At 41.5% G+C, this 70,033-nt stretch overlaps 5 protein-coding genes across 18 annotated transcripts; 2 read left to right on the top strand and 3 right to left on the bottom strand.

Moving 5' to 3' along the window:
* Positions 1 to 11,776: 11,776 nt before the first annotated feature.
* scaf8 (SR-related CTD-associated factor 8) lies at positions 11,777 to 38,550 on the bottom strand. Of its 5 annotated transcripts, XM_035533177.2 has the most exons (22): positions 38,154 to 38,549; positions 36,318 to 36,401; positions 21,780 to 21,824; positions 21,516 to 21,677; positions 21,086 to 21,242; positions 20,568 to 20,695; positions 19,900 to 20,076; positions 19,645 to 19,724; positions 19,135 to 19,255; positions 18,674 to 18,805; positions 17,829 to 17,938; positions 17,532 to 17,725; positions 17,190 to 17,290; positions 16,815 to 16,928; positions 16,474 to 16,630; positions 15,915 to 16,045; positions 15,291 to 15,429; positions 15,136 to 15,201; positions 14,768 to 14,992; positions 12,792 to 14,377; positions 12,633 to 12,658; positions 11,777 to 12,170 (listed from the first exon to the last, which is right to left on the bottom strand). In XM_035533177.2, exons 1-20 carry the CDS (start codon positions 38,181 to 38,183, stop codon positions 12,807 to 12,809), a joined length of 3,924 nt encoding a protein of 1,307 aa, XP_035389070.1. In that variant the 5' UTR covers positions 38,184 to 38,549; the 3' UTR covers positions 11,777 to 12,170; positions 12,633 to 12,658; positions 12,792 to 12,806. The 5 variants fall into 5 exon arrangements, with proteins under 5 accessions (XP_035389070.1, XP_081578377.1, XP_035389069.1 ...); XM_081722251.1 differs by lacking the exon at positions 12,633 to 12,658 and having other exon boundaries at positions 38,154 to 38,550; XM_035533176.2 differs by lacking the exon at positions 11,777 to 12,170 and having other exon boundaries at positions 12,206 to 12,658.
* Positions 38,551 to 39,120: 570 nt separating this feature from the next.
* map7a (microtubule-associated protein 7a) lies at positions 39,121 to 53,745 on the bottom strand. 8 transcript variants are annotated; one of them, XM_081721462.1, is made up of 17 exons: positions 52,743 to 53,302; positions 50,382 to 50,507; positions 46,431 to 47,368; positions 46,055 to 46,265; positions 44,671 to 44,781; positions 44,026 to 44,100; positions 43,720 to 43,883; positions 43,244 to 43,583; positions 42,496 to 43,007; positions 42,213 to 42,358; positions 41,890 to 42,104; positions 41,477 to 41,633; positions 41,156 to 41,312; positions 40,786 to 40,890; positions 40,534 to 40,584; positions 40,204 to 40,432; positions 39,121 to 39,981 (listed from the first exon to the last, which is right to left on the bottom strand). In XM_081721462.1, exons 4-17 carry the CDS (start codon positions 46,179 to 46,181, stop codon positions 39,971 to 39,973), a joined length of 2,400 nt encoding a protein of 799 aa, XP_081577588.1. In that variant the 5' UTR covers positions 46,182 to 46,265; positions 46,431 to 47,368; positions 50,382 to 50,507; positions 52,743 to 53,302; the 3' UTR covers positions 39,121 to 39,970. The 8 variants fall into 8 exon arrangements, 6 of the variants coding, with proteins under 6 accessions (XP_081577588.1, XP_035388447.2, XP_081577587.1 ...); XM_035532554.2 differs by lacking the exons at positions 46,431 to 47,368; positions 50,382 to 50,507; positions 52,743 to 53,302 and adding an exon at positions 53,595 to 53,742 and having other exon boundaries at positions 43,244 to 43,357; positions 43,472 to 43,583; XM_081721461.1 differs by lacking the exons at positions 50,382 to 50,507; positions 52,743 to 53,302 and adding an exon at positions 53,595 to 53,680.
* LOC118242325 (uncharacterized) lies at positions 47,400 to 51,522 on the top strand. Its single transcript, XM_081721877.1, has 7 exons — positions 47,400 to 47,755; positions 48,674 to 48,806; positions 49,935 to 49,998; positions 50,248 to 50,317; positions 50,414 to 50,494; positions 50,779 to 50,829; positions 51,044 to 51,522. The coding sequence occupies exons 2-7, from the start codon at positions 48,682 to 48,684 to the stop codon at positions 51,520 to 51,522; spliced, it is 870 nt and encodes a 289-aa protein (XP_081578003.1). The 5' UTR covers positions 47,400 to 47,755; positions 48,674 to 48,681.
* Positions 53,746 to 53,747: 2 nt separating the features above from the next.
* On the top strand, positions 53,748 to 60,865 carry znf395a (zinc finger protein 395a). Of its 3 annotated transcripts, none has more exons than XM_027001435.3 (10): positions 53,748 to 54,049; positions 55,935 to 56,191; positions 56,302 to 56,504; positions 56,613 to 56,719; positions 56,804 to 57,000; positions 57,115 to 57,215; positions 57,460 to 57,694; positions 57,901 to 57,996; positions 58,768 to 58,946; positions 59,068 to 60,865. In XM_027001435.3, exons 2-10 carry the CDS (start codon positions 56,012 to 56,014, stop codon positions 59,177 to 59,179), a joined length of 1,410 nt encoding a protein of 469 aa, XP_026857236.2. In that variant the 5' UTR covers positions 53,748 to 54,049; positions 55,935 to 56,011; the 3' UTR covers positions 59,180 to 60,865. The 3 variants fall into 3 exon arrangements, with proteins under 3 accessions (XP_026857236.2, XP_026857237.2, XP_081577589.1); XM_027001436.3 differs by having other exon boundaries at positions 53,750 to 54,049; positions 58,828 to 58,946; XM_081721463.1 differs by lacking the exon at positions 53,748 to 54,049 and adding an exon at positions 54,083 to 55,195.
* Positions 60,866 to 61,948: 1,083 nt separating this feature from the next.
* Positions 61,949 to 68,674, bottom strand: pnoca (prepronociceptin a). Its single transcript, XM_027001488.2, has 3 exons — positions 68,602 to 68,674; positions 63,425 to 63,564; positions 61,949 to 62,669 (listed from the first exon to the last, which is right to left on the bottom strand). The coding sequence occupies exons 2-3, from the start codon at positions 63,545 to 63,547 to the stop codon at positions 62,088 to 62,090; spliced, it is 705 nt and encodes a 234-aa protein (XP_026857289.2). The 5' UTR covers positions 63,548 to 63,564; positions 68,602 to 68,674; the 3' UTR covers positions 61,949 to 62,087.
* Positions 68,675 to 70,033: the final 1,359 nt, after the last annotated feature.

Genomic DNA, 70,033 nt, shown 5'->3' with positions numbered 1-70,033 from the left:
AGTCCAGCAATCAGAATAGAGCGGCCCTGCATCTTATTAGAATGTGAGACGCGCAAAAGCCGGGCAGGAACACGTCTGGAGGTGCGCGGTTGCCAGTGGCACGTTTTCTTTCACCGTATTACAATGAAGTGTTCATAGTTCAGGACGCTCTCAGATTGTAGAAACTTATATAAGCGTATGTTTTTTCTTAAGAGTTTGATCCTATTCGTTCTAGACTGATAAATGAACTTTCAAAATGTTACGTTTAAATCAACAGTAAGTTCTTTGGAATTTAAAAGCATTATCCGCTATGACTGCCCTTCCAAATGCTTTATGGAAATATGTGACGAATGTCATGACAGGACTGACCAACTGAAAAAGGGGCTATAATGCCCTAGTCAAACTTTCCCTTTCCAGAGAACTACACTGTACCAACGTTGTCAGATGCGTAAGCGTGACTATTGTACTTAATCGTGCATGCGCCTATCTTAATCTTTTATTTCCCTGACCAGTGTGTCATTGTTTCCTGCTTTGGATTCTTCCGAGATAAGTGCATCCAGCTGGTTTATTACCACGTAATAAAACATTAGGCATTAAAAACACACCATACCTGACATTTTCCAATTAGATTAATGATCACTTATCATCAAGTATTCTGAACTCTTGTCTGTGTGTTATTTGCTGCTGAAACAAATAAAACATGCATTGCATGCAGGGATACAATACAATTTGCATTTACTACACACATGCAGTGAGAATGGCGCTGCTGCTCTGGTGTGCTATAAGGACATGACTGCCAGCTCCCGGGGAGGTTGCTTGGCCTGTATCCAATTATGTGTAATTGACTTTGAATGACATACTGTCACCCTCACTCCCCAGACAATGCGGCCCTGTCTGGAAGAGATGCCGGCATGTCCAAGACATGTCTAATCTAGCACACCGGAACATTGTTATTTTGATCAGAGGCAACGCTTTAGGGCGCAAAAGGTGCTATAGGCAGTGATTAACAGTTGTGATGATTTTACAATGAGAAACAGAAAAAAAAGTGCTCCACAGCTAGCGACACTGCAGAGTACAAGTCAATGCCTGTACCACGTCTTGGTAGAATTCATATATCAAATTTAATATGCTCTAATAGCCATGAAAATAAGGTCGACATAGCAATTGTGTCACAGGCATAGTAAAGTGATTTTTTTTCTTCACACCGGATTCCCCGGCCACCTTTTATACAGCACGATCCAGCCATCATTACCTTCTCCTCTTCATAGCCAAGAGACAATACTCTCTCGGCTTCTGTAACCGGCACGGTAATTGGCCATGGTAATTTACCACAAGCCCTACGACAGAAGTTACTGGGGAGAAAAGTTTTCTGGGCTACGAGAAGGTGAGTGTGTGTGAGCTAGAAGAGGAGACTACAAGGATAAATCCTTCACTCAACAGCTAACTGGAAATCTGAGCTAAAAGTTAAATTTATATCTCAGCTTCTCATTATCCTGTCCCTTCTATCACTTGGCTGCGCTCTCATTCTTTGGTCCTGGCTACTACATTTAAGGTTTGTACTGAATTTTAATGGAGGTTCATTGCATTAATAATACAAACAATTCTCTTGCCTTTTATACATTTTACGCTCGATGGCCATATTTAATGATAGGAAACACTTTTTTAATGCTGTTTAAATGGCGCCTACCATGCACTCAATGATCTGGCTAATGGAAAATCAATAGGATTAATAGCACCCTGACTGCTACCAAATCTGTAGGAAAGTATTAATCGTGCCACAGGCTGCTTAGATGGGCTCAGGGGTCGAGTGATGATATACGGGGTTGCCATGATATACGGGTGTAAATACGATTATGGAACAGATCCAAGGGAACATACTCTCAGTGGAAAGTGGTTGAGCCCATAAAAACATGGCTGTAACTGTCTGTAAGCATGAAAAATGATGCGAATGCTCCAACAGAACCGGAAGACTGACAGACATTGTGCTGAATCAACTGAGAATAACTCCTTAAAAAAAGATCACGACTGGTTGGTATTATGGTAACCAAGGCTCAGTAGCTTCATGTGTAATGTACAAGGAAATGGATGGGGCACACGTGCAAAAAAGAAGGCTACTTTCTGCAACTTGTGTAGATTGTGAGACAGAGTAGATTTCAATTTTAGCCTAAAGAGGCTTCGTGCACAATTAAATCCTTAAAGATGCAACCTTAACCAGCAGAAAACAATCTATTGTTTACCAGTTTGTAGTGGTCAGAAGGTTAGAGAAACTAATTGTAGGATGCCATTTGCAACATTTCCTATGCACTTAATTTCATCCCTAATGCTTCCTATTAGTTGCTAATTTGAGCACAGTCCTTGCATAAGCAGTGCAAATACTCCTGATTCATGAAGCCTTTCTTTCCCCCAAATAACACATTTATGCAGCAGCACTGTCCTTTGGAAAAAGGACTTTGATAGGCACAAAACAGGCTAACCCTGCTGACACTGGCATATAGTCCTGCTTAATTAAATGCACAGAGCCTTTATGCACCGGACCCACTTCGAGTCGCCTGCATTCGGGCCGTCTCACAGGAGAAATTCTAAATCTGTATCTCCTCTAATGTTTTAATGGGGCATTGCAAAATGCACCACCATTATCTACTGACCCCACAGAGGAACAAAAGACCAAGGCCTGTATTCACAAACTGTCTTAAAGGCAAGAGGCCTCATCCAGGATCACATTACCCCCTTTTCAAAGGGCTTACTTGTGCTCTTCAGAAGGGGCGAATCAGGTGGCCACTCTAGGGTTGCTTTGTTTGAGAATACCTGCCCCAGACACTAGCCGTAAGGCAAGGAGAAAAAAGCTTTCACTTGATGCACAGTCCTAAGGATACGGATTGGAGATTTATTTGTTTTTTGTCATATGAACAGACGATGACTTGAAATTCTTGCTCTGCTCTAACCAGCAGGGCATTGCACTACCTGTGAGTGTAGCGAAGAGGAACCCATTTCTGATGCTTCCTCCTCTGGAGGAGCTGGTAAAGCAGCTCCAGAAAGATCTGCGCTGCGATCTCGTTCACTTTCTGTGCAGAAGCAAGCATGTTACACTCCACCTTCAGACCAATTAAAATCTGTGACTTCCTGGGTAGGCACATTGGCACCAATAAATTAGTGACTCTGTTAGTGTTTCTTGATGAATGACCAATTAAGTTTTTCTCATATTGAAAGCCAGGGTGTTGTGTTGACATTGCTGTGTCAACATAAGGATATTTGTTTGACTCAGCAGTGAGTTTGTCTGTATTAACACAGCCATGTTTGTTTGAGGTTAAAATGATCAAAACTGCATCTGACTGGTGCCATGTGCAGCTTGTTCCGATGTCACATTCAAAGTAATTCAGACAGAAACAATTGAATGTATAAGAAATATTAATGTGCGAGATGGACAGGTAAAAGTAAGTTGTTTTTTATTGTTGCCAGGATAGGTGCTTTAATGGGTCTTAAACTATGTATGGTCTGAATACTGATGAGTGAAGTGAGTTAATTTGGTGCCAGGTACATGCACTCTCTCTCATAACAATATTTCTTTCGCCAGCCTCCAAGATTAAATGCGCTCAGAAATTGCATGCAGCATGTGATCTTTTATGGGGAATTTAAGAGTCATACTTAATCTGTAATATGCATTACAGATTGCACAATCAATCACCAGTTTTTACTGTCAAGCCTCCAGTATTAAACCAAAATTAATTTTGGCATTAATGCCAATTAATTCCACACCCACCGAGTGTGGCAAACATTAAAAGCTTCTTCTGACTGGAAAAGCCTGGCATGTAGTGACACCCTTTTTGTGATGCTTCAGAATAATCCAAAACACATTTCTCAACATATATAGCAAACATTTTACTCCCCTGTTGCATGAACCAAATGGTTAAAGTAATCATCTAGGACATTCTAAGGAGAATATTACAATAACATTAAAGTTACTACACTATTCAGCCAGTTTATTAGTATCCAATAAAAATATGTTATTACATTTGTTAGCTCGTATAGAAGGGACATTTATTAGACCTTTTATGTTGTCATGTTATCAGGCAGCTTTGACATTAGACTGCTGCTAGCAACATGGAGAGCTCGCGTTTGAGTTGTAACTATAAATAGGTCCCTTCCTTAACTGTAACGAGAAGCCATGGTGGCGTTTGGTTGGCCGATGGACTTGACCAGAGAGAGTCTTGGGAGGCAGCAGCGTTAACATGCTATTTTGCTCTTGCCATTAGACCATGGCAGCGTGGCACATGGTGGCAGAGTGCAAAAGTCCAAAAATGGGGAAGGAAAACAAGAAGAACCCAGATGTCCATGATCTATGGCCATAATGTTGCTCCAGCAAGATCCAACCAGACAAAACTGCAATTCATCTCTAATGTGTCACTGTTCATTAATATATTTACTAACATTGACTGGCAATGTACACACACACACACACACACACACACACACACACACACACACACACACACACACACACACACTCACACACACACACATATATTTATAGCAAGAAAAAACATGAATCTGCTGGCAATTGAAATTCTATCGTGTCCTGCCCTGCCATCTCCAAATGGAGGTTCATGAGAAGTGTTGCATTTCAGTTAACTATGTGAACCATGCACATTTTGCAAATAGGCAAATTAATGTCATCAATTTACAAACCGCATGGAGCAACTTTCTGTGCGTAAAAAAGGTTCTGATTCTAACTGCGCTCAATAATTACTTTATTTTTTACAGTGATCAAAATGTTTTATGTATAACATAAAAATGATATATATATGCAAATATTACATTGCTGTATCACTTTGAAATTGCTAACAACTCAGTTTATTAGGACCTCATCTAACCAAAGAACTGTGTCACAAATTTAACCATATCCCCTCAAACATGCAGTCTAACAGTTAAGCGGATTTTAACACTACAGCAAACCCTGGCCCAGACCCGTAACTATGGCTCTGCTTTGAATATGAGGATCATGCCTATTAACCAGTGATCCTGCTGAGAGGTGCCTGGGTACTAATATAAAGTAAATAAGGCAGATTCCTGTTAAAATCTTCTAATTAAACTAACAGACCGTAGCCCCATGAATTTTCTAATTAGTGCCAGGTGTCCCATTGGTCTCAGAAACTAGGCTTGCCTACAGGTTATTTGTATTGTAACATTAAATCCCCTTTATTTTTAGTTTTTCCACTTCTTGCATCCTTATCATCCTAGTATCAGAAATCGGATCTATCAGGCTGAAGGAGAAAATATTAGGCAATAACAATTCTAAACAGTTCTGGTCTCTCAGTTGATGACCTACAGTCAATTTTGATATATCCAATAATGTTTAAAGCAGTAATTATGGTCAGTGGCACAAGTTGCAAGTAAACTTCCAACATCAAAAAGAGGCACAGTGTAAACATTGGATGTTTACGTAATGATTTACGACCCCAAGATAGCCACAGCAACTATGTTTAAAATTTAAATGGACCTTGCTTGCACATTTTTACATTCACTGAAGTACAAAGGGCATTGAAATACAGTTGATCCTGCCGGCAGTTCCAACGCTAAAATGCACGATCTATGCAAGTGAATGCCTTACACTGACATTTAACTTTATTTAATTGGGCTTATACTTCTGCCTGTGCGACTGGTACCACTCAACGACGACGTAAAGGCAAGGCTACTGCTAATGTTCTGAAATGTAAACAGTGTCTGGAGATAGAGTCTCGCTGAGCAGAGACGCACACTCCACACAAAGCCGGGTGGTCTGCCATCATGTGCTTGCACCAGCCTGCCATGCTGAGCACTGGGTCTGCCTGCATTCATGTTGCCATCAACCGCACACTGCGCATAAACCTTTCGGGCCCAAGTCAACACTCTCTTAGTGTTGTACGCTATGGATTACTTTGAGCACAGGGCTCTTGTTTGAGACAAAGGGCCGTGGCAGACACACCCCGGCGTGTGTTTCTCATTCACTGGGTGCGGACGTGTGAAGAGGGGGAAGGCGTGCAAGCGTGGAGCAGAAGCAGCAGCATGCTTCCTCATCCAGGGGCAACCAGGGAGCTCCTCCAGCAGCTCCTAATCGATAAGGCATACAGCCCAGGAGCTCAGCTCACACAGGGGGCGGGGGTTACCGATCCCTAAATCTCCATTCAGGGCTGAAGGGAGACGGGAGAGCGGTGGAGCCGAGGGCACCAAGCTGCCTCAGCAACTCCCCTGATGGGAGCCATTCCTCATCTCATTCTCTCAGGTAGCCCCTGCATGCTGTCAGACAGCACATTGTGTTCGCCCGGTGCTTTTTACCCAGGAAACATACTCAGCGCATGGAGGAAAAGAATAAGGGGCCATTCTGTTTACGACCCTCAGAACATTTTAAAAAGGACAAAATAGGAAAGGAAATGTTGGTTTTTGGTGATTAGCGAGGCCAAGACGGTAAACGTGGCAGAGGGTGGGACCATGTCCCGCACCTTAGCGCATGTGCCTTTTTGGTTCTGAAGTTTCGAACCGTGATGTGAGATTCAATTCCGCCTTGCAGGACTGCACGTGTTTTAGCCCTCCTGCAGAACTCCCAGCAGAAGGGCACTGCTCTTCCCTGAGCGGAGAAGGCAGAACGACTCTCCTCTATACTGATGCAGAGTGCTCGCGCAGTCTGCACGCGGCGAACTCTCAGCTCCCTCAGGCCAGATGCCGTATCACAACCATTAGCTCAGAGAGGGCTCTAATGCTTCCGAGACCCCAGAGATCCTGGCCTGGCCCTCAGAGGGGATCAAACAGGAAAAAGGGCTCATTTTTCTATTTTATGCATGAGTGGACCTATAACCTTGTTGAATGAAGCCTTGTTGAGTGAAGATGCAACTCACGCCTCAGTCCTCATCTCTTGTTTGTCTGGAGTTGCGGGGTGAGGTGCAAGGTGAGGGGGACAAAGGAGTACAGATGCCTACTGTCATTACCGTCATTAATAAACATGATCATGAATAATTAATCCACATAAGTGGGAGAATACTGATGAGGTAAACTGACTGAACAGATTGAAGCAGCCACAGGGGAGGGCATGATTGAAGTCCTGCAGAGCATCCAAAATGTTAGTTTTCACATATGGCTGTTAACACATCCCTGATTCTATACATTGTATGAGAGACCATCATAAACCAGAATTTAGATGTTGGTATTTAATGGTGGAGTGGTTTAGTCTGTATATATTGAAAGAAACCAAGTGTTTTTCCTAATTAAAAACACTAATATAATCGATATACGATTGAATACAAACTAAATATATTTAACCAAATGCAAACTTCATTGTAACTTGGGGATGACATCACAGATTGTTTCAGTAGCTTCAGTAGGTTTTTCTAAGTGTGCATTTGGGCATCTCACTTTTAGATTGGAATGTATGTGTGTGGCCAGCATGTTTAGATTATATATACTTGATGAAGGAATTTGGGGTTCAGCGTGTAAGAACAAACAGGAAATCAAGAAGAGCCTGAGGGTAGCGAAGTAGTCCTGTACATCTGTTTTTAACAAACTCAGCAGAAAGGCGCTGTTCAGTGGGACTCCCAGAGCTATTCCCTGGTGGAAACAATGATTTGTTTCTTTCGTTTTTTGTCATCAGCGTGTAGAACCAGGTGTCTAGGCCTGAGGCAGTGTGTCAACGTGCACCATGATGAGCTACAACACCAGGCTTCTTAAAACACGCTGCAAGTCTCCGACACAAATCTTTCATCATGCCGGGGTTGTGCGCTCATGTAATCTCATATTCATGCCGCAGGAATAAAAAGAAAATCAGTTGCTATTACTAATTAGACTTTTTTTGGCTACAGGGTATTTTTCTCCAGGCCTCGCCTGCGTTTCAAGGTTTCGAAATTGGCTTTGTTCCTGTACGCTGCTGTGAAGCCCCGTAAGCTGTGCCATCAAGCACACATTCAGCATCTTTCTTCCGCTTTAATAACAGGCCCCGTGGCCTCCCTGCCTGCACCGATCAAGCCGAGCTCTTTCTGAAACACTGATCGCCTGTTTAAGCTGCTCCTGGCCCGCTAGCGCCTCGCGGGAGTGCCGAAACGCGGCTGAACTCCGACCTCTGTTGCTCCTCGCCACTCCACCCATTGGGCCATGAGACACAGGGAAAGTCACCCCTATACAGAAACCTGACTGAGACAAAAGTTAACAGGAATGTGTGATTTTTGGTTCTACCTCAGGCATACCTGTAAAGTACAGCTTCAATCTGTTTAAGGTTATGAGACGTTATGTCGAAAAAGAGACTTTAGGAGAAAATATTCTGTTGTTTATGGCTCAATAATAGCCACAGCATTTTACACAAATAAATATTAAAAAGTAATCAACTTAACCAATATATCTTCATAACACTTTCTTTCTAATGGATTCGCTTGTTCATTTCCATAGTGTGCCTGCCATTGCTCCAAACTTGGAAGTTGTATTTTGAGTCAGTGCAAAAGACTTACGGGAGAACTGGAACCATGTCATTTCTACTGTCTGGCTCTCGGTGTGGAAGTGTTGGGTGTCAATGTGCCAAAGGTAGCAATAACAAACCCGATAAGACAGTCTGTTGGGGCTTAAATGCTACCCATTTTGGATGGGAAAAAAAAGCATTACAGAATTTTTTTTTTCTTCTTCAGAGATCTAATCAGAGAGCTAGGCTGCAAAACACTGTGCTTAAAGGATTGATTGAGACTGTAATAGAACTTAAGTATTGTGACAACTGTCTAGTACCCAGATTCTAACGCCATCACATACAGAACTAATGCAAAAGGACTTGAACAATGCAAACAGAAAGACTCTTACATTGCTGCTGCTTAGATTCTAACTCAGTGTGTCTCAATGTTCAATGTCTAAAAGCTTAAGCTGCAGAATCCCATGAAGTCAGGTGAAGAGAATTATATGTAATACTGCATAGAGGATTACAGTATATAATACATACTGTACTGTGATGGGGGATATGAAAAGATTTTAACATATATGAATGACAGCCATTATGTAACGGTTGAAATAATTAGTCCATTTGATGTTGCTGTTAGACCTAATGTCAGAAAACCAGACTTGTTTCAAGCTTGCAGAGGGGTCGGTGCGCCCTCTAGTGGGCATAGTCTGCACCTGCATTTATGGAAGACACCAAACATGTACTGGGAGTGGCAATACTAGCAAGCAGTACTGACTGTAAAGGTTCAGTAGGGACTGTTCTGGTTTGCCAGAACTACATATGAGAGTTTTGGAGTTTACTTTTCAGAACTCAAATATTCAAAAGGCACTCCCATAATAAACCCAATTACTTGTTTCTTTGGACATTTAGTTATGGGAACACTGAAAGCAACTTGCACACAGTGACTACCACTAGCAAATTCAGATGTGTCAACACTGCAGTGTTGAAGTGTACACTGGGCTGAGGCGTGGCATGCTAGCGCGTGGCCAGCTCAGCTTAGCAGAGACCCTTTAACACGTCCTGCCCAAGAACATCACAGACGCCAGTGAAAGGTCACTAAATACAAATATAAAGTCACCTAGTGGAGGTTTCTGTTAGAGCAGGTCTGGAGCATAGCTGGTACGAGTGCCCGACACGCACGAAAGTCACATCTTAGGAACAAAGAGATAGATTAACCTTAGATTTAGAGCAATAAAAAGTCTGCCGTGTTTTGATGAATTAGGAAGATGACCAGCAAGTCAACTTGTGCCAGCAGAAAGAAAAAGGCTACATACTTAACAATTGGTACTGTTGATGGGCTGGAGCTAAACTCATACCTCGCCCAACAAGACCTTTACTGGCTCCCAAGCCAAATATCAACACTCAGCAAGTGTGCTGTGTGAGACTACATTGTCTGTTGCCAGCGTTTCTGTACTGGTTCTGTGTGTGTGTCGAGCTGAGACTGTGCTTTCAGGTGTGGCATGTGTTTAACAGCTCAGACTAAAACTCCTGTGGCGAGCCAAGCAGCCTACAGCTGCCTATTGAGAACAGTTAAGGAAGGCCCTCCTAGCACTTCTCATCTTCACACACTCTCATGTACCTTTGAGCTTTATCCATACGTTTTTGGTTCCTTACACCGCAAATATGCCTACAGCACCATCTTAATGAGGACTTTTGTGTAGAGGCTGTTTCAAACGTGCCTCATTGAATCATTTCCTTTGCACAGAAAGGGGCAGCCCATGGCGCTCACCCAAACATAACCTTTGGCCAACGCCCTTCTGATAGCCTGCCGTTAAAACAGGGAGTAAAGGATAGCACCTTCCTGGTGGAGGGAGCTAGCTTGACAGCAGCCCTCTGCTCCACCTCTGCTCCAGCACACCACTCCGTTTGTCCCACCACCACCCATGCCAGCACCAGATGGCTGTACAAGCAGCAGGGCTGCCGGATGCATCATTTATTAATCGCCATCACAATATTGGCCTTTGTAGTCTTGGTATTGCAGAAGGCTATAATAAGAAAAAAACTTATTTACATTTCTCTTTGTGGTGTTGTGCGCATTCTGACCAACCTCAGTTGTTCCAGACAGGTGTTTTTGTGGTTGTTTTGATGAATCATGGCATTTACATGATTCAACAAAATGGAAACAGTTTGTCAAAAGAACACAGGCCAATCTTTATCCACATCACATCCAGGGTTCAGCAGTGTGTTTTTAATATACAGCAAGGAATTATCACAATTGCACGTCAGATCACGATTAGTCCAATTCCCAGACCACTGAAAGGAAGTGCGTACATGCTATAGAGTGTGAGTCAGTCAGACACCTTCCCACCCCCACCTGTAAAGCTAACAAATGGTATAGCATGTTAAAGTGCTGTGGACAGTCTTAATACTTTAGAAGGTCTGGGTTCACAGAGTGTAAACAATAAGGGAGATCCTTTGAACAGGATTTATGGGTACACAACAGGTAATGAAACCTGACCTTTGACTTTGTATTTTCGAATGCCCTCACGCAAGGGCTGCTTTCAGTTGCTAAAGTTGTCCTTTCGATGCCACATTTTGATTCAGGCTGACATTTCCACATATACAGTGTTCCCTATCTAAGGCGTGGTTCCTCTTATACGGACAGGCTGTTTATGGCGGGTTTTTCTGCGGCTCTATGGCAAGGCACCACTGGCCAGCCTTGTGCCCATTTTTGATCAGGGCTGCAGGTCAGTTTCAGATGAACAGACCAGCGCGTGAAGAGCCACCGATTAGTTCTGGAAATTTCCTGTTTTTACGATTTTGTTCTACACCTCTTATATGGGCTGAAAGTACGTCCTAGAGAAGAGAAGAAATCAGCCGTTTTCTCCCTTCTCCCAAATGTAGTGATATCAAGAGTATAATGTTTTTAATCATATGAAATACTATGTGCTTTTCAGTACTTATGTTAAGGAGTCTGACACATCAGTCTCCATTTCCATGAGAAATTCATGTTTGAGTGGATTTAAATGAAAAAACTGGGGCACTAACAAAGCATTCTAAACTTAACTAAATAGCATTTTTATATTGCACATATACTTTTGATTTTACTAACCAAATATTTAATGGAGGGCACTGCAGATATTCTACTAACATCTCCAGAAAGTCATGTATCAGAGAAAAACAAGTATATTCTGCTATCTTTATGGGTCTACATTTATGCGTGTGAATTCAAAAGGAAAAATAGAGCACAGACCTGCTCCAGTGGATGTGAGCAACTTTAGAAAAGGATGTGCATGAAGTGAAGTGGACATTTCAGGGGGTTTGGGCACAATTAGCCTTCAAGCCAGTGTGTGTGTGTGTGTGTGTGTGTGTGTGTGCGTGTGCGTGTGTGTGTGTGTGTGTGTGTGCGTGTGCGTGTGCGTGTGTGCGTGTGCATGTGCGCGCATGCATGCGCATGTTTTGAATGCATGACAACGTGGTAAATACGAGGCTGACAGTCTTACAGAATAGAAGACAGAGAAACCAGATATACATGTTTAGACATACTTAGTCTGGTGCATCTCACAAACAGGTACCCAAACTAATCTAGTAATCTAGGAAAAGCCCACATATGCTAACCACTCATTCAGAACACTAACCCCATTTGGCTTATGGTGAATTAATTGTCTGTGTGCAGATGGTTTCACACCTTTGCAGAAAATACAGTCCTAAAGCATTTTTAACAAACAAAGCATGTTTATTTCAAACTAAAACAGAGTGCTCCCAACATCCATTTGTCCTTCCGTAACCTTTTCTGGCTGAACTGTTGTATTCACTGCAGTTTAATGAAGAAAAATCAGACATTTAACATGGGGATAGTACATCATATTTTAATCTTTTTTTTTGGTTACTTTTCAAAGCAACTATAACGCATTACTGTTCTCACTGCATTGGTTGTACGTATATTTTGCTTAAAAGACAACAAGCATAGGACACCACAAAGGCATTCATTTCAAACTTTGCAGCTGTGGTTTTGAAAAGAAAAAAACAGAACAGGCCAGTGACTGCTGTTTTCAAGTATTCGGCAATCAATCCTTTAGAAAAAGCCAGGATCCTTAAACTCTTCCATAGGAAGGTTGAAGCACCACTAGCACACCCTCCCCTTCCCCCCTGCATTTACAATTAGGCTACACAATATTTTGGCAAGCAATTTCCATCAAGTCACCTAGCTTAAAACAGTGGGGTTGCATTAAAACTAAAAACATGAAACAACTAAGAATATTAAAATATCACCTACCATTGAAATCCTCTATTGCCAGCCATCTATGATGTACATCATTAGCATGAAAGGTAAAATCGTTTGTTAGGGTGTCAGGCAATATAATGAACTGAGCATGTCCTGTGGAAGCCTTTGAAATAAGTACAGAGATGACAACTATACAAAATGATCTTTTACCTACTGAGTTGACGATTATGATTCCTCAGTGTCTGTTTTCACTAGCTCAGGATCAGTCTTGGCTTCTGCCTTCGGCCCAGTCTGTCCACTGTTAATGACCACAGCCGGGGAGGCGGACCTCTCCAGGGGTTCGTCTCTCGGGGGCCTGTCCCGTGGGCAGACTGGCACAGGTATGGGAGTAGGAGATGAGGAGGGAATGAGAAAGGAGGGAGTGAGCTCTGGCTCAGAGTGCCTGTGCTCCACTTCAGGCTTACAGTCCTTCTCCTGAGCATTAAAACTAAAGGCCTGCTTTTGCTCCTGGCCACCTGCAGTCTGTTGTGGGGCGCCGGGCGATGGGGGCAGACCCTGCAGGGGGGGCTTGGTGTCCGGCTGCGACTCGGCCTGCCGTAGCTCCGGATGCTGCAGCAGGGCTTTGGGCTGCGGTTCGGGCTGGGCGGGGGGCTGGCCCAGCAGGGACGTGGGCAGGGGCAGTAGCGGCTGGGACTGTGGCTTGGGCAGAGGGAGGAGGGGCTGAGACTGCGGCGTCAGAGGCGTCCAGCCGCTGGCCCGCTCCCGGTCTCTCTCCTTCTCCTTGTCGTTGTCCCGCTCCCTGTCCCTCTCCCGCTCTCGATCCCTCTCCCTTTCCCGCTCTCGTTCTCTCTCGCGGTCCCGGTTCCGATCTCGGCCACGGTCTCGGTCCCGTTCCCGCTCCCTCTCGCGGTCACGCTCCCGGCTGTGCCGGTTGCCGTTCACCTCCCTGCGGAAGTCCCTGTCGTCCCGGTCCTTCTGCCTCTCCCAGGGTCGACGCCGGTCATCGAAGTCCTGGTGCATGTTGGCACTGAACAGGGACCCACCACCTCCTCCACGGTTCCAGGCTGTGCCTCCGCCCCCCGAAGCTACCCCGCTGCGCATGTCGAAGCGGTTCTGAAAGCTGGGATTGGACCGCTCATCCTGGAAGCCCTTGTGGCCTCCGGTGGACATACCTCTCGTGTCACGCTCGTCGAAGTCCCCCCGGGGAGGGCCCCAGCGAGACTCGGCCCTGAAGCCGCCTGGCAGGGGATCCCTCCTTCCCGCGCTCTCTCTGGCCTCCGTCTGCATGGCCGCCCGGGGTGGCCTCTCCAGCAGAGGTGGTCTGACCGGGGCGGGCTCCGTGCGCATCTCCAGCGGAGGGGTCTTCAGCAAGCCCGTGCTCTGTTTCTCCGGTGGCGGGAAGCGGTAGTCCTGATCTCCCTCTTGCTGGCCTCCGGCATCTGAGCTGGGCGGCGTCTCGTTGTGTCCTTTGTCCAGGCCGTCTGTGACGCCAGCCGTGGGGTTGGGGGTCCTGGCGAAGGCGCCGTCCGTGCGATTGAAGTGCTCCACCTGAGAGAAGGGCGCCCGAGCGCGGGCCTGGGCCTGGAGCGAGGCGTCCAGGAGGCTGTTGGCCTGCTGAGCCAGGCCCTGCTGCATGAGGAGCGGGAAGCGGGCGGCAGCTCCCTGGAGGAGGCTGGGTCGCAGGTCGAGGGACAGCAGGCCAGGCATCCTCTGCCCTGTGAGCGGGTGAGAGAGGGACGCCGAGGGGTGCATGCCCAGAAGACCCATCCCACTGCGCACGGCATTCTGCATCCCTGCTGAGAGAGAGGAGAGGCTGGGTTCAGTCCCAAGAGAAGCACCTCTGAAGCAGGACCACCGAGAACACATGAAGCAGACAGAGAAGGCGAACCGAACCAGCTGGAGTATTAGCTTCTGGAGTCACCTGAAGTTATGCACTTGTCTAAAACACTCAGCCGGTGCCAGAACACACCACGTGAAATTAAAACGACAGATGGCATCACATTTAATTAAATGTATAATTAAACTAAATTAAGGTCTGTCTTCTGCACACCTCCTAAATGACAAGAATTAAACGATGTAATTTAGGCAATTAAGATTCATGAGGTTTTTAATACATGCAAAGAAAAAGCAAAGCAATTTCTACAATAGTAAGAACCAAAGCTGTGAAGCATGTGTGAAGTCCTCACCCTGTAGTGTTATTTCTGCAGGTGTGTCTATGCTCTCTGTGGGTGGAGTGGCCTTGTCTGCATTGGCCTGCTGCGGCTGGGCTCCCACAGCGTTGAAGACTCCGGCCCCGGGGATGGTTGAAGACATGAAGCTGGCTGGAATAGCGTTCGCTGAAGGGATTATGGCCGCAAACGTGGAGTCCTTGTTACCTTCCTGCGCTGCAGACATTGAAGGTTGCACTAGAGCTGGTAGAGAAGGATGAAGCAAATGCAACCATTTAAGAATCAGAAAACCGACAAGATGAAACAACGGGATTTATGTTCCCACAACCACCAACCACTGTCTATGCAGGCAAATGAGGTGATGTTTCAGGTGATGTTTAACCTACGCGCTTGGGCTGAGGCCAGGCCTGTTCCCACGGCTGACTGCGCAACCCCTGGAGTAGTCATGAAACCTGAGGACGGAGAACATGCTGATTAATAAACGTCTAAATTTAAACCCTTAACAGGTTGCTTGCTGGGGAACCGTGAAATTAGCTCCTACCTGGAGGGGGCTGTGAGGCATTGAATCCAGCCCTCAGGAAGGGAGGTGGAGGCCCAAAACCTGGCGGGGGCATTGCCATGGTGACAGGATAGGTGGGCGGCACCAGGCCTACAGCAGGCACAGTCTGTGCCACTGGGATCTTATAAGGAGAAGCACATGGTACTCTTGACACTGGAGCATGCAGACTGCAAAACTACATTTTAAAATTCAGCAGTCAGTGATGCAGAAATATTCTAAAACTTTTTAAAAGACTCCTAGTGGATAAAACTGAACTTTGCATTGCATAACTCTTGCTCTAAATTTTCTCCACCATACCAAGTCTCATCCCAGCTGGATCTGGAAGGGTAAGGCTAAGGACATGCCTCTTTCAACACGTATAAAGCCAGGTCTGCCCCTCTGCCTTTTCAAGCATGCAGCAAAAAAACAACTTGCGTGTGACCAGAGAAGGAAACTATGAAATTCCAAAAACAACAACAACAACAACAAAAAAAAAGTAAACTACAAAGCTGAGACAGGCTCGGATCACAAACTAAAAGTTGAATAGAAAATGGAGGTGGAGGGGTGTCTAAACAGAACTGGCTGGCATGTTTGTTTCTCCAATGTTAATGGGAGAGGTTGGTGTACCTGCACGGGCATCATGGTGACCTGCTGTGTGAAGGCTTCGCTCTGGGAGCTGCTAACAGCGGTGGCCTCCGCGGCTGCAGGCTGAGCCTGGGTCTCCTTGACTGCCTCCGTGTTCCGCTGAGCCTCCCATTCTGCAAATAGAGCACAAGGAAACTCACACCAGGCTCTCGCCACGTTACCAGTGTTACAGTTTGAACTAAGTGTACTTGAGCTCGTCATACACCTTACAATGCATTTTGGGCACAATCAGTGATGTAACATGGGGTCACTATGTACTTCGGGTCATTCGCCGAGGTGAATGAGTCAGGGGATGGTCAGGCTCTGGATTGTTTTTAAGCATCTTATGGACAGTGGTAGCTCAATGGTTAAGGCAATTGACTTGTAATTGGAAGGTTGCTGGTTTAAGCCCAACCACTGCCAAGCTTCCACTGTCATAATTCTAAGTCGCTTTGGATAAAAGCATCAGCTAAATGCCATAAGCTTATGTGCTCATTAAAAATAACTAAACTAACATACATTTACTCCTTTGACAGACAAATGCAGTTGTCAATTTCCTCACCACTGTTAACCGTTTCCTGGTCAATCATGCCTCCTTCTGCAAAACCATCCAGGTCATCCAGTTTGACCTTTTCCCAGGGGATATAGGTCACACCAAGGTCCACATCCCAGAACTGCTTGTACTCCTGCTTTACACCCTTGTTCAGGGCCCAGGCAATCTATGGAAATGAGAGTGGGGTCAGGGCAGGGCATGTAATCGGACAGCGCAACCACAGACCAGTTACCATGAGTACAATAACGTCATAGAACAAAGTACAGGGCATGACACCCATTGAACTTTTAGCTGTTACACATGACAAGAACTGAGAATGAATGTCAGATTAGCAAGAGAAAATGACTAACCTTAATAACTTTGGATCCAATCTTAAACGAGCCAGTGCTCAATTTCTGTCGGGCACGATAAGCATCCTGTCTGTGTACCATACATATGTAAGCGCAACCTCTGGGAGGAATCATCTACAAACACACACACACACACACACACACACACACACACACACACGGAGTTATTTAATAATAATAATAATAATAATAATAATAATAATTTTTTCTGTAAAAAAATCTTTGTTTATGAATTAAACCCTAAAAAGTCTAATCTGTCAAGCATCTAGAAGACTACTGTGTACAGTACTTTCTTTTTAAAATGATTTGTTACCTTTCTAAAAGAAAGTCTGAAGAGAACTTGTACAGACAACAAAGGCCTGAGAGCAAACTCACATTGATGGATTCGATCTGGCCAAACTCCTCAAAGAGGTTGGTCAGGTCTTGTTGGGTGGCCTTCTTGTCCACTTGGCCCACCCACAAAGTAGTGCTGCACACTGGAAGGTTAATAGCATGAGAAATGAGATATGTACACACATATACATAGTCCTACAACACACAGGCCTTTATAACACAAATTTCTTCCATTCGTTTCATTCTTATTCAGGTAGTCAAGAAAACTGTCAACATTCTACTAATTCTATTCAGGTTTTGTAAAGTTAATAGTAATTCTATACAGACATTGTGAAAGTTACACAAGTGCTTTCGCTTCAATGTAAGTGATGTGGCTGATCTTACCACTGAGAACCTTGGAGCGGATAGGAGGAAGACCTTTCTTCTGTCTCTCCTTTTCCCTCTCCCGTGCTCGTCTCTCGCTAGAGTAGGAACGGGAGGACTTCCTCTTTCTGTCTCTCGACCGCGACCGTGACCGCTTGCGGTGTTTGCGCTTCCGAGAGCCTGAGCGCGACCTCGAGCGCCTCCTCTTGGGAGACCTGGAGGGATGAGCGAGAGGCGTGTGAATGCCCACTGCCAGCTCCCATTCACTGCACACCACAAGGAAACGGGCCGTGGTGAACCGTGGACGGCAGTCCTAACCTGGAGCGAGACCTGGAGTGCGTTCTTGAGCGAGTGCCGCTGGTCTTCTTCTCCTCCGACTCAAACATCTCCTCATCTACAGTGTCTTGTCCCTCATCAAGTTCCATGTCCTGTACAATCCATGTAAACAATTACATTTTTAATTATTTAAAATATTAGTTTAGTTAAATAATCCGGTATACATTTGTTGCAGTTTACAATTTGGAAAGGAAAATAGGCTAATAACTGATGAAAAATGATATACTAAACTGAGCTGGAAAGTTCATTAGATCATTAATCAGCAATGGAAAGCAAACAAAGACAGGTAAAATATCCACTCATTAGAAGGGTATTAATCATACGAATTAAGAATAAGGACTTGTTTGATTTTGACTGCACACATGAGGAGTAAAAATGATCAAAACAAACCAAAAGTTATACATGTTTATTATTTCTTGAGAGCACTATCAAATACATAAATAAGGGTAATTCAAAAGATAATACATTCATCTTTGCATGACAATAGTCAAAGGCTCAGACCAATATTGAAAATATCCAATTTGTAGCAAAGAGCTTGGCAGTACAGCACTGGGACTTTTAATGGCTTTGGTTTGTAACACATCAAATGTACTTTTCTGCAAAAGTTTTCAGTAATAAAATAATCTCAACACCATGTACCAAAACACTGTCAGTAATTAATTATCCAAACACCACATCCCAAAACACTATGCAGTTTTTTTTTTTACTATTAATAAAGCCAGAAAGGAAACTGTAGCTCAGACTCAGCGGTGCTGCCCTGAACCCAACATGGCAATGGCTTTGAAGCCACCATTTCCCAAACCACATGACTTAATATTTGATCTTGCCTGTTGCTGGTTGTCAATGGAGTCGTCCAGTTTGGCTTCCTGTTCTGGTAGCTGTGCGGGGACACTGCTCTGGGCTGGAGGGGCTGAGTTCTCTGGTCCAAAGATGCTTTCCTGGCTCTCTAGGGCTATAGACTGAAGAAGGCATAAAAACACTTAAAATACATTTAATAGATCTCACACACACACACACACACACACACACACACACACACACACACACACACACACACACACACACACACACACACAAACCTGAAGATTCAAAGTGAGTAACTGCAGTGTACTGTAGTAAAAGATGTAGAGACAGTCAAAACTGCAGAGATGTACACGAGGTTTCCAAACAAACAGAACGTTTTGTACAGAGGTCCTTCATGACATGTGCAAGCAAAGTGCACTTGTGTACTTCATACCCAGAGCAGGTAAGTGTCTGTTTATGTAACCAAGCCCCTGGTTACAAGTACCTTCTGTTGATGTTGCTGATGCTCCAGGATTTGCTTCTGAAACTGTTCAAGGTTCTGCTGTTGGAGCTGCTCAGCCAGCTGATGGAAAAGGGAGCTATTGATGGACTCAGAAACCATGGGCCTGAAGAAAGAGACACGTGGCAATGGCTTAATTATCCAATCACGGCTTCCTTCCTGCCTCCACTCACTCACTCATAGGAGCTAACAGACGATTGACTTCATTTACAATAGGTCTTGAACATGACAAATTCCCCAGTAATTCCCCCAGTTTCTTCATTTACTAAACCTGGTCCTTCTCCAGGGTGTATTATGCACCTTAATTTGCACAGTTCTGATGTCACCCTTGCAAAACTAATATATGAGTGGATGAAGGCCCTAAGATTGCTTGAAAAACGTATAGATTTATATCTATAAAATATAGAGGTACATCTATAAAAAATAAAATCATACCAGAAAAGGAAGGTTAGAAAATTTCAGCTGGTGCAAAACGTAACAGTAAAAAGTACATACAACTGAGACGGTGCAGCGTCACTTTTAGTATCCTCGCTGGGTTCTGACTCGCTGCCAAAATCAAACTGACCCAGGAGTTTCTGCGGGAAGGAAGTACAATGTCAGAACTACTCATGCGTGTCAGTGCTCTCAGACGTACCAGACACGTTCTAAAAGCGGTCATAAATCATAAGTGACTTAAGCAGTCTCCTTTACGTTCTGACCATGCTGACGTCTATAAGTTGCTGTGTAGCGCCATGACTTTGGGAGCTTCACCTTGTTGAAGGAGGAGACTCTCTGCTCCAGCGGGTTTAGTGTGTTGGCGGCGGCGGCTGCCGTGAGCTGAGCGGTCAGGGCCTGCAGCTGGACCACCAGGCCTGCATCCAGAGCTTGCAGGAGAGAAGGCTGGGGCTTCTGCTGCTGCAGCTGCAGACTCTGCACCAACTGCTGCAACTGCATGCAAGCGACAGTTCAAATGGACGGGTCAGCAACTCAACAGTTTTGAATTTAGAACCTTTACAAAGTGGAATGTTGCATATAAGCACTGGAAAATCAAAGTTGAAAGATAAATCAAGAATCAGGAGTCAAGATCATATGCAACTCCATAAAAAGCTTTTTTTTTTTAAATATTAATCATGCCATTAATTTGCAAGAATACTTTTTCTTCCTGAATCACCGATTTTGTGTATAGAAGATAAAGGAAAACATCTGAAGAGCAGGTGGTGCTGAACAGAAGGAGCTATTTTAGCCCTCAGTCAGACCTTTGGAAACTACAGCACAAAATCCCTGGCTGGAACCAATCGGATTTCACTCTGCTTAATTGCACAGTGAAAAATAAGCTCCAGCTTTCCCAGCATAATGACTACGATTTCTTCCCTTGATAGACTCAACGTTTATTTCCTTGTAGACAAAATGAATGGAGTCAGTAAATATAAGTGGCTGACCTGCTGTCCCTGAGGACTCTGTAGGATCTGGGCTACAGCTGCCATTGTGTCAGAGTTGGAGATCTGAGAAGCCCAGTCTGGTAAACTCGGCACTATGTTGGCTGGGGTGGCAGGAGTTGCAGGGGTGCCTATTACAGAGGTAGATAAGAAAGAGAACAAATATAAGTAAAACTGTTTACATATTTACATAGATACACATGGGAAACACTTAATGATACATATGGGAAACACTTAAGGATCCAAGGAAGAAAAGGATTTAGAAGGTTGACTGAGGTTCTACGTTTTAGCCACTAGTTGTCAGCATAACTCAAGTTTAAATCAAAATGACCACTGGAAGCTTAAGTGGAACTGATAGCATAACAAGCTGTGAGTGCTAAGAGGAAAATCAAATGTCTGTGACATTGCAGACATTAATTAAGGTTGTGCTTGTGGTATCATTTCTGATGCTCCAATGTTAAACTGTTTTAACAGAATTACTGCCCACACTGGAAGGGTGCAAGGGCATCTGAGGGACTAACCAGGGGTGGCGTTGTTAACAGGGACAGCACTACTGGCCGTAACAGGTGTGACACTCGGAGGTGGCAGCCCTGCTGCCATGTCCAGCAGAGGCTGGATGATGTCACTTTTGAACACGCTGTTTTTCTGCCATAGATTGAGCACTCGGACAATCTTGCTCTGTAAAAGGAAAACAGTGTATAAGTATAAACCTCCTAAAGCATTTTTAGAAACTCTAAAATTGGCCATTAAACCATTAATTAAACATGAAGCCTGCATCAAGTCTGGCACAGCAGGAGGAAACAGAACAGCAAGTGTATGCCATAAACAAACCAGGAACGCGATAGTATACTGGAGTAACAAAATTCTTTGTATGGAATTTCAACCATCAACACCAGCAAACAGCAATGGTTGGCTTTCGTTTTTAACAAAGAAGCATAATTGAAAACCAACCTTGTCATCAGAGGGGCAGCGGTAGAGGTTCTGGAAGGTGGCGATGATGTTCTTACTGAAGCGCGGCGCAAACACATCCTTCTCCTGGCCAAACTGGTGGCGAGACTGCCGGACGATCGAGTCGATGACGTACAGACCAGGAACCTTGTACTCGGGTTTGCACTGCAGAGAGCAAAATTAGAATTTAAAGAGAGACACATTCCAAAAATGCAAACCTCACAAAACTTCATTTGACTTGACTTGATCTGCATACAACTAACTGACCTTCTGAATGAATTTCTCCACACTTTGGACCACGTGTTTATAGAACTGAAACAGAGACAAAACAAAAATGATTACATACAAGACAAAGACTAATTATTTTATACACTGACAAAATCTAAGAAGACATTTTTCCCAGTGAATCCAAGGGGCAGGTCATCAAGATCAGGGTCACAGCACAGAACACTTGTGTATCCCTAGTTGTAAAACATTCATGTTGTGGAATGTTTTGATATGCAGGAATATCTTTACGCAACACATCTGATTGTCAGCTTGATTTTTGTCTCATCTCTTTCTAAAATAAATAACCGTCATATTACCAGCACCTTCGTTTCAGTGTCTTTGCAATTCCATAAATTTGATCTACAATTAAAGGAGCAGTCAGACATGTTTTCCAATGATTCTTCATGTTAGTCATTATATTGATGCCTAGTAGCTTGGCTGTATATCAAAGATTCTGTATTAAACTTATTTTAAACATGGCAGCCCCCACATGGGCACCCGCTCTATAAACTGGTTAATTTGGGGACTACAAAGAATGAATCATCATCATGTGAGCTGCACTTTATAGAAACAATGTAAAAATAATCACTTTCATAAATATTATTTGCTATTTTTTTGCTCAAGGAAATGCTAATTTATGAAGTGGTGGGGGCAAATTTAACAAGTGCAAACTTATGCAAGTAGAGTATTGAATTTAAAATAACTGAGGAATCATTGGAAGTATGATGAAGCTAGAGACGTTTCTTGGAGGAGATTAGTGGACCCTCCTCAAAATCTACAAAATATAAAATTAAAAGCATCTGCTTCTGTTATTAAAGGCTTTTAAAACACAGTGTGCAACACAGAGAAATGGGGATTTTACAGAGTACTTCATACAAAAATCATTTGTGATTAACCATGGTAATATAAGTAGTATCAAAGTCCTACACAGCAGTTAATAGAATACATTTTTGGAAAGATGTCACCCACCAGATACACCAAAATTCAAATAATTTTTGAATTTCTTACTATTTCATTGATTTGTGGTGTTTGTTTCATTTCAGAAAATTACAGAATCTGAATATGCAGAAATACAAATAATCTGAACACTTAAATCTGCCATATCAATAGGAATCATGATATTTTAGTAAAATAAAACTGTTTTTGAAAGAACACCGTCATGCAAAGAGTATGTAAAGATTTTCCAACATTCCATTGAATGTGACATCAACAGCAGTTAGAACGTTGTACATAAGTAATTGCTCATTTGAAACAATCAGGTTCAAAAGGATTGTAACTGTTGAGTCATACTGAAGAACAATTTGTTGATTTCATTCAACAAAAAACATTTAAATTTTTAAACACAATCTCTACAGACTTTGAAAACACCTAAAACATATTTGGGTAAACTACAAATCTGATTCAACCGGCCATTCAACGTAGCACTACACAAATTCATACATACAGAACAATGCGAACAAGGGCCCTTGTCATTTTTTATTTATACTAAGCACATTGTTACAATGTGTAGATATTTTAATATTGAGATCTTTCTGGGAACTGTTATATTCTTTACTCACCAATTAACAATGTTAAAATAAATCATGAGTACTGCATGCTTAAGAATCCACACTCAGAAAAAATTACCCATTTCCCCTTACTGTCTATTGGGAGGGGAGAGGCTTCTAAAAGCTGATGTATAACTAATTTTGCCAGCATTCAATGAACATGTCAAAGCATGCTGAGATCATGTAAAATTGTTGAAAGAATTCAGGGCAAAAAATATAAATACAGTCACATACAAAAAGTTCAGATATTCTGGAGTGTGCGTGTCCTAGAGAAACCACTATGGAAACATTGTGTATGTATTTCTCAGATCAAGACAAACAAATATCAATAACATGGTACACCATGCAGGCATTTAACAACCATGTTTAGGTCAACATTCTTTTTCATGAGACTGTAGTTATATTGTTTAAAAAAAATAAAGATATAACCCTAATAAGATGATTAGATGTAGATATGGTACTATACAATGGATCTGTACATTCTGTAGATTGTGTACATATATACTCAATCATATACATTGTACATTGTGTATATAATCATAATATACATATATTGTACATACATTGTTAATATAGTTTTGTACATACATAGAATATATATTTATCTGTATATATATTTTTTTCTCTATGCACCCCTGGTTCTCTTCCTCAGTTTGGACAGAGCACTCTCCACCATTTCACTGCGTGTTGTACTGTGTATGACTATGTACGTGACAAATAAACCAAACTTGAAACTTGAAGCTACTATACCTCAGTACAAACAGCCAACATTACTGCCACACTTCAAATAACCAGAACCTACACTGCAGCCTTTTCTGTCTTTGAGTGTTAGATAACATCCAACATTGTCCAAAACACATTTGTTTCCATCACACTGCAGTTTGCACCTCCCCCCCCCCCCCCACACACACACACACACTCCGTAATAAAGCACCCCATACCAAACTATTCTGTTCCAATTTTGGACACTTGCATTTGTTTGTGTGGGACTTATCCACAAGACTGACTTTCAAGGTAGCAACACGGGCAAGAGAAATACATGGGTTGTGGTTAGTTTATTCAGCCACATTTACTCGGAAAAGTCGATAGTTAACATTCAGCTTCAGGGAACATTCAGATAATTGATATGGAAAACAGCCTAAGGCAGGAAGAGGGCAAAGAGAGTGAAGGAAAAAGACAAAAGAGATTAAAGAAATAAGAACACACTATTGCATGGGCATGCTACTAATATTCTTGTTACAATCTTCGTGGGACTTACCAATTAATTACCAATTACCACAGATTTAAACAAACCTGCACAATAAACAAACCTATTATAATAATCTCTTGTTACTGAAGGAGAATCAAATGTTTTCCCTACATTTTCGATCATGCCTAAATGCAAGTTGTGAGGACAGTGATGCACTGACATCAACATCAGCACTCGTGGTAACACCCTGGTGTTCTACACATCTTAGGAACGTTGCAAACTGCAATCAATGCATCTGGTTGATTACTCTATGAGTAGACCTATGTTTTTGTATAGGCCAAAAGTGTATTAAGCTCTCAGTACAGGCTGTGATCAAAGGGCACTTGTGACACAACAGGGGGTCACAGGACACACAGCACAAACGTCACTGAAGCTCATCAGCAGGGGTGTCTTGCTGCTGATTTCTCATTAGGTGGCGTGTGGCCATAACATTTAAAGTAAATAAACTGTGTAAACAAAATGCATTACTGTTGCTTTTTGCCCTTTGCGTAGTGATGGGGTAAAGGCAGCTTTGATTAATTTAGACTCTCAAGCTTGAAACAGACAAAGCCAACTATGCCTTTGAAACTATACTACTGTGAGCCTGATGAGCCAAACTTGTTTTTGTTATTGATATCAGTTAATCACACTGATGATCTGATATGGCTTCCTACATCAGTGCATACAACCTGAAATAACAGCTTTTAATGCTCCAGGAAACTTTAAACACTACAAATGACAACGTATCCTATGTTTTAAGGTGGATCCATCTCTACTACTGTGTGAAATCTAATGCACGTCAAAATTTATATTTCCCTTTACATCATTTAGCAGATGCTCTTGTCCAGAGTACCTTACAGAAGCACCTTTGTGGAAGTCATGCAAATTCTAGTACAACTAGGCCACAGTCTAAGGATACCATCAGCAAGAGAGGACAATTGGTTTCTTTTCGCTATCTAAATTTTATATATATATACACATTATACATTTAAAACCAATGCAATGGGAACACACTACTACGGCATCTTTTTTCCCCTCTTAATTAAAGTAGCAATAAGTAATTTTTTCCACCAAAAAGTAGCAAACAATATTTATGAAAGTTAATTATTTTTACTTTTTTTTCCTCTAAAGTACAACTCAATTTTAAATGAAGAATCAAATTGGTTTGGAGTTCTCAAATAAAGCAATTTACGCTCCGTACAGGTCCACCACAGGAGGCAGCCATGCTTAAAATAGATTTCATACAAAATATGTGAAAAAAGTAACTGGAAAAATGACATTGTTCCTTTAATTCAATGCTCCAAAAGCTCAAAACAGATGGCAGTAATTGTAGCTTGCATTTCCATACAAACAGAAGTTCTTTCTTCTTGGGTGCTCTCAGTAACTGTTTATGGAATCTAAGGAACAAAACATCTTGCCAAGTACACACACTGTAGTTTTACTGCCCTCCATGTACACAAATCATATTCTGACACACTCAATTACTGGGATACTAACAGCTTGCCTGGGCCATGTTAGCTAACTTTCAGTTTGTGTGGGACAGGCAGATATAGTTTAATATGTAGATATTGGTGCTCCCCATACCTTTCCCTTTAACCTGCACCCCCTCGGTCCCCACCAAACATGTACACATACACGCAGACATTCATGGTCTGCTACCTCCCTGTGTCTTCTATGAATAAGAGAGGTTAAGCAAAATATTGACCCAAGTTTAATTTCTCAATCTCTAGTGTGAAGTAAGACAGCAGAAAAGTGAGTGAGAGAGAGAGAGAGGGAGAGAGATATTACTTGGGTAGTTAACTAGCTGCCTAGGTTAGGTGTTACAACGCGGAAACATTTCAGTGACTCACACTCTGTGACTTAATAAACTCAAACTAGCAAGAAGAAACTAATTCCAAAATCTCTCAGCTATAAAGAACAATGACATTCTTTCCTTTGCAGTTGATAAGTTCACTCAACAAGCTATAAAAGTAAGAATCTAATTATGAAAATTTGTAAGGGGCATTAAGAAACTTAACATGTTTAGATGAATCCTACATAAGGCAGAAACACTACGTAGATTAACAGTTTGCAAGAGTCAGCTAGCTAAGAGCATGTTCCTAACTTTAGATACCTATAGTAGCAGTCAGACAATGGTGGCCAAGATTCTACACAATAGCAAAACATTCAAGTAAGATCTCTGGTATGCATATAAGACTGCTACAGTCAAGCCAGCACAGTGCAACTGGTAACCATGAGATGAAAACAAGGGTCTTAAAATGATGACATATCTAAAGCAAGTACAATGATCAAATGCCACATTCTGTATCTCTGTAGCTGTTTCTTAGTCTATTTCTATGCATTTCATATAGCTTACAATCATCAATATGACAGCTCTGACTACTGCAATTTGTTATAGTAAAGAGTATGCTGCAAAATGATAAAATGTTCTATTTATTAACATGTCTCTGCATTTCACATAAACCACGTAAGCATGTTTAGAACGGCCTAGATTGATATGCAAGTGCACTGGCTCTTAGACAATCCCTTTAAATGTTCAGCTTGTTTTCATACAGTCTGACAAATTTGTCCTCGTTTACTGAATTTACTGGGATTGGTGATTTTATTCAGTAATATCCACAATCATCATACCACTGAAAAGATTTCTATTTTTCAAAGCAGTCATCCTAGCCATACTATACTGAACTAGTGCCACCTGCAGGATTCTACTGTACACACACACGTACACAGACACAGAGTGGCCCACAACCAAGCCACCACATTACAGGGATTTGCACACACATATACAAAAGGGTTGAGTTCAGACTGGGAAATATACTACACCAAAAACATAACACCAAAACAGGTAACCAGCAGAACCTGACAATTATTTACAAAACAGTAAGCATTGAACACAAGAAAGGTTTAGGTCCATCATTTCCAACACCACCTGCAAGATGTGACTTAGTCTGCCTAGCCTGTGTAGTTTTACTGGATCTGGTGGCTCAGAGTTCTTCTGCTTTGATATTCCCTATATCTATATTTAAGGCAGCTGACACTGCTATAGTAGGGCCGCATTCTTACATTTGCCTCTCGGCTGGCTGCATGGTAGTGATGCTACTCAACTAAGGGGTTCCATCACTGCTGGATATTTTTCCAAAAAAAAAGCTAAAATTATGTTTAATTGCTTTTTCTTATTCTTCATTCGAACTATGATTAAACCTGAACAACAAAAAGCAAAACAGGACAATTGTATAACAGGCTATGCTTAATTAGTGAGAAATGTAATTTCTGAAATATAAAGATATAGACAAATGTAAAACACTGCAATTTATATATCAGTACTGCTGCTGAATGTCCAGTGTGTACAGACAGGATGCAGGTTCCAATTGTTTATTTTCCCCCAAAACAATTTATTAAATAAATGATTTAAATGTTCACCCTGGGTCTGGGATGCTTTTTAAGACATGCTTTAGTATCAATACATACAGTTTTCAAAACAAATTATAAGAAGATTTCATTTATCCTCCCATAATTGTCAAGTGTAAATTTCTTTGAAAAAAAAAAACATTAATTAATTAATTAATTAATTAATTCATTCATTCATTCATTCATTCCAATTTTGATTCTGGCCAATCCCTTATTTGAAGTTTATGGGTCTTGGAGGTGGGACAAACTGAGTATTGGATTTGTTTAAAAACAGGAAACTGGAATGGCAGTACGTGTTTAAGTCAATCTTGTTTGTTAGGTCAGTCAGTGATGAGCAGCATGAGGTGCGTTGCTGTTGATTGTGGACACTGTTCATCATACAGACAAAATAAGAGTTTATTTGCAATCTTTTCCATTATCCATTAGAGAAAGAGCTTTAATCCAGTTATGGCTACAAGCAATACAACACCTTGAATATGGCTCAGACAGAGAGAATGACAGCACCGTGTTTAAAGCGAACCACTCAGAAACTACCCCACTTTTATACTCTTCAGTATACATTCTTCTATCAATGTTGCTTGCTTACTAACTTAGCAAATACTACTTGCACTCTCGACATGAACACATCTAGAATCTGCAAAAACAGGAAAAAATGGTTTTAAAGAATGCTTTTTCTAGAAATAAAAATAAGTTATTGTGCTGAGAATTTCTGTTTGACAGCTTAGGTGTTTGCATATAGTGTGTATATGAGGATAGGAGAGTTATACTTTAATTAGCTGAAGAATTGATGTAATAATCTATGCAATAGATAATTGTAAAATTGTAATTGATGAATACATAGTGACTTCTAAATATACCGAATGCTACAAAACCACAACCCAAAACTAATGTCCTGCAGAACTTGAGTACATCTACTCTGATATGAGAAGAAATGTTAGAGAACATGCAGGCCTACATTTATAAGTGAGCAGTCATCAGTCCTGTTGCCTAATCTAACATTTGCGTCTTCACTCTAAAGAAGTGTCAGAGAGGTGTGCTGCAGTGTTGGCCCTCACCTTTCTTCAATTTTTTCTATGAGGCTATAAGTAACTAACACAGGACTGTAAACCTATAGGTCAGGACTGGCAGATGATGTCTGAGATGAATACAATCAGTATTATCAAACATGAATTAAGAAGAAGCTTGTCATTTATCTGAATCATTTATCTAAGGAGCTTCCCATCAAAACTGCAAAGGAGACAAGAAACCATTAACCAAGGCCCCATTGGCTGGTTAGATTTTATATAACTCAGCAGCATTTAACAAATTTGTAAAAGACATACATCTACTGAATTTTACAAGCAATCTCGCTGATTTTACACTGTCAGTGAGAAATTTCTAGTGCAGAATACAAGCTGTCATGCGATGAAGTACTGTAACACTAACAATGGTTAATGAGGACCTTCTTTAATTTCCATATATCTATGAACAAAGACACTATAGCAGCTGGAGTTAAAGAGTGGAACCTGTACACTGCCCATTCAGTTTATTACAGTTTTCCTAAGCAGTTCTAGCTCAACCAGGGTTTGTACAACATGAAATTTCAACAAGGCCTATAACCTCATGAGGAGTGAAGTTAAATTTTATTCACCAAAATCATGCTTTACAAATTTATGAAGCTAAGGAAGAATAATATTTTCAAAGTTTGAATGAGTAGAAATAACCAAAAAATATATAATACAAAATGGAAGAATAAAGTTCAGCAGACAGCATATGGGTCGCGGTACAAGTAGGTCCCTACCAAATTCACAGCCCTGTAAAATATCAAATTTTCTGTGAAATGCTAGAAAATTGGGAGTTGTTTTTTTTTTCTTTAAATCAGATACATGCTTAACTGGGCAGTGCATAATTAAATGCCAGAGCTCGTCACACTTTTTTTGTTGTTATGGAGATGAGTCGACAAGATCCTCAGGCAGTGGATTTCCTAAAGCTAGTAATGTAAAATTACACATTTTTCCCTGTACAAGTTCTCTTTTTAATTTTTCATGTGGTTTTAAATTTAATAAACATCAACATTCCTGGGTTTGACAAAAACTTTCAGCTGAAACTTCAACCAAGATGCTCCAGCATTTTGCTAAACTAACATTAGCATGGCATTGTTTTATCAACAAACTGTGACACTAAGAGAGCTGCATGCATTAGCACACACTCATCTCAGTGAGAGGATGAAGGCCAACACAGTCTCCTGATGTTCAGTGCTTACCACTCAGCCATTAAAGTAGGCTATTAGCTTAGTATGGCAGGCTAGCCGGGTGAGGCCAAGTTACCTAACTTTGTAGTTAACTGTTATTTAATAAAGTATACAGTATTTAATAGAGTATAGTGAACAATACACAGCCTTTAGGCTAAATGAGTGAAAAGAAGGTCTGCACACCTAAGATACTCCCTTTACCAAAGCATCAGATATTATGATACAATGGCCGATCAGTAGCCAGTTGCTTTAATCAATATTACATTTCTTGCAATTAGGCATAGCAACCAAACGAGTCTACCCTTTAATCCCATAACATCCAGTCAAACTTTCTCCACAATCCCTTTCTCCAAAAACATACACGATTAGCATTTAGACTACCCTTCTTACATATGCCGTGTGCATAGGTAAGGTAGCTGATCAAGAGAGACCATACTTCCTGAAGAGAATTTTCCTATTTGGATAAAACAGCAATGTTTAGTTACTGATTACAGAGTATAGTACAGAAACCAATATTTTTTTTCCTCTTTAGTGATGCCTATCACTAAATTAGTGACAGCTGATGTAATGACAGTTTACCTAGTGTACTTAAAGTACTTGTTCAGAGACAGCAATAACCTAGACTGGATTTGGAATTTGGCAGTGAGATTTGAGCATCAATGCTCTATGTCAAGAGGCTAACAGAATTTGGAGGATCCTGAAAGTGGATAAATTACGTGATACAGCCACTGCTATTGGCTTCTTTGTCCTCTGAATAGCTACAACATGAGTATTTATGCCAATTTCCATTATAAAACAGGCAATAGCAACTTTAATGGCTCTTCTAGGCTGTGCTATCGTGGGCGTCACAGGATTGGACTAGTCCCCCGTGTGCCAGAGTGTAGGCAGAAACTTCTGTTACTGGCAACAGAATGAGTACAATACCAACACTGTTTATGATGGACATATTCTGAGAATTAATACCACACCCTATCTTAACATAGCAAATTACTGAAAAAGGTTTGGCTCACAACTTCAAATTTTATTTTGCAACAACATACACACAGACTAAATAAATGCATAAACTGATGAGATCCATCTTGTGATTTTAAGAATCAACACTGGAATCTTAAAATCACAGAGAATCACAATTACTTGGAAAATCAATATTCTGATTAAGCCCTATGCTAGACTGCACTGCTCAGTACTGCGAGATCCAGCAGAAGTTCTCACAGGATCTTTCAGAAGAAACTGCTCAACACTGCCATGTGCTGTAGGCAGCTGGAGGTTCCTCTTCACTGAAGAAAAGGTTTTCTCTCTGTAGCTGAAGACGAAAGGTTTGTAGTGTATTCAGCATCAGACATGCTGCCATCAGTGTCATTAGATTTCAATATGGGCTGTTTCTGCGAAGCTCAAAATATTTTTCCCAATAAGCCATGTGTTTTGTCTAACACATTATTAATGTCACCAAAAATCTGATATTATCCATTCACACATGTAAAAAACAAATCTGATTTTTGCACACAGCTCAAGAGGATACCACTTTCTGTGGACTCAAAGAATCACACTACAGATCATTACCAAATTTTAGAGGGTCTCTTGGCAGTGTCGAGCACAAAAGACTTAAAACATTGTCTGAAAGACAACAAGTCAATCACATGATACTAAAACCTAGTCCTAGAGCAGCCAAGGAGAATGAGCTCATCCTTCAATGGGGACATATTAAATACTCAATTACTTAGGCTGTAAGATGCTTTAAACGGTCTTAAATTCAGAGCAAAGTAAACCTACCTATTTATTCTAAGAATAATTTACAATTCAAACGCTTCTGAGTGTGAGACTTTTCCATAGTACAAATATACAACAGCAACCGATAAGACCATAAAGCTGTTTTTTCCCCCAGAAATCCCACTTTCTGCCAAAAAGCTAAGAAAGCAGTTAAACAGCACAGTAAATATGCACAAAACATACAAAAGACAAAGTCTATATCAGCATTATCATCAAGCTCCTTCATCTGAGAAGAGCTTACACTGATATAGAGTGCATTTGGCTAAATGCTGGCCAATTCAGTCAGATGTTCCAGAACCTTTTAAAACACTGTCTGAAGAATTGCTCTTCCCATTTAAAAACTACCCCCCAAAAGTGCAATCATTTGTTTTTTTTATGAAAAGAAAAAACTTCCACAGTTGTGCATTAATATACATCTTAAGCTAAGAAACTACAGCAATAGAATTCCATTTAGATTGGGTCTTTTCAAACCTGATGCCTAATTCAGAAAGTTGGTCAAAGCATTTAGCCAAATATGACGATGAAAAGAGACAATCTTTTCAATCATAAGCCATGCTCAACTACTGAGCAAAGCAAGAACATTAGCCAAGCACAGCCTCTTTAGACAATGCAGAACACAACATAATCCAACCAGCACTAAACTATCGTACCAACACCAGTAGACATTTTTGCAGGGGGGAGGAAAAAAAAAAAAAAACTTAAGTGAACACAACTTAAAAGTCGTCGTAATAAAGCCTTCCTTAGATTAACCAAAAGGTGCTGCACTTCTGCCTACTAGTAAGAGCTCTTGAGTAAAGACTTTTTTCTCTTCTTCCATCCTCCTTTTTAAAACAGCCCATCTCCTACCTAAGCTGGTTAGGGGTTCCCTTATCTCTTTGAAACTCTCCCACGCCCCATCCTCCTGCTTCACTTTCAGTGCTTTGGGGGAACTGCTGAGGGAAGGGGAAAGAGGTGTTATTCACACAAAACAGTCACAAAGCAGGACAAAAGGAATCAGCTAACAATGCAAATAAACATCGCTACTCAGAGATCTGCTTTATAGCTCTGTGAGAAGAATGCTAGAACAGGTACGGAATTCACATGACTTTCATACAAATGAACCAGAATGGGATTTCTTTAGGCTTAGGGTGCACTGTGTGGATGCCCCTATATGAATGGAAATGGCATGAGTTTGTGGTGCAATATGATTGTTGTTTCTGTTTTCTGGCTCATGAGGCCTTGACCTTTTAGCAAATAGACAATTTATTTCTTTCATGTATTTCTACTCAATATTACATTCAAATATGTATTTTTGCTTCCATGAAAATCCAAAGCATCAAGGACTAAACGAAGTTTCTGGTTCACATCTGAGTGTTCTAACGCAAAAGACAGTACAAACTTGCTGGCAGTAGACAGGGCCACCACTATCTTTTTTCATCTATAGAATCAAAGGGCCACAATATCCTACAATACAGGAATTACAAAATAAATATTCAATGGAGTCAAGAAAAAAAAAAAGTCATTGGCAAAATAAGAACTAGATCAGAAAAAAGTCTAAACACAAAACCTTCATCCTATATGCAGTACTATTGGTCTAACGATTCCTGACCACTACCAGACTTCATAAGACATTAAAAGCAAGTGTCAACCCCTTAACTCATAAGCCAATAATACAAAAGTTTCCAAACTAAGGGACTCATACCCACTATAAACTAAGTATTGTTGTCTTTTAAGCATTGACTTGAACAATACCTTAGTGTGATTATGTGGAAGCTTAAAGAAATCAACCCTCCTGCCATAAGCCCAACATCCACATGTTAAAGATTAAATCTATGAAATGTGGACTCATTAAGTAACTTTTTATAGAAAAATCAGCAAAAATAGCCTTCACTGGCTGTTACGTTTATCACACCACATAAATTAGAACATGCTTTGCTGTTAAATATAAACAAACTGCAGATCAAAAGCCAGATCTTGTAGTAGGCCATTTATTATCCTCACATGCTATCCTAAATACAACCAATACAGAGGCAGTTGGTGCAAGATTTAAAGTGAAATCAATTTATTGTTAAATAACATTGATGTAAATGATAACTACAAAAAGAGAGATGTAGTCCTACATCTCTTGCAAGAGGCAGAGCTGCCTTGTCTGAGAGCATATGTATGGACTCATATGGTGACAAAACTTATTAGATAAAATTACAAACTGAACATTTGTGGAGTATTTTCACCTGCTGTTTCCTGTAGCTCACCTGGTAAAGCAGGTAGAGCAAGATGGTAGCAACACCAAGATCATGAGTTTGCTTTCCAGGGAACCCACATTTTCACATACTGATAAAATATGTAAGTTGCTCTGGATAAGAACCAAATGCTTTAAATATTTCCGCACCTCTGGACGTCAGAGTTATCCAAATCCACAAAGACCCACTGAAATAGTAATGGCAAGATACTATGAAGCTCCACTGCTGTTTGTGATGAGACCATTTAGAGTTCAGTTTTGACTCCCAATATGGGACATGTTTGACACTGGTCCTTCCATGCCCATCCACCCCATGTTCATCATACATTCCCTGCTGTTTAATGGTGACAGCTTTCCAACACAATAACAAAATAATGGAACAACCACTAATTTATAATACACACAGACTTCTTAACATTCTTAACATTTCAGCCAACAGAAGCACAGTGCCACTATACTCATGAGCTGTACAAACAACTCAACTATCGCACCTTAAACTGCACTGCACAGGAGTACTGGGAGCATGAATCACCATCAATATGTTCTGGTTAATTAACCCACCAGCTGCTCATGGAGCAATAACTAAATTGTATTATTCTAAAAGAATTCAAAACATACACTGCAAGACTCAGGCACGTCACAACTACCAGGAGGTTCCTGACAAAAGTCACAGTCATTTTTGACGTTTCGGGTCAAAAGTCAGAGCGATTTGTTTTGGTGGTGGAAATCTTATTTCAATCTTACATGACCAAATGATTTACAACATTACTGTTCATTTTCAGATAATTTCTAAATTTAAACCCATATAGGCCAGTTTTCAGTAATGAAAAGCTCTCAGACACGTTTGCCATGCTCTCTGTTGGTAAACATATAAAATGGCACAAAATTAGTGATTTCTTACTATACCTTGAACAACAACAACCAAAAAAGACTGAAAAAATTCCCAGCACTCTCACAGAATACTGGTTGGCATAAAAAATAATAAAATAGAAGTTATTACTCAGTTAATTTATGCTATTGGTGAAATTAAGCTTGCAAAACCTTAGCTAAGTTAAACAGACACAATGAGTACCTTTAAAGATGCTTACATAAAAAGGATTAAAGATACATACATGAAAAGGAGAGCTGCTTTCAGTCTCTTTAGTGTGGCTTAATTTATTCAATATACTGTAAAAACGCAGTTCCAGTTCCATGAATGATTTTCAGAAAGTACAGTAAAAAGTACTGTACAAAAAAAAAGGTTGAAATCCTAAAGTTTTGCTAACAAAGCCATGACAATAAAGAATAATTTACTAGACTTCAACTACACTATTTATGAGGCTACCTAAATATGCTTCATTTGTTTCCCTAAAGCCACAAATTCAGTGTGGATGCACGGTAACAAGACTTCAAGGACCGCAAAGACAACTGGTTACTGAAAGTTACTGGAATTGAAACGTGTACTATCCAGTTGGTTGTGATGGCTCTCAATTCAACACATGTATGTCAGAAGAAAGTTCTGGCTAACCTTTATGACCACAAGGACAGGAAGTCTCTCAAACAAATCAAGTAGGAAATTGTGTTAGCGAGCCAACCAAGCATTCTCGGTTACAAGGAAGCAAAGACATTGAATATCTTAGTGATGAATTTGAGTCTACCCTGCCTAAGACGTGAGAGAATTATTCGAAGAAACCAACAAAAACAATTCAGCAGCAGTTTAAGATGTGCCTTTGCCCGTCAAAGGTTATGATAAAAGCTTTGTTCAGGCAAGGCCCATGCCGTGTTATGATGCCATTTACTAAATGCATGAGTTCCTGGATACCTGGTTGATTTTCAGTTCTACTCTATGTGGCTCTGATTTGCTATAAAATAAATACAAAAAAAGAAGGCTGATTCCACAGTGGTGGTTCTGTGTGTTCAGATGACATTGCAAGTCTACCATTTCCTAGAGTACAGCAGTTAATAACTTACATAATATTGTGAACACTGTGAATCCTGTCATGATAGGGATTCTCAGTTTTGCAGGATATTAATAAGAGGCTGCATTAATTGAATTGTTGTACCTGTATTTGTCAGTTAATAATACACTTGAGGAATACCTAAGAAAAATTGTGCTTTATTACTAACTTTGTTTCTTATCCACTTGTGTTTGAATACTTGCCTTTATAGCTTTAATTGCTGATTTGGTAATCTGGGTCATCTTCGCTTTGGAGATTGGAGGCTTGTATTCGTTCAGAGAGTACAGCTGAAAAACAAAAAGAGAAACTTAACTTCAAAGGTAATGGTAAGGTCATGAAATCTCTGCCTATGTTCATGAAAAGCTTCACAAATTTTAACAGATTTAATACTAATTAGGGATATCTAAAAGAAAGTTAAAAGAATATGACTGCAGGTCACTGAAATAATATAACAGTATACTAAATGATTAATTAAACCAACAGGCTCCCACAAGTACATGCACACTTAGAATCAAGAATTTCACTACATGTACTTAGTTATGCACCTCAAGCATCACAGGCCATAGACAAAACAACAGACCCCTCAAATTATGTAGGTGATTGCTTTAAACCCAGAGGTTCAGTCTTAAAATGATTCTTATCGGATTTTGGTGCCCACAATGAATCTGTACCAGCCAACCTAAATGTAAATATACTGTAATCACAGGTAACAAATTATGACCTTGAAACAGTGGGGGGCGGGGGGCGGTGGTGGCCTGATGGCTTGTTTTTCTGTGTTGGTTTGTGTTTTTATCCACTGGCCCGATGCTGCAATTATTCAATATGACAGTTTCCTGCTCTGGAAAAATGACTTAGCATTTCCTAATGCCAACCCAAGAGCATTCCTGCACTGAATTTCCGCTGCTCTATCACCTTTATCAAACGTATTTCATCCTCATGAAGGGGCTTGTTTGTCAGCTGACGAGACTGGTTGTGAAAAATGAAAGGAAAATTTAAAATGTTCAACGAATGGGGTAGAACACAAAACCTCATGATTTAAAGATCGCCTGAACGGAAAATGTGTCTAAATCCTTACCGCTGAGCTGTTGTTCATCATATATCATATCTTTAAATTGTATGCTTCTCATGCTATTACTACATAACTACAGTAACAGGCAAACAGCGTTGCTGGTTAGTAGTACTGCAGTAATGCCATTTACTGGCCAACAAATAAGCTTGCTGACCGTCAGGGGATGGTCGTGCTTTGAATGCTGCATTTGGGTGGGTAGCTTAGCCAGCACAGCACGTTGGGCGAATAACACTGTCAATAACGCCTTGTCAGAGAGGAACCTAGCAACATTAAATTACTAGCTAGCTACCCTAAACGGCGAACGCAGCCAAGACCTTGAAACCTAAGGCTTAAAATGAAATTCGCACAGCTAAACTATCTAGAGGAGGTACAACAGCCCCGTAAGCTTGATAGCGCTGGCTATCGAGCAGAGCTCACCCGAAGGGTCTGGCTAAGATAGCCAAATAACATTAGCAGTAGCTAGCTGTGTAACTAATAAATAAATAAAAATAAACAAACAATTTAGCTATCTATTAGAGTATAGGTGTTGAAAGAATGAAAACGTATATTCTATATAAATACAGACTAAACGTAACAGACCAATTCACGGCTACAGAATACTATGAAGTTTGTCAGTACTTTGCATCAAGCGAATGTTAGCCTAAACATCTGTTAGCTAGCCAAGCTAACGTAACGCTAGTTTTTGTGTTGGCGCATACACTAGCTGAATATAAATCCGCAATATAAATATAAAACAGCAAGATGTCAGCCCTGCGTTATAGCGGAAACTCATTTCGTCAAGTTCGCGACTCAAAATTGCTTGCAGTCGACAGTCGCTTCGTGAGGCTCGAAATGTGTGCACCGATACACTTAACTAGCAAGCTAGTTAGTTAGCTAACCGTAGCGGAATCAAATTCTGGCCTAACAACAGATCACAACACTGGGGAATGTAAACTCAAGTTACGTTTACGTGAACTGATATCGAACAAACCTCGCCATTAAACGCTTTAACGGCCTCCATGGTGTACGTGGTTAAATCTTCTTCGTATCAGAAGGAATATTTAGACATTTATCGCCTTCACACCGGGCTTGACGTATGCATGTCCTGAAGTTAACAGTGGGTGAGATGGAGGAGACTGTTAATATGGCCGACACAGACAACATCAAGAGCAGCGCGACGGACTCCAGCACTGTGAACCGAGTCCCAGAAGAGTCGGATCCAAATATTCATTTGATTCCTGACATAGGTGGTCAGATCCCGAGCGATAAAAACAATCTTTAATTCGAAAGTATGGGTCCAAAGCGACGTGTAAATTACGTATTCCAGAAATAATCCAACCTTCCAGGCATTATTCCTGGAAAAAAGTACATGTGTAATTAGTAGATCATTACGTTTAAAAAAGAGATGTTAAACCACTACTATCCTTGACGCAGCCCCAAGCAAGTGAATTTTCTTTGCTCTTCTTTTAACAAACCTGCAATTCCCATTTGCAAAGTGTTGTACGAAGATACATAGGAAAAGCAGACATGCTGCAATACCACCTTGTGGCCAATATTGGAACAACTGAGTTTTAAAATAGTGTAGTTCTTACGTACATTTTAAACAAGAAAAAAAACTTTTTTGTGTGATCAATGTCAATGATACATTAAGAATGGCAAAAGTCACTCTAATAACCCTGAAATCCACAGTATGTTCAAATTATTTGTTACATTGTTGAGTTTTTGTATGTGACGTCACAGCTTTCAAAGGCGGTTCAACATATATCGTAAAGCATGTAAAGTTGATCTGATTTCTGCAGACACAAGAAATGAAATTTAAACTATTTAAAATGTTATAACTACTTCAAATAAAAATAAATATATAAATATCTAGTTATTTATATATTCATATCGGTTAGGCAAAAAAAACAAACAAACAAAAAATTCACAGCATCAGTCATTTTCTAACACTCCCAAAGTTTGGTTTCAAAGCATGTTTATTTACACTCATAAAATATTTAATTAGATTGTTTGCATCTACACTTCATATTTATGCATAACTTTAAATAATTGCACACGCTCATTAAAGACCATACCAATACCTTTAGACAAAGGGTGGGGAGTACAGTCTTCGAATAAGCTATGGTTTGGCAAATAACAGTATGTTTAAATATATATGTTTACATATATGGCAAATAATGGTATGCTTAAATATATGTTTATATATTTGGAATAGTTAAATAGCAGCAATACAAAACTGAAGAAAGTCAGACAAAACAGCTGATCTCAACTCTGGTATCCCAGCACAAGCCTGAGAAAGCAGTGCTCTGAAATGACAACTGATATAAAACAACAAAGTAGCAGCATTGCAAAGAAGTTATAAATTAATAGTTTTTTTAATAAAAAAAAGTCTTATGTTTGTTTATTTGTTTATGTATGTAACAAGTATGTTTATTGGTCTCTATCCTGCTCATAGATGAAACAGTTAGCATTTCTCATACCAACACCTCATGCATCATTTAGGAAATCTAAACCTATGAATTATTCAAGTATAGATGGACAGTTATTGTACTATAAAACACAGTTAAGCTGTAACTTCAAAGAGTAGCACATACCGACAGTTATGATCTGAGCATGCGGTGTGTTCTCAAGACACACCAGTAATAATCTGTTGTCCAGCAGAGCAGCAGGGATCAAGGACGTGTTACTCCACAGGTGTGAAATGTCTAATAAGGGGCTCCTTAAAGTGCAGATGAAGCAAGCGATTCTTTCTGACATAAAGAAAGCACAGGCTTGCCGTTTCCCAGGATATGGTGTTAACTTTTATCTCTAGATGACTTCTGAAATAATGAGAAAATAATAAAGAAAATATTATTTAGTATGTACATTTTGTTACAGAAGTTGCTTTTGCAATTTTTGATTTGTATTATGGTTTAAAGCCAGATATGAAACATCAAATTAATTTTTTGGTTAGCAACAGATTAAGCCATAGCAAGACAATGCTTTCTGTTAGACGTCTCCGCAGTTCACTTTTGGATTACTGCAGTTAAGGGTTCTCTCACCCGCCTGCTGATGAGCCTGGATCTCCTCCAGACCTGCAAGAGTGCGGAGAGATCTGCGCTCCTTGAAAGCCACTGCAGGAAGTAGATCCTCCTCACTCCCCAAGCCGATCTTGGATGCCTTCGCAGGGCTAGGTAGCCTAATAACATCTTCTAAAGGAAGACTGGGAATGGGCTTCACGTTCTCATTTGGCAGAATGTCTTTCATTGTGGTACTGGATGAAGCAGGTTTCTAAGTATGTAAATAAGTAAATATAGAAATGTTGTTTCATGTTTGCACAGTGGCTTGGGAAAGAGAAATCAGAATCTTGCTAGTGAGAAACATAGTATTACATTTTCAGCAGCATCTGTTTTCCTTGTTCGTTTCATAATTTCTTCTAGTCGCTGTGGGGATAAATACAGTATATTGTCACAAAAATGGTTACTATTGGCTATTCATATTAGGCACGCCCAATCATCTTTTCTTTTTTTTTTGCCTGGATACAACACTGGCCTGTTTTCAGGGGGCCAGTGTGAGCAGCTATCATTCTCAGTGCACAGCATGGCTGACCTAGATTCACCGATGTGCGGCCATGGCTGCCATACCTTTTTCCTCTCCTGGCGCTCAGCCTCCTCTCTCTGGAACCTTCTCTCTCTCTCTAGCCGCGGCTGCTCTGCTATCACCCTCTGACGAGCCTCCTCCTCATCCCTCTTACGAGCAAACGACGGGACATAAAGGGTTCAATATTCTTAGATAAACATACAGCGACACAGAAGAAAATATGTGTGGTAAGCATTGTTCAATTCAGATCAATAGAAATCAATAATTCAAAATCAGTAAAACAAAAACATTATGATGTAGTTTTTGATTATGATGCAAAAGGCTTGAAATATTACTCAGATGCTTGAGGGTCCTGAGGACGATTAGGGGAAGCTAAGTGAGCTTTGGGGTGGGAGGACATTCTTCATCCTTTACCTGTAGCCGTAATGTTCCTTCCTCCTCGCTCTGCCTGCGAGCATCCTCCTCCTCAGCTTTCCTTTGTTCTTCTTCCTTCTTCCTCTTCCTCTCCTCCTGCTGTTGGGAGGCCCTTGCCTCTGTACTTACTCTTTCCACAGCTATCTGACGGGCTAGCCTGAAGTCTCAAACACACACACGCACACACACACACACACACAGGACGTAGGAATGTACGGCAATCAGGCAGCCCCTGTACTTCCCCCTCAGCCTAGTCTCCTTTAACTTTATCATTTACATATAATCCTTATACGAGTCAGAGTAAACGATTCTTTTCCTCACCTCTCTGACTCCTCTATCTGCCTACACTCCCCTTGCTCTGTCTCCCTCTGCAGCCGGGCCCGCCTCCTTTTCTCTGCCAGCAGACGGGAGGCCCGTTCAGGGTCTGTGGTGCCTGCTGAGGACCCGCCCTGGGTTCCAGCACCAATCAGACTCAGCGCTGAAACCAAAGCAGAGCAAAGAACAACTTTAGATTGGTTGATATATACAAAACGTAAGTTACTCTATCCAACCCACACCCAGTAGGGTTACTGACACGCAATCGAGATACCGTAGCCTGCCGGTTATATTGAGGGTTGTAAATCATTCGATCCAAATGGTATTTATGACAGCTGTATGTGTTTAGACCTTTGGATTTTTTGCTGCGTGCACAAAATGGCAAAAAGTGAAAGGAGAGTTTTTGTTCTTTCCCTCACCGCGGGCTGTCTGAGGGCATGCTGGAGAGAATGGGGGCCCAGCAGGGCCTGGTTTCAGCAGGACCAGCTCGCCCAAGCACAGAGCAGCTGAGAGGTGAGGCTGATGCTGAGGGGGTCGGAGCAAGCAGTCAGGCTCGGGATCCTCCTCCTCGAGGAGGGGGGGCAAGGCCTCGGGTTTGGGCGGGGCTTGTCTCAGAGGTGCTCTAATCAAAGCCCTTAAATAGCAATACAAGCAGAATTCATTTGATACGTATAATATTCAACTGTCATGGAAGTAAGTGTAGTCATTTTAACGAGGTATCAATATTAGTGGCATTTCTTACTTGTCTGTTAGGTATGCTGTTGAAGGTGTTGTTCTGTCCTTTACGACTGTGCCTGAGGGGAAGGTAACTCCAGCAGCTGCTGTATGAGACTGTGGATTTTTTTTTCCCCATTCTATTATTTCAAGGTTGCTGTTTGATGCCCAAAACTCATTATAGACAAGAGCAGTAAAATTGCAATTAAGACAATTAAACAACAAAGGATATCTAAGATATTACCATATCATGAGCAGTTTAAGGAGTTCTATATTTCATCCCCATTCTTATGGGGAAGGAGAAAGCTTACCTGGTCCTTGTGGGAGGCCCTTTGGCTGGAACTATTTACTCCAGGGCCCACAAAACTAGCACTGTTCATCCCAGAGCTTGCATTGCTGGGGTTGTTCACCCCAGGGCACGTGATACAGGGGCTGTTCACCCCAGGGCCCACGATGCTGGGACCCTTCACCCCAGGGCCCACGATGCTGGGACCCTTCACCCCAGGGCCCACGATGCTGGGACCGTTCACCCCAGGGCCCACGATGCTGGGACCCTTCACCCCAGGGCCCACGATGCTGGGACTGTTCACCCCAGGGCCCACGATGCTGGGACCCTTCACCCCAGGGCCCACGATGCTGGGACCGTTCACCCCAGGGCCCACGATGCTGGGACCCTTCACCCCAGGGCCCACGATGCTGGGACTGTTCACCCCTGGACGGATGACACCCCTGTGGGGAGGTTCACCACAGCTCTGCCGGAGTTTTTGAAAGGGTTTAGAGCTCACAGAGTGGCATGAAGCTGAACGTCGACACACATGAACCGCTGAACCATGGGGAAGTCGGTTTTTGGTTTAAATGGTGTATAAAAAAATTGGGGAATGAATAAATTGGGATGAAGGCATCCCAATGAAAGAAAGCAAAAATGATACGGGGTGAAAACAAGAAGAGAGAAAAGCAAGCAGACTGCCGTTAAAACAGTCACTTCACTTCATCAAACCTCTGGATGAGTAGATTTTCTCTTTTTAATACGCTTACTCTTCTAAAGTATTAAATTGTTACCTTCTCCTTTTGACAGGCATACAGCACTCCTGCTCCTGGCTAAGTAAGAGATTGTGGGAGTCTGGAGGCGGCTAACCAGGTCTACCTCCCACTGACTTAGCAAGCGGCGTTTAGCTAGAGAAGAGCAAAGCACAGACACTGATAGCATAGAGCCGAGTACGAAGGAGGGGAAATGCAAGGAGCCCAGGAGAGAGTTTTCATTTGCTGAAAAATGCATTAGATATTTACCGTTTGTGTTGCTCCTGGCACCACTCCCTCCCCTCTGAGAGCAGTTGACTACCCTCTGTTTGGCTTTCTGGCTCCTTTCCGTGGTCCTCCGTACCACAGACTCGTACCGTTCCTTAGCCAAGCAGTACAAGCGCACTTGGCACTCCACATTTCACAGATAGACCAGTAAGTGATAAAAATGGACCCTGATAAAATTGGACCCCGATGAAGGTTCCAGCTACTCAGAACAGTACTGGTCCCAGACTTACCCGCTCCTCTTTCAGCCTCTGCCGACGTTTGTTCTCCACAGCCATGCGCCTCCTCTCCTCTCTCTGCCTGTGCTCCTCCAGCTTTTTGCGGCGCTCCTCCAGATGCTGCTCGTAGCACCTCCGGGCTCTCTCCTCTCGGGCTAACCAGCCACGCTCCCGTGACGCTGCACACAGGCCAGACATAGGCCAATCTCACCTGGGTGCACCACATCTCCCTGATGAACGCAAATGGTTGTCAACCAGTAATGGTAATGGTTTCTTGGTGATTTTAAGGGGGGAGGGGGGTTTTCCGGTAGGGTTGAATACCGCGCTGCTTGAGGTGCTCCTCTCTCCGCTTACGAGCCAGTCGCAGTCTCTCGTCCACCTTTAGAGCGTGTGGCTCTGAGAAACGGAGAGCCATAATGTGACTTTCATTAGGACAGGAAGTAATTGCTGTAGGGAGTTTATAAGGTGTTATCATTATGTGTGGGCAGTGGGCTACAAATCATTGAAAAGCTGAGCAATTAATCAGTGTTATAACAGGCCTCACCCCAACATACAAACAAGACTTAGTTACATGTAACAGTCAGATTGACTAAAGTAAATATACTTGTTGAGCTGGTTTTTCAGATGCAAATTAGGTCTAAACTTAAGCTACTTAAGAATTTTTGATGGTGTGTCACTACCGAATTTATCTCACTATCAAAACTTCACTCTTTAGTACAAGACTAGCCATAATTCATGGCGAACAAAATTTCAGTTGCATGTTCAAACTCTGGAGCTAAATCGGTCACATGCTCTCTCATCTCTTTTGCTCAGATAAAGCATCAGTATCTCAGACCCTCTGCAGGATAATGCGAGGAAATGTTCTGCAGTTACTTCTGCTAATTTGACTGGGGGGAAAAGCAGCTCATAATGTCACTGTACCACTGCTGGCCGGCAGTGCTGACGGTCAGCCGAACTGTTACGCACCTGCGGCGGTCCCATTTCTCCCGTGGCTACCGATCCGTACTGACGTGACCACGGGGAGACCCAAGGCTGGTCGCATACGCTCGGGTTGGGACTCTGCGTCAGGGCGGGCCCCTGAAACACAGCACCAGATCAGCCTTCGTGTTCACGGTCATTCCTTTGACTGTTAGAATGGAAAAACCCAAACATATAGCTTGGTTTATCAGATTGAGGGTTAGGGTGTTTTATGGGCTGCAAGGTCATATCCACTTTGAATAGACCCAGATTGTGGTAGCGAGTGCCTTAGCAAAACAGTTATTGTCTGTTACAGTGCCGTATATGGTATTTGCATCACTTCTTATGCCCATAAATCCATGCCTTCTTTACATTATTGTGAGTATTTGATGATTAAGGCCAGTAACTGGATGTTCTAGTGAAGTGTTCAAAGCCTTCCAAGTAGAATGTCGCTCTCTATATCTCTGTTTGCAGCTTGAAGCCTGTCTCATGTGCATAATTAACCAATGTAACACAAGCCTCCATTGATTAAAAGCATGTCTCTGATGTATTCACCTCTCAAAACATGACATCTATGCATGACACATGTACCACAGCAGTCTGGACACAGCTCTTCTGGATTGTGTGGCTTTACTGATATAGAGTGACCATTAGACCATCTATGGCCTTAGGGGCAAGTAATTAATAAATTAGTGCATGAATGTTGTGACTCTTTCAAACAGACCTAGATTTGCGGTATTATGTTTTTGAAGATCAAGTCAAGGCCAGGCAGTTTGGGCAAAAATTACAAAGGCTTTCTCACGCTCATGTAAGAGCAGCTTAAGGTGAGGAGTGTCCCATGATGGCTTTTTGTCTCTCTCATGAATCAACACAGCCTGAGGCCTGCAGAGACCTACACAGACACCGTTTGTCACACAGAGGCTGTGATGAACGGTACATCAAGAGCACCTGACTTCAGTTCTCACTGAGACCATGAGCCCAGCATCAGCACAGTAAACAACAACAACAAGGGTGACAGGAGGAGTATTGATCTTAAGCTGGCAGCAACAGAACCCCGTATGATATGTGTATGAATACACCTATCTTTGGCACAAATATTACATAACAGACCAGCCATAATGTGACTGAGAAACACCACCAACTGGTACTAGGGAACTGGTAGTTTCACCAAAGCCATGAAAGCTAACATCAGTTATCATAATGAACACATCAAGAAAAAAGAAAAACAAAACAGAATTCTATACCAAATGTACATGTGCTATGTGTTTTTTGGTATGTCTGTATGCACAAGCCTACGCAACAGATTTAAAGGTCTAAGCTGTTACGGCATTTAAAGAGTTAATGCCATCTTATGATTCGTCTACGCATCAGGCCCACAGCCCTGGCCACCAACCTCTCTGCCTCCTGGACAAGCCATCCATCTTCTTGCCCTCCTCTGGACGTATGGAGAGGGCCGCAGTCCTGCCAGCCGGCCTCCAGTTGCTCTGCTGTCCGGCCAGGTCTGTGAACGGGGCTGGCATAGTGGCGCTGCGCCCGATCGCTGTGCCCACTGCAGGCTCTGCGACTCGTCTGCTCCAGTTGGCTGTTCCTCTGGGCTCGTCTGACTGCAAAGAGGTTTGTCATAAACAGTGAAAAAGAGAGAGAGAGAGAGAGAGAGAGAGAGATAAAAACACAGTTCCCATTCAGGATGGGGGGAGGCAGCTGATTCGGTACAGTCCAGTCTGCATCCCACTCCTACTCAGAAGGGAGGGTTCCACAAGTGAACGCACCGATAAACAAGGCAGACGTGAGTCGTAAGGGAGACGGCGCTACGCGATCTCCTCCCTCAAACCAGTGCACGTCCGCCGGACCTTCCGTCTCTCTCTGCCGGAGCTGCAGCGTGTCAAGCCGCTGCGGTTTGTTGTGGCTCCTTTTCCCCTTTAAGAGCGACGCTCCACGCAGCTGTGGGAGCGGCAGCGCCGGGGACGTCCGCGCGTGCGGCACGTTCGCGGCAGGCTGCGGCATGCGCGCGCTGCGTTCGGAGCGCAACGAAAAGACGAGCCACGCTGGAGCATTCGAGTATCGGGCGGTTGCTGGGGCAACGGCAAAATGCAAAGGGTATGCAAAGGGAGTGAGTGTTGGAGCGATATCGCCTGGTTGAATCAATAAAACTCAGATGGTTCGCAGGTTCTGCATTTTGCATGTTCATGGTCCAAGTGGCTTAGGATGCCTTTTAATACTTCTGGAAGTCCTCGCAGCATGACGAAATTATATATGGACAACATATGAATAACACCGTGATATTCTTTCAGATTTTATTCAGGTTTAAAGTTACAGAGAAACAGATGCCATATAGTTCAGATTGCAGTATTAAACATGGGTATCAAAATAGCATTATTTCATTTATGAAAGAATGCGACAGCTTTTAGAATGCCAGGTATTTCAGTGAGGAAGGAGGCAAACACAGTCATCATCTGCCATCTAGTGGTTGAAAACATTCATTGTTACTTTTTAAGTCCTTCCACAAAACGTCATAGGAATATCTCTTCTGGGGCAACATACATAAGCAGCTGTAGTAAATCAGCACAAAGGTTTGAGGTACTCTTCCTGGCCAGTCCTGACAACTCCTTTATCTCAAATTACTCAGATGTGGTGTAGATTCCGTATTTTTATTGACACTGCTTTTGTGTATATCTGCACATGTCCCCATGAAATGACATCAGGATTCCTGTAACCACATAGAAAGTAGATAAGGAGAGGGAAAGACAAAGGGAGAGGCAGAGAGGGAGAGAAAGAAAAGAGAGAGAGAGAGAGAGAGAGAGAGAGAGCGAGAGAGAGAGAGAGAGAAAGAAAGAAAGAACAAAAGAAAGAAAGAGTGGGAATGAGGAAGTGAGTGTGGTCAAACTTTTTTCCTCCCTTGCATTAAGGTGTACCACTGCTGTACAGGTGTGAGGCACTGACCGACGGCCACGACATGTCAGGGCTCAGCTAAGCGAGAAAGCTGTGAACAATGTCTATTATCTGATCACAGAAAAATGCAGGACATGCGTGTGTTAATCTAGGACTACTTGAGAGCTCATAAGAAAAAGGTCAAGAGGTCAAGAGCAACACCAGTGTGAGTGTGTCTTTCTTTTCTTTCTTTTTTGTTAAATAAAGACTTAAGTGTGTAAGGCCATCTGTACACACATTTGTTTTTAACAGGTTAGATATAAGGCCAACAAATAAAGTTTCATACTTTAATTTTCTATGCTCTGAGATGTCAGTTTCTGCTCCTTAAAAACAACATTGTTGGGTCCACAATGTGTACTTACTGACTGATAAGAAATGGGTTCGATATTCACGATGCAAGAAAAAGGTTGTCTCAAGTGCATTTAATTCTAAAGCCCAGTCATTTGAAATTGTTCATTCTTCTCAAATGGTACATTTTTCAAATTATTCAAATTTTGTTTTTGAATATTCCTCATATTCATTTAAACTAGTGAGCAAAGTCTGTGAAAAGGCTCCATACAACAAAAGGCACAGTGCCACATAAAGTATGAACATGCTGGGCTAGTTTATATAATAGACGTGTTAGGAGTGCCAGGCTTGTTCGAGTTCAGGACCTTTGCTCAACTGTGGTGTTTATCATTCAGTAAAGTTTACCCAGGGCAAGCCTCCTCCCCGCCTGAGTGATTTTTTATGCCTATAACTGATTATTATTTCATGCTCCAGGGTATTTCAGTGTCTCGCCATCAGTCAACACACGGCACCCTGATTAATATTCCGCAACCTTTCTTTAGAGCCCAGGCCTAGCGAAACTATTCCTTTGGGTTTGTCAAGACTAGATCCCAAGAACATTTTAATGGATGTATTCTTAGAGCCGTATGTAGCTTCAGGGGGTGTCTGTCACAGCGCAATATATACTTGCTTGACAGTTGCCATGACTCCTGATTTAAGCGCAGATATAGATTTTTGTGTGTATACAAGAGACTCGATCCAAACTCATGTATTCTAAAGAAACTCATAACTCATGCTGTTTTGCTTTGAACTATAGAAACAGTTATGGCACCAGTAATGGCTGCAGAATTCTGGGGAGCAGTGGGGCAATCCGGGGTTCCCACCCTCTCTCTGGTCATCCTCTTCATCCTCATCATCACACTCCTGTTTCTCTGCACAAGCTGTCAGAGGTGGGTGCTCGCTGGACCGTGTCATAACATCTCTGTGTGTCTCGGACCATGGGTTTGTAAAGCACAACGAGCTCACGAGTGGTGCTATATAACGAAGCCCCATGTCCCGCGTCCAGCCCTCGGGGCTGTGTTGGAATCCTGTCGTTCAGTGGGGGCTTTTCATTCCTGCTCACTTCAGAGCACCACAGGACAGCACAGTCACGTTTGTCCACTCCAGGAATTTGTCAGGAATTTGGAGTGGCACATTCATAGCAGCAGGACCCCAGGCCTAGAGTCAGGGTCACACAGATCAGGCACTGTCCGGATGCCGTGCAGAAAAAGAAATCTGGATTATAAATACTAGAAATGTGCTTGTTTTCAGGATTTCTTGGCATAGTTGGTTAGTGATAGTTGCTCTTAATGAAGCAAATTAACCTATAAATGATTAATAAGCCTGCAACTGCTTTAGATTATATTTTCATTCATTTAACCCACACTGTAATCCTCTATTTCAGTTTGTTTACTGTCAGCTTCTCTCCATAAAACAAGAGGTTTTACAATTGCAAGCTCTTCTTGTGCTAAAATAGGATGCACCTGTACTAGATCTGTTTTGAATAGCAAAAAGGGAAAAAAAAAAAAACCTGGCATAGTGGTAATGTGTGTAAATTAATCTAAAAATAACAGATTAGAACAATGAGAGGATAGAAATTCTATCTGCAGCCCAGATATATAAATGTATTTTTATTTATACTATGTGGATATTTGATTTATTTGTAAACCGATAAAAGTATTTTAGTGTAAAAGAATCTATTTCAAGTATATATGTATGATGGGTTGAAAAACTGCAGTTATAGTGGTAGCCAGCAGAGAGCAGTCAAGAGTTTCCATGATTGTAACCTTTGCTCTACTTTAAGATTACTTTATTTGTTGGAAATTGTATTTATAATCTGAACCAGCAGAGGGCAGTCCTTGGCTGTAGCGTTTGGACTTTAGTAACCTTTACATTAACTGTAGCATACTCGTATAGAATAACTAATGACAATATACAGATAATTAAATCAAGTGATACATTATGTACTGGGAGACAAATGCCAGCTTTATGTCTCATTTAAGCACTAATTCACATCAGTTTCATTTGGTGTTTTGCAGAGAGTCATATGATTTAGAGCACAACACTCCAGAGGAAAGAAATTCTTCAACACTTGTTAAAGTTGTAAGCAAAGTTATACAATTATATTTTTTGTTGTTGTTGTTGCCTTACCTGTCCATTATGATCTAATTTAACATTTGTGTAGATGGATAGCTGTCTATCTAGCTAGCTAGCTAGCTAGCTAGATAGACATTTACAGACTTTTAAATAAATACAATGTTTCAGATGTTTTAGAGTGACCATACAAATTGAGAACAATAGGCAAATCCTCCAAAAGAAATGGCTTTTAAAACAGAAATCTGCTCTGGTCAGGCCTCACTGCAAAATGCTCGACTGGCCATGAGTAATCCTGTTGCTGCTGACATCAAGAAAGATGAAAAGGGTAAATGATGTGACCTCCACCCATAATGGGGAATTACCCATCAGTATTTAAAGGACCAGCTCACCAACAAACTCTTTTCTTGCATTATCTTGTAAGATCTCAGTCCATTGTCTGAGGATGGGGCCACAGAATTCATTCAAGGGCGAGATGTCAAACTCTGGAGAAATCACAGGCCAGGCAGGCTTCTTTCCTTTTTCATCAAAAAGCACAGTAAAAGTGAAGTGATCCTGATTGGAAGTATAATTCATAAGTTGAAGAACTGTAATCTCGTGCTTGCACCCTGAGCAGAACTGTCAGAATAAGCCTTTAATGACCTTTTAAGTGAGTTTTACTGAAAGGTGCTTCTAGGTATGCCTCATGGATCTGTTTAATAACAATTTATCGCTTGATTCTGTGTGGTAGTATGATAGGTATGATACATGACATGCAACATAACATTATGATGCAATTGTGTCCTGCAGGTGATAACACAAAAGAGACAATAAATGGTCCTGGCCCTCCAACTACTAAGGGTATTTGAGAGTATGCACACTTGTCAAACTCATATATCTGTCCTTACCTTACTACTTCTCTGCACATAAGATTATCAGATTTCAGAAACCTTGTGTCTTTGATGTAATGTCCTACATGTTTTAAATTACAAGGTGAACTCAGAAGTACCAGCAGTGGGATTGCCAGATGGCAACGAATTCACACAATTTTCCAATGTTGTTGTTCCCTAAACAGGTGATAGCAATTACATCCTCAACCAAAGACTCAGCTCCATCCCACCTGCCCCCAGACCCCCAGTTAATGACTTAAAGCAGCGATCTGTCAACCAGACTGTATCTACACACACTGAAAATATTCTTTCTACAAGCGCTTGTCATTCTGAATTGCCTTACTCCCAAGTTTGTTTGGACAATCAGACTGTGCACACCTATGAAAGTATAAGACTGAAGAAAAGTGATGAGCCAACTGGCTCACTGCTGAATGCCTATGCCACACATAACTCCACACTGATGCATAGCCCACAAGGAAACGGGCCAAATCCATCGGCCACGCCAACGTTAGCAAAGGACCTGGATGAAGGCCGCGACTGTACAGATTTCAGCATTACTTATGCTGTATTAAGCAAAAATAGCAAGTGTTCCAGACCAGCGCCTGAGCTGCCAGTCGACACGGAAACAGAAGTTCCAGACCTGCCTTTTCCAGAGAGAAGCTAAATAAGTCACATATTTTGTGGGGTATCCATTGTTGCTCCTGAGAACCAATGCTACACAAAGTTTAGTACCAAGTTTAGTACCAACCCTAACTACGATGTCTGATTCAGGTCTTCAGGAGTAAGTGCATTTTATAGCCAGGTACGGGGAAGCTGGACATAAACTCTGCAAAACTAACATGTCGCTCATAAAATTTTAAACACCTGATTTTTCTAAGAAATTAAGCTACACAGAAATGCACTGTTCATAATAGTCCTCTCGTCTTATTGGTTAGGGTAGCGTATTTCTCAACATGGCACTGAAGACATACAGCAGTACCAGAATAAACTACACGACTTTGTAAATATATTTAGTTTAATAAGTTTTTATATAGCACCTTTCTCATATGCATACTCAATACTGTTTCTCATAGTACATACTCCGATGTATAACTCAGCAACTTCTGAAAATCTCTGTTGTAGAAGTTATTCAGAGAATAGTGCTTACTAAGTTTCCATAGAAGGAAACGTAGCTTAGTGCACTGAAACTAGTTTTAAGTGGATGTCACACAGGCACCAATCACCTGAACTGAAGCTTTGAAGCTTGTAGTCTAATAATTACATCGCTTAACAATAATGCTGTCAAGCACTTTAAATATGGTGAAAAGTAACCAATAACTTTATTAGCGCTACATTATTACTGGGTATACGAATTTAAAACCCCTTTCACAAGTTTAAAAGGTGGCTCCATGATTTGTAAAACTATTGCATCAAGGAAATGTACATGAACTGGCATCATCTTGCTTGTAAATACTGTTCTGCGTGCCAACAATTTATATACAATCACGGAAATGTAAGGTACGGAGTTTTTATCAAGAAAAGGATAAACTAGCCCATGCTTCGAAATCTCTGCTCCTATACAAGACGCGTTTTGTGATCAATTAATAAGTAGATGCTTGTAAAAAGGGTTTCACGGTTACATAACCAATACCACCGCGTGATTGAAAAAAATGTTACCACACACGTACAATGTCATGAAAGTAAAAAATAAAGTTTAAAAATGTGTTCTATCATGTATTTACATTCTTGATATAAAACAACTTCCACTTCAGCAATAAGGCCAAATTAACAACGATTTTAATTGGCAACCTATTCACAGTTCTCATGCATGTTGCCGTTAGCCTGTAGACATGCGTAACTACACAATTAAAGCACGATAAAAATGAACTGGAGCTTTCTTCTCACTGGCGGCAGATTCCGACCCAGACAAAGATTCCACTGCAGCGGAAACATGGATTTTTTTTTTTTTCCTCGCCAGGGCTTATTGATGAGGTTAGAATTCATCGGAGGTCTACAACGATGTTAATAACGCGGCGACGTGTTACCGGTGTATTCTTAATAAGTCATCGGCTATTAAGCCGTGGGCTATTTGCAGTCTGAGATCCGATTTTGGAGTTTCGTTCACATGCCGTCACCCCTAGGCGCTTAGGAGCTCCGTGAAACGTGAGACGTGCTGCAAGAGCTCGGAGGCGACCCGGGGCCTCATGCGTCGCCGCACGTACGCGCTGTGTCGCTGGCGCTGCGCATGCGTCATGACAGACCCACCGGGCTATAAAACATCGTATTATGTAATCTCCCGTTCCCTCCTTTCCAAAACGCGTCGGCTGTAGTCGTGCTCATTGTACGTGTGAAACGAGCACGCTCGAGCTTATGAAAACAAATCTTAAGTTTTGCATGCATGCTTTAAGTCACATAGGATATTAAAAAGCAAACGTGATTATAACCAAGGATCTGGATTGCAATACATGTGGTTTTAGTCTGGAATCTTTGGAGTTATCATGGGAGAGCTGTATATCTGAAACAGAGGTCTTTTGTCAATTCCAACTTCCTCTGTGTGTGTGTATGTGTGTGTGCAGGTGTATATATATATATATATATATATATATATATATATATATATATGCACATGCGTGTGTTTATACAACATGTATACATTGGTATACAATCACCACGTTGGTGCAAATGCACATTAACAAATACTAAGATATTCTGAAAAATGCACATCTTAAACGTGTTCATTGTGTTTCTTGGCTGTACCTGTACAAGTCCAGCGTAAACAAGTTGGAATCGTAGGGCGTGTGTCTTGGAAAACACCGTAGAGCCAATGAGCGTTAACATCCTTACCACATGGTTGGGTTGTTTACTACAAGAGCCCTGAGCCCGCTGAAAGGAGACAGGCCAAAAACACGGTACCGGATTCAACGCCGGGAACGTTATGAACGCCAGCTGAATGGTGATGGAGGCATGGCGTACTTAACGCCGTGGAAATCTTAGACTGGCTTACGAAAGTAATATACGCTGCGTTAAACACTGGCGTCTTCGGTAGACGCTTTCTGTAAAAACCAAGGAATCCGCAACACTGGAAACGTCCAGGCCGGGCTTTCAGACGTCCCACCAGCTACACTTGGTGGGTTCTGAAAAGAACGTTTTCAAGTTACAGCCGGTCAGAGCAAGCTCTGTAGAAAAAGGGGGTGTGTTGAATGTCGGCAAAGGTAGGTACACAATGTTCATTGAAAGTTTATGTCGTATTTTATCGTAAATTGGTGTATCGACTGTGCAGTTTACGATTCTCAGAAATGATTGCATGTGACCTTGTGGGTTTTTTTTCGTTTTTTAGAAACAAACTGAGTCGAAGTAATAATGTGATTTGAGAGGGTGTCACGGATATCTGCTTGTCTGCATGGTATTTGCTTCACCGACAGTTAGGCTGGCTAAATTGCACGCAGAAAGAAAAAGAATACAGGCTACAGTAAACTGGCTAATTATTCAACGCTTCTAAAAAAATTAGTAGCTAGATAAACTGGTATGCGTAAGCATGATTAAATGGTTAAAAAAATCATATAACATTATGAACATGTTTTGTTAATTCCGTTTGTTTAAACAAGACGACGCATGTGACTTCTTTACTGAAAACACGACGAACATTAGTCGCATTAATCGGAGTAATCGAAGGTCCGAAAGCAACTTCTGACTGCGTGAACGAATCTTCGTACGAGAGCGCTCCACATTCACAGTAGCTAGCTAGCCTAGTTTATGTTGTCGTCGATGCATTGCTGCCTACCTACATACCTAGCCAGCTTAGCTAACTAAATATTTTGTAAGTTTCTAAAACACTGAAAAGCCGACTCTTGTGGAAATACATTGGGGCCGTAATGGACGTATTCACCCGTAGCACGATCTCAGTGAACCGTTAAGATAAATCACTGTTGGCGTTTTGTAGCGCCACTAGTCCGTTTGAAGAGCGAAATGAATGTTCACGTGACTAATACATATGTTTAGGGTATGCCCGCCTAATTGTTTTTGAGAAGTATTTCTAGCGAATAACTTGGCTAACTTAGTAGGTATCAGCTTTTACCACCATGGCCTGCAGTGGAGCCATCCACTGAGAGATGTGGGTGATTATTAAATGTCTGACAAGACCAAAATGTTTAACTTCTTTATTGGCAATGCATATCTTATTGATAATAGTTAGTTAAATTGCCCTGAGAAATAATTACATATTTTGCTTTGTATTTAACAACCCTGAAGGACTGAGGAATGTATACACTCCTGAAGGTCTGAGGATAGTTTATCATGTGTGTAGTTATCTTATGAAATTAAGGGACTCGGAACAAGACCTCAGAAGAATTGCAGTCGAGGTAAATTCTACTAGTCAGCAGTATTTGTAAATCGGTGAATCACTCATTTACTGGAATACAGGAAACTCAAAACCATCTTTGCATGGTTCTGTAACGCATACTAATCCCTCTGAGTGTAATGGGTTTCATGGCCAAAGGTTCTGGCACTGCCGTGCCAATAATGACCATAAGAGCCCCTAAACTAAAGAGAGAACCCATCCTTCTGTTGTCATCGTCAGGCGGTTTTGGGTGGTTTCATGTGACAGATCGATGAGTCACAGTCTTGCAATTGGTCTTTCAGAATTTTGCATCATTTAATATCCTCATGCCTAAATACTCAGCTGATGAGTGGTCTGACATGATCAACAGTCCTCAGAGGCGCACTCACCAGGATGTATGTGTTGCGTACTTGTTGAAATAAACTGATTCTGATCACTTTGCCCAGCTGCGATGGTGGGCAAGGCAGAGTAATCTGTGGGAGTTGTGCAGAATTATACTTGGATTTAGACTTCATTTCCCTGCAGAATTGTTTGACTTTGTTGAGTGAAACTCAATGGGACTTGATGAAATCATATATAAAAACTCTATACCCTGATTATAACAATTGTACAGCATTAAAGGGACAGGTGTTAAGTGAGCTGTGTTGAACTTTAGAAGCAGGTACTTCTCCATTAAAGAAAATCATGAATTTTCCTCTGCTTAAAGATTTGATTGTATTGGGTACAAGTGGCTGATCACTGTATCTCTTTCCTCTTCCCAGCTTTTCTGTCTGTCCTCGATCCTTGATTGGTGCAGCTGATCTTCCTGCAGGAAAGAAACAAGTTGCTAGCAGCCACAATGCTACCCAAGAATAGGTTAGGCAAGCGGTCTCCTCTGGGAGCTTTGGTCTGCGGTACGTCCACGGAGGGTCTTGTGGATGTGGTGCCTCACGTAGAACCGGATGGAGGTCGCGTGATCTCGGGGATTGGAGCAGGGACGCACGGCCTCCACAGGGTCAAACTTTACCCCGGACAGAGGGTGGGTAGAGGCGAGGAATCTGCCTCATATAGAACTCAAGAATTTTCACTGGGTGATGATCTCTGGATTTTTTTTTTTTGCTGTAACGATTGTTACCTAATCTGTCTCAGGTGTATGTGCATTGTGGTGGTCAGGAGTGCGGAGGTGTTGTGGAGCAGCATAACCATGTGGACGACGAGGTGTCCGTCTTCCTACCACAGCTCAACACGCACGTTCGCCGCAAGCTGGAGGACGTGTGGATGACCCCCGCCACACCTCCGCCGCCAACCAACACCCCCTACTCCGTGTCCTCGTCCATCGACGTGCCAAAGAGGTACAGTTTACTGCTGCTGTTGTCATTCCGTTAGGGCTAATCTTATGGTTAAGGTTGGTGAATCTGACCCAGTTACATCTTTAACGGGATTTTGACCTCGACCTTTAGGAGCCCAGAGACTGTGGACATGGATGAAATCATGGCTGCCATGGTCCTGACCAGTCTGTCCTGTAGCCCCATGATCCAGAGTCCTATTCAGGAGGAGCCAGCACCAGGTTGGCTGCAAGCAGCATGTTCTGCACCTTTCAGCGCTGTGCTGAGCTAGCCGGACACGGTTCTGACCCTTTGCTCTTTGACAGCCTTAAGCGGGATGGACTGTGGTAATAGCGAAGTGTCTGATGGGGGTTATTGGAGCTGTGACCATGGAAACAGTAGCCCTACGCCATCTCCATCTATCGCAGAGGCGGACAGGGCCCTGGTCCCTCCTGTTGACGAAGGTCTGGACATGGAGATGGAGCAAGTGCTTTTTGATGAACCAGCACCGAGGAGACGCAAGGTGAACTCGGGCGTTTTCTTATAATGTTTCCTTTTGTTTAACCTACATCTAATGTCTTGGGTTGTAGTTTATTTGGAAAACTAAATGGTCCTTCTGTGTGCTTTATTATTTCAGAACTCTGTGAAGGTTGCCTACAGATGTCTGTGGCCAAACTGTGAAAAAATACTGACGTCCATCGTAGGCATTAAACGTCATGTTCGCACCCTTCACCTGGGGTAAGAAACCGGCTGGCACAGGAGTGACTAATTGACAACCAGAGGTGGATAGCGCAGGTCTGGAAAGTAAATGACTTCACCAAGATTTTGTTCCAACTCGCCAGCATGCTTTGTCACCCAGCTGAAATCAATTAAGTTAGGTGTTATGAAATCCGTGAACTAGCACATCTCTGGTAACAGCGCTCTTTGAGACCATCTGAGATCATCACGTCATCTCACTGTTCGTCCCTATCTTGATTGGCAGACAAAATGGTGAACAGGACCACTCCCAAAGGGAAGAAGATTTCTACTACACAGAGATCTACCAAGATCTGGAGCAGACAGCTACCTGTGGTGCTCCACAGGCCAGCTGTGGTTCTCCCTCCAGCCCCACCCAGCTGACGTGCTCCCCGCCCACACCCGACACTAACCAGACCAGCCCGCTCAGTCAGTCAGCACCTGGGAACTTCTGGCAGGTTCACTATGAGCACTCATACCAGGTAGGATGCCTGAATAATCCTTTTCCCCCATTTCACTGAGGACCACCAGTGCTCTTTAGCATTTCATCAGGGCTTGTAGTAGTGCTGAGGTCTTATTTAATTTTGCATGGCTGTGAATGTGGTTCTCCTGTTCGGTTCCCACTTTGTGAGAATCGCAGAGCTATGAGACTTTGACGTTTGGTTGCTCGATCTGTTGTCTTGTCCAGGCACTGCCGCCTGTTCGGTTAACTCCGTGTAAACCCGTGTCTGTGCCAGCTTCTTCTCGCTGGACTCCTCCACTTACAGGCCACCAGAGCAAACAGGTTAGGTTCTCTTCTAACGTGGTTGCATGTCATGGCAATGTTGGGGAGTGAAAGAGGTGTACGTGCATGTTGAATGTTTTGACGTGACCCTGCCAGACTTGAAGGCCTTGCAGACTGTCTCATGAATGTGTCGGTAGTCTACAAACAGGCCCCAGTATATAAGACACATGTTCTGTATCCTTATTTTATGAAGGAATGAAAGTATAAAAATTGAGTTGTTTTGTTTTTAGAATGTATGTTTGCTTAAGGAACTACATCAACTGCAACAACAAAAAAATTAGACTGACATTCTTGCATTGGAAATGGCAGCATACTGTTTTTGTCGTTTGCCTTTGGAAGGCAAGAGTGCCATCTAGTGAAAAAATGTGTGAATTTCAAGCCTCTTTGTTTAAATACACACAGCAGTAGTGTTGCCTGTACATGGTGTACTTGATATTATTATTATTTTTTTTTTTATCTCCACTTTGTTACAGTCTACAAATAAATCATAAGCAGTTTACATTAAACCAATAGTTTAGTATTCCATTAACACAACAAATTATTTATGTAATTATACTGTTTCATTCTATTCAGAATCCCAGGCTGCACAAATTATTTCTTTAAAATCACAAAAAGGAAAAAAAAAATAGTGTTCTCTGTGCAATCTCAAATAATCCATATGAGTATTATATATGTATTTCGATTGAATATGGCTATGCAGTAATCATGAATGAACGATCTTGGTTGGAAAACAAACAACAAACCCCCCCCCCCATGTGTTCTGCTGCATAGGCTGCTCTCCTGTGCAGTGCTGTTACTGAGGGCGCTCCGTGCTCTGCCATTCCTCCACAGGGCACACCCTTCCGTCGCCGCTCTGTCAGCGTGGGAGAACAGTGGCTGCAGAACCACAGTGCCCCCTCCAGGCCTCATCCTGCCAGTGTCTCACCTCCCAGGAGCCACTGCACCACACGGTTCGTGCTCCTCCTCCTCCTCCTCAGCGTTCTTTAGTCCTCTCTTTTATTTATTTTTTTTGTCCATGTCCAGGGAAATTTCAAAGCTCTACTGTTGTTCTCTCATACGTCACACTAACAGAAGGCTTCGCGGGGAGGCCAAGAAGTGTCGGAAGGTGTATGGCATCGAGCACAGGGACCAGTGGTGTACGGCCTGCCGTTGGAAGAAAGCCTGTCAGAGGTTCTTGGACTGAAACCCCAGCCGAGCTGGATGCAGAGTACCAGCCTGACCATATGCTTCCCGGAGCACAGACTCGTGTGTTTATAAAGGTGGAACCGTGTTGGAAGGGGAAACCAGATAAACACCTTTTTTTTGTTTTTTAAATTTTACTTCTTTTTTTAAAACAAATACCTTTTCACTGCAAGTTGGTGTGCTGACCTCTCAACATCTCATGAAACCTTGCAGGTGCTGGCAGAGTTAAAGTTTGGAGAGACTGATTCTGCTCTCTGTTTCTCCTTTGGTCTTCCTGGGTCATTCATCAACGTGCCCGTTTTGATTTTTGTTTGTTTTTGTTTTTCCCCAGTTGGTGCTGAGTTTCGATAAGCAATAGCCATATTTTTTTGTAAAGTCTCTGATTTAATCCAGACACTCCAGAGGATTGGCCCAAAACTCTCCTGACGATTACCATCCATAGAAGACAGGGTGCCCACTGTCATTCCAGAAAACTTGTGTGATGTTCTGAGATTAGAAAAGTGTGCTTTAAGGAAAACATTTTATTCAGGGGAGAAAATGGCAGCTTAAAAGTGACAGTTATTATGTAAATGCTTTAAAAGGATATACTTCATGTTTACATATGCCATGTATAGTGGTGGTTAAACGTGGTTATGTAGGTTTTGTGTAATGAAAACTTTGAAAAGTGAGCAAAGCTTTTTTGTATTAAGATTTTTTGCAACTACAACTGAATCGAGTATACATCATGTCATGACCTGTGTATTTCTCATATAATCTCATGTCTTATTTCTGTATAAAAATACATTAATTTTCCTAAAAACAGATGTTAAACAAAAAATATGGAGGGGAAAGCCTGAAGCATTCAATTTGAAAAGCAGATTAAAAAGCAGGTTTAGAAAACGGGACCAGTGCTTGTATTGTAGCCCAGTCTGGAACTTTTGACACTTTTGTTGATTTGATAGAAAACTGGTCATTACAAGTATTGCATTCCTCAGCTTCTTTTTAAAGTGAATGCTTGTTTTCTGTTAAAACCATATTTCTGAATGCTCTTTATTACCTCTATGCTATACCACTGTCCTTTATATAGAGACACAGCCTTAAATGAACATTTGCTAGCATGGGTTCATATATCTATTCTAGTTCTTCATCATGGGATCACTTGGAGAATTGCTTTCCCACATCCCCTGTTTCTTGATTAGGTTCTTATGGTTGGGGTCCAAATATGTGATGTATTTTTGTAATCTTTTATAAGTCATCGTGATGGTGGTGATGAGGAGGAGGATGATGTAATGGGTTTTTAGTAAGCCATTAAATGGTTTGGCGTACTGGTTTGATAAACTGCAGGATATGACCGAGCCCTAGAGCACCGAGTCCCAGTGCATGACACTGATTATCCTTTTATGTGCTGATCCGTCAGCCATTTTCATATGAAATCTGTATAGACTACCATACAGAGTCAAAATGGAGGAGCATTGAACATGGAACCAGCAATATAATAAATTGGCCCCCCCAAAACTGAAGAGCATTTGCTATGAGCTTAGTGAGAGCAATTTTCTTGTACATTTGCTTGTACAGTATTTTCTGTTGCATGAAATTACTGTGGAAATGAAGTTTCAATCATTTCATTTTATTTCATTAAATATGTTTCACACATTGTCTGAAATATGAATGCCTGATGTTTTTAATACACCTTGTGTATGAGGTAACACATTCTGTGTGGTTCCTTCTCAGTTTGGGGGAGTAGTGGGGGGTCAATACATTTGAATTTGAAATGTTTTGTTTTTTGTTTTTGTTTTTGTTTTTTTTATATAGCTAATAAGAAAATAACTTCTGTGAGAATGTAGCTTCTGTGAATAACTAATATAATAATTTCCCTTTGAGCAAATAATTTAAGAAATGGATGTGAAATCAATAATATTTTATTAAGTAGTGGAAGACTAATTTAACAGTATCCTCATTCTTAAACCTTATGTCAAATGAGCATGAAATCTTTAGAATTCAGTATAGGTAGATTTAATTGCATGGGCACATTTGTAACAAATTTAAATCTTGCATGAAATGCAGGCACCAACAAAATACTTCAAGACACAATCATTTGCTGTATGACGAGCCACAAAAGGAATAGTAAACTATTTTATTGACATAAATTTTCTTTTCTATGTACAGTCATTATGATGAGCAGTATAATGATTTCATAGCATAAAAAAACAAACAGAAGGTGTTGTTTGCGTAAATACATTTTTCATTTCTTCAACGATTATTTTCTCAGAATGACACGTTTTTGGTTTCTTTAATGAAATATGGAACTAGACACAAAGGTCTAACAAGTTGTGCTGTCGAGGTCTGGTCATTGCCATATTAGAGTGGGGTGAAATTGCTGAAACAGATTTCTCTTACTGTCAACATCTTTTGTCTACAATTTTTCAGCACAGTTTTCCGCCTTGGCGTCCCACTGCAGTTGTAATGAGGATGGAGGATTGTCATTTTCTTTTAAACCTCTAGATGGCAGTGTGGTAAAGAGGAAACCCACTTTAGTTATGAGGATGGTGGCCTCAGCAGTGACCATGTGAAAATTATTTAAATCAGTGTACAGAGCGCTCATTAGGGAGCCCAGTGAAAACAAATGCCATAGGGTCGTTTGAGGATTTTGCTAGTGTTATAATAACAAGCCATTTAGTTTCAGAGTCTCTGTTGGCTGACTATCATTATGAGATTTTATGGGTTAATATATATATATATATATATATATATATATATATATATATATATATATATATAAAATAGTCTATATTTTACGCATATCTATCCATATGGCATTCCACATTCCATTGTCACATTTTCATGAAGGTACAGAAAGATGTGTATAGTTTCTCTTGACTGAGCATAACACATGATGACTTGTTGGGCAAGTCTAGCAATACTGAGCCATTTTACACCTCGTTCTGCTGGGTAATATCAGTAGACACACTATTAAACTCGCTAGCTCGAGTGGTCATACCCAAGTACTGCTTTAGAAATTCGCTGAAACGCTTTTGGTTGTTCCACTTGCGGGCAGACTTGCGGACACCTATGAAACCGCCGTACCTCTTCTGTAAAGACCTCCCAGGATCCGCGAACTTCCGGTACCCATACTTGCTTTTGAAGAAGCCGCCGAAGCGTTTGGTTAGATTCATGGGCGTGCCCTCCTGATCGCTCCCAAGCTCCCGGTCTCCTTCCGCATCCCCCTCATCTTTCTCCTCAGACCGAGGCTTCTGGGAGTCGTAGTTCTCTTGATCCAGTTTGTCCAGATCCAAGGCCCGCACCACATGGTCAAATCTCTGGAGGGCCTTGGAATACAATGGGCCTCCGGCGCCCTGGTCCAGAGGCAGGACAGCTCCGACCTCCTCCTCGGCCCTTTTAAGCATGGCACCCTGTAGTGACAGCGAGGCCAGGTGTCCTTCCTCCATGGCTGTGCGACAAATCTCCCAGGTGAGGCCCAACGAATCCTCACTGTGACATTCCACCAAGCAGACCTGAGGTTGCACACATATAAGCAAAGTTTGAAGTAATACTTCTGAGCAGATAACATGGCTGCAACTTCTGGTCCTACAAAGCTTGTTGAGCTGGTTTCATGGAGTTTCGACAGCATAGCAGAGAAGCCACACTGCTTCAGATAAGAGGGAGCGAGCACTCCCCCTTGACCCAAAAGAAACAATTAGCAGACATTAAAGGACGGGAAGCTTCAGAGTCGCCGGGAGGGAGGGGTGGAGTTAAGGAAATGTGAAACTGAGAAAGGTATATATTCTTTTTCTGGTCATTCATTTAGCCAAATGCTCAAAAAGAACCCAGGGAGGTTCCATCCGAGCACGACATGGGTCAGTTCTGTTCCACTGGTTTCTGCACCCTCAAATGATGCTGCTGTGTTTCATTTTAATTATGTGAAGAGAAATTGCCACAGCTGTTTGAAGTCAAGAGACAAAAGTACTTCTGGCCCTATGCATGCCTCTGATCTGCATTCAGAACAGATACCTGGACATGTGGCCAAACAGCTTATCCATTCATTTTAAGCGAGAGGAAATGATCTTCGTCCTTGCTAAACCTAGTAAAAATGCAACCATATGTTGGATGTAATGACTGACCTCTAAAGCTCACCATTCCTAAATAAATCCAGTTCCAACTATTACAGAGAATATTATTCTTGCTCAATTGGATAATAACTCTTATGGAAGGTCTAAAGAGTAAAATGAAGTGTTAATAAATGTTAGAATACTGGAGGCTGGAGTCTCACCAGTGTGTTGAAGGCATGGTCTTTGGGCAGAATTTGGCTGCATGAGAGGCAGTCTCTCTGACAGTCACTGTGTCCAGGGACAAATAGCCCCAGTAGCAGCAGAGTCCACAGGGGTGTCTTCATTATAGAGTGAAGTGAGGCTGCAGTGAGGAATACACAGGTTAAAACTATCAAATTAAAATGACAGTGAAATAAAATACTAATCCAAAACCAAGTAATATGACACAACAGGGAACAATCATTAAGCAGTTTCACATCTGCTCATCGATTAGTGTAATTGTGGAGCTTGTTTTGATGAATAAGACCTATGAATATCTAAAAACTGTTGACCTTAGATTATCATCAGATACACCTGAAATGCTTTTGTGTGTGTGTGTGTGTGTGTGTGTGTGTGTGTGTGTGTGTTTGCAGTGTGTGCACACGTGTGCATGTACACGTGTGTATGACAAACTCCGCATCTGCAAGTACTTCACTTAACAGAGATCATCATAAGGTATAACTGAGGCATGAATTAGCACTTGTGGCTTCGTGAGACATCAATGGAAAAGAGAAGGCAGATATACGCTCTGCTAAGCACAACTGCTGCACACAAGCCTGACAAAAGACACGTCATCCCACCCTTGAAGAGAAGGAGAAAAACACAAGATTTATCACTTCGGATAGGACCAATAATAAATGTGTTGACAGGTGTTCTGTTTGCTTTCCTGGCATTTTTGCTAAAGAGACTTTTGCTGAAGTTCAGTGGCTGCTTCAGTCAATTTCAAAATAATTAGACTTGCCTTGAATGTGTCAGTAAAAAAGAAACCAAAGGTGTAACTCACTGAGAATCAATACTGCCCTGGGATTTTTCTAATAGTCAGCAGAACACCCAAAGAAGAGACAGGGTAAGTAATTACAAGGAGTAAGTGAATTATACACGCAACATCTAGAAGGTGAAGAGGAGCTGTTTACTGATGCTCTGCTTTTAATGTCACCTTATTAAGTTATATTGATTTTACAAGAGATACTACACTCATCCTATTCCTAGATTATGTGCTTATGTAAGCCTTCTTAATTAGCTTCTGTCTTAGATGCACTGCTCTCAGTCTTGGAAGACAAAAAAGCAAGTTGTGAGGAAGTGAGCAGAGTCAGCTCTCCTCCATCCAGGCCTCGGGAAAGAGGAGTCACTACACCACCGTAGTCTGTCATTATGATCTTTAGAACGGTATTTTACAGTGATTCTTCTCACATTATATCTCACCATTAAATAATGCACTCTTTCCCATAATATCCTCTTCATTTCCTGTTGACTTGCCTGCACCACTGTGATTGGCCAGTAGCAGATTGTTGCAGCTGCGTGTTGCTGCATGTGGCAGTCATGCAGTCGGAATCTTCTAAGAGGAGGAGCGCAGGTCTCCGAGGCTTAGGAGATACGCAGGGCTTATCAGACGTCAGGATTTAATTTGCAAATGAAATTACGCATGACAAAAAAAAAATGATCAGAGATTAACCAGTAAGCCCACAATAACTGAACCCGTGACCTTTGGAATGATCTTGTATTGTCGACAGAGAACAGAAGACCAGCCTCTGCCATTAATAAGTGAAGTGAAGAAATAATTGGGTTGCTAAATGCCGTCGCTTCTGACGGATCTGACATTAAACAATGAGCCATAGATCTCTGGTCACATAATTATTTAGTACTGCCGTTTCCCTTCTATACACTTTCTAAAACCTAAATTTGTTTGATTTCAGAAATATTTAATTGAGATAAATCCACCATAACATTGGAAGAAGACACAAAAGCTGCAAAGGGAGTTGGGGCATAGCTTTGGGCAGACTGAGAAAGAGAAAGGTGGAGGTGATTTGGGAAGACTGAGAAAGGTGGAGGTGATTTAGGAAGACTGAGAAAGGTGGAGGTGATTTTTCAAATGATTGGTTATATTACTTAGAAGCAGATATTATTCTAAGTGGACAGCATATCAATAAATTGTAAAAGTGTAAAAATTCTACTGAACAGCTTGGAAGAGAAATGAAGCTAATGGAGCATGGCTGATCTCATCTACACTGATGTTATAATCAATGTTAAATACCAGAGGGATTCTCAGTAGTTCAGACTATTTTGCATTGTGAGAGATATTGCTGCTTTGTAGTTATGATGTGGGGTCCTACAAATGTAGAAATTGACTCTGTTTGAATACTCTTTGGTTCTCAATTCAAGTGGAGGTTCACATATGAGTGTAAACATGGATGTTTGATTTATTATAGTGCAAAACAATGACATCACAAAGCCATTCAGGTGGTAAAGGATGCAGCGTTCTTAAAAATAATAGAACCATTCATGGATATGGATAACCATTCATATTCATTCATGGAAAATAATTCAACATGGCCATTCATCGCAAACATTTTAAAGTATAGATTATTCTTCGTCATTATAGGATTATTTCTGACAGATAAATATACTGAAATCTGAAAGTAGGTTGAAGGGTTGTATAAGAAAGAAAGAAGTCTAAGAAATGTGTTTATTAAAAGGTGCAGCTACAGAACCCCCAAGAAAGATCACTACACATTTACCCCCCCCCAACATAGCTGCTTACGCCCCCCCCCCTCGCCCTGACACACCCCTGCAAAAACACAATGCCTTTAATATTCAATAGTTATCTAGGATTTCCATTGCGTGTAACTGATGACCTGGCCAAAATCAATGCAGAGGTCATACTGTTGTGTAATATAATTTACACATTCTCTCGTGTAACATGTGAATTACTGTCATGTAACATGTAAATTACTGATGACTCTTATCAGAAAGACCCATTATACTGTCCTGTTGGACAGATAGAAAAGTTAGATATTGGGGAATCAATTAAAAGAGGGTCTGTGTGTTGGTCTCTGCCCAGCTGCAGAACCCAACACCGCATCACAGTGCCGTCCATGAAGGTCACACACACACACACACACACACACACACACACACACACACACACACCTAGAAACCAAGCACACACACCCACACCCACAAAAACATTCCAACACATGCATGCAAAATTGCTTCAATAATGCTTTAAATATTCTTGACCGTTTAAAACAGTAGTTTTGATCAGGCTATAATGAGCAATTGAAATGAGAAAATGCAGCAAACTGCATTGCAGCAGATGGGATAAGCATTGACACCCATGACACAGCAATAGACTGCATATCTTATGGCAGATTTCACGCTTATAATGCACATAAGGACAGATAAGTGATTTTATTAGTAATATTAATAATGCTTAATAACTCTTAGAACCAGTTAAGAGTTAAGGAATCCTCTGCAAGTTTATTAGCAAATGTATGAAAAACTTTTACTTACCAGTACCAGTGCAAAGGGTTACTAACACTAATAACCTTGGCACTTTCACCAAAAAAGATCAATATTTGTAAATTAAAAAAACTCATAAAAATGATGAACAATGTGAGCCTAGTTCACATACATCAATCAAGTATTTCATTAACGCCTGTAAATATTTAATGAAAGACCAAAAAACGGTGTTGTTCCAAACTTATAGTCTACTGAGTTTACATTTTAAAGTTCACAAGCTTATAGTTTGACAGGGAATTTTGATGTGTAATGAAATTTCAGTTTGATTAATGTTTCCCCTTTTAATCAAAGTAATGTGATCAAGTTAGTGATTCTATAAACCAGGAAATCCCAGAGGATCAAATACAGGTTTGGATTCTTGTCAAACTACCATGATTCACCATTTGGATCAAAGGACTGCTAGATCTATAAATACACACAATTTTAGTGCCTTTCAAGCATGTAGGTCTAACTTGTAGTGTGTGTAGGTCTAGGGTGATGTCAGCTTATATTTATTTCATTTTCCATTAATATGACATGATATGTTGTATTTTCAAATCTCATCTTATCCCATATTTTGAAAAGAGCACAGATAGTTGCCAATCCAATTCATAATGAACCAGGCCTGTTTTGCTGGTGGAATAAACTTTATATGTATTTGCCTCAGGGTGATAAAGGATATTATCTAATTATATTTTAGTTTTGCTTTAGTAAAATGTGTTTTTCTAATTTCTCGCTTTTTACAACAACCTTTACCACCAAAGTGAAAGCTTCTCAGTAATGTTTAAGAACAAAATTATCTCTGAAAACCTAATCTAAGAATAATCTAAGAATAATATAAGAATCACAGCAATGTTATGTCTATAACATTTAAAGAACATATCATCACTGGCCAAAGACCAGGTTCACTTTGACAGGATTCTTTAACTGTAAACTAGAAATAAACTGTCCTGACAAAAATATATAAAAGTAATCTTTTGGAAATTAAACTCAGCATAAAGTAATGTCAAGTGCATGCACACCAAAACCATCTTTGGCTTTGTTCTTTGTTTTGATGGAACGAGTCCTCTTATAATTATTAAATCAACCAAGAGTAGTCACAATTTCTAAAAGCCATTTAAGGATTATTCTTTACCCCCCATATAAACGCAGGAAGAATTAGTCTCAGAGATGAACAGAGATCTAACCACTGGCATCAAACTGTAGAAAGCAATGAGGCTCACCAGCGACAGACAACAGCAAATCAAACGGTGACGGCCTGTACGTGTGGACGCGAGCCACTTTTTTGTCCACAACAGCCAGAAGAGCAGCTCCTCTATTAAGATCATTCACAAGTATGTCAATATTTTCTTCTGCATTCAAAGGGCAGCTTTGATCTAATGCTCCACAGTACCATACATTTCCCAGAGAAGTAACCTGGGGTTTGTAATGAGCTGAGACCATGACTTCTGAAGATGTGCATTGATCTCAGTATGAACCGGAGTATTACTCAATGAAATAATAATGAGAGTATCATGGGATGGTGGAGGAGTACCCCCCTCATTTGAACGAAGAGGAATTGCTTCAGTTCCATTTGAGGCAATGTCTACCAAACTAGCTCTCCAAAGAGCTGGGTATAAAGAGTCTCCAGGGAGATGATCATTCACATTTGTCATTTACACTCATTTAGTAAAGCTAGAAATATAAGTACAAATATTGCAATGAATTGTTGTTGTTTTTAAGGAAAGAACATTTTGACATTTAGAATATCTAAACAGTAATGCTCTAAACTGTGAAATGGTTGCGAATGGTCTCTAGAACCATAATAAGCTCACAGATTTAATCAGCTATTACCTCCCCCCCCCATCCAGCCTGAACGTACCTGTGCCGAGCGCAGATCAGGCACCTGTCCTGAGAAGACTGGAGAAATGGAAGGTAGCAGTAGTCTCCTGTTCTGTGCTCCTGTTTGTATTGGAGCAGAGGCTTCAGCTCAACCCTCTTATAGGGGCACTCCCCTCTGTGTGATCCAGCCCCCCCCCCCCAACCCCCTCCCACCTCGCAGCAGGACGCAGGAGGAAAGCCTCTTACGCACAGATGCGGACCGTCACACCTCGTGCGTGCCAACGCGGATGCCCGGGTTGCGTACTGTGCCGCCTGTCACTCTCCTCGAGCTCAAACTGGGTGTGTGGAAAGTCCAGGGAAAGCAGTTCCCACATTAGAGACATATTTCACAATCTGCCCTTCAACAGTTTCCATGCATCCTTCATGTCAGGGACGTGTCTGATGTTTTTGCATTTCTCCAAAGATGACACGTGTGTAGTAAAATGTCAAACATTAAATCCTCAGCTGTAGAAGCCTAATATTACTAAAATATGTGTGGATGCACTTCTGTTTATCCCATCTGCAGTGCACAGAGGCACATAAAGCGTTTCATTTCCTTAGTTACTGTACTGCTCTGTTGTACAAGCGGTGAAAGTAAGAGTCTTACATCAGGCACTCCTGTGCTGTGTGGGACTGGCATAGCATGCAGGAGAGAAGTGACCCAAACAGACATATTTCAATTTGAGCATCTAAAAAATGGAAGCTCTCATAGTCAAGCAGAATTTACAGAAAAAAGGGAAAAGTCATTACAGTTTTCCAGGTGTAACAAATGACAGTTTCAGCACAACTTATATTGAGTGTACTGTGTAGCTACTGTACACAACAATGTAAAATACACATGACAGGAGCATGAGCAATGAAGCTTATTAAAGCTTATTAAAGTACAATTCTGGTAAGATGAAAGTCCCAAAAATGCTGTAATACATCAATCATTATCAAACAGATAATGGATTAACACTCATGATGTATCATGATGTAGCCTTAGATGGGAGATCTAAATTTAAGTCACAGATAATTCACTAAAGAAGAGACAGTGGCGTGGCAAGTTTAGAAATAACAATTTCATGGTGTTGTCGCAAAATCCAAAACCCACTGCTGCTGCACAAAACTTTGGAGATGGTTTTGCTTCCTGTGGGAAACCTGCGAATTGAAACACAGTCTTGCCTGGCAAGTCCGGGCTGGCCAAATAAGAACGCAACCAGACTGTGACTGTGGCAAGACAGCTAGAAAATTGTTCGCCATAGCTAGGGGTCTAGCGGACAAATACGTTTTTCTGAATGCAAGTAAACCAAATAAACATGAGCCCCGTAGACCCAGAGCAGCCTCGGGTATATCTGTGCCTTGAGTAAGAAGAACCATTGTGATTACAATGATGGCAATTACGCGCCTCTGACCGTGCTGACCATTTCCCAATGCCGCTAGGACCTGCTGGT

The sequence above is a fragment of the Electrophorus electricus genome, chromosome 10 (genome assembly GCF_041902795.1).
Source record: "Electrophorus electricus isolate QZ-2024a chromosome 10, ASM4190279v1, whole genome shotgun sequence".
Classification (NCBI taxonomy): Eukaryota; Metazoa; Chordata; class Actinopteri; order Gymnotiformes; family Gymnotidae; genus Electrophorus; species Electrophorus electricus.
Note: the sequence above shows the minus strand (reverse complement) of the source record. Positions and strands in the feature narration are given on the sequence as shown.

Excerpts from the sequence above, each read along its gene's own strand:
- scaf8 (XM_081722251.1), bottom strand. The coding sequence starts at position 38,183 with ATGGAGGCCGTTAAAGCGTTTAATGGCGAG. Across the intron at positions 21,678-21,779 it reads TGGAGAAATTCATTCAGAAG|TGCAAACCCGAGTACAAGGT; the intron begins GTCAGTTAGTTG and ends TGCTCTCTGCAG. Across the intron at positions 19,256-19,644 it reads GACGCTGCACCGTCTCAGTT|GCCCATGGTTTCTGAGTCCA; the intron begins GTATGTACTTTT and ends CTCTTTCTTCAG.
- LOC118242325 (XM_081721877.1), top strand. The coding sequence starts at position 48,682 with ATGGCACCAGTAATGGCTGCAGAATTCTGGGGAGCAGTGGGGCAATCC. Across the intron at positions 49,999-50,247 it reads CTTCAACACTTGTTAAAGTT|GCCTCACTGCAAAATGCTCG; the intron begins GTAAGCAAAGTT and ends TGCTCTGGTCAG. Across the intron at positions 50,830-51,043 it reads TGGCCCTCCAACTACTAAGG|GTGATAGCAATTACATCCTC; the intron begins GTATTTGAGAGT and ends TTCCCTAAACAG.
- map7a (XM_081721458.1), bottom strand. The coding sequence starts at position 53,675 with ATGTTAACGCTCATTGGCTCTACGGTGTTTTCCAAGACACACGCCCTA. Across the intron at positions 43,008-43,243 it reads ATGCCTGTCAAAAGGAGAAG|CGGTTCATGTGTGTCGACGT; the intron begins GTAACAATTTAA and ends CCCATGGTTCAG. Across the intron at positions 41,313-41,476 it reads CAGATAGAGGAGTCAGAGAG|GCTAGCCCGTCAGATAGCTG; the intron begins GTGAGGAAAAGA and ends TTGAGACTTCAG.
- znf395a (XM_027001435.3), top strand. The coding sequence starts at position 56,012 with ATGCTACCCAAGAATAGGTTAGGCAAGCGGTCTCCTCTGGGAGCTTTG. Across the intron at positions 56,720-56,803 it reads TCAGGAGGAGCCAGCACCAG|CCTTAAGCGGGATGGACTGT; the intron begins GTTGGCTGCAAG and ends GCTCTTTGACAG. Across the intron at positions 57,997-58,767 it reads CAGGCCACCAGAGCAAACAG|GCTGCTCTCCTGTGCAGTGC; the intron begins GTTAGGTTCTCT and ends TCTGCTGCATAG.
- pnoca (XM_027001488.2), bottom strand. The coding sequence starts at position 63,547 with ATGAAGACACCCCTGTGGACTCTGCTGCTACTGGGGCTATTTGTCCCT. Across the intron at positions 62,670-63,424 it reads ACCATGCCTTCAACACACTG|GTCTGCTTGGTGGAATGTCA; the intron begins GTGAGACTCCAG and ends GTGCAACCTCAG.